Genomic DNA, 64,216 nt, shown 5'->3' with positions numbered 1-64,216 from the left:
TGCCACCAAACTCATAGTTCCCACACCCCGCATTTTCCATTTCTACCTCCTACCCAAGATCCACAAACCTGCCTCTCCAAGTGGACCCATTGTCTGAGCCTGTTCCTGCTCCACCAAACTCATTTCTGCATACCTCGACACTTTTTATCCCCCCTTGTTCAATCCCTTCCCATCTATCTTGGTGACACTTCTCATGCTTTGAAGTTTTTCAATGATTTTAAGTTCCCTGGCCCCCACTGCCTTATTTTCACCATGGACGTCCAGTCTCTATATACCTCCATCCCCCACCAGGAAGGTCTCAAAGCTCTCAGCTTTTTTGATTCCAGACCTAACCAGTTCCCCTCTACCACCACTGTCCTCCGATAAGCGGAATTAGTTCTTAAACTTAATAATTTCTCCTTTGGCTCCTCCCACTTCCTCCAAACTAAACGTGTAGCCATGGGCACCCGTATGGATCCCAGCTATGCCTGCTTTTGGTTGGCTTTGTGGAACAGTCCAGGTTTCAAGCCTATGTGGGTGTCCGTCCCCCTCTTTTCCTTTGCTAAATCGCCGACTGCATTGGCGTTGCCTCCTGCACACATGCTGAGCTCGTTGACTTCATTAATTTTGCCTCCAACTTTCACCCTGCCCTCAAATTTACCTGGTCCATTTCCTACACCTCCCTCCCCTTTCTTGATCTTTTTCTATCTCTGGGGAGGACTTATCTACTGATATCTATTATAAGCCTACGGACTGTCACAGCTACCTGGACTATTCCTCCTCTCACCCAGTCTCTTGCAAAAATGCCATTCCCTTCTTGCAATTCCTCTGTCTCCACCGCATCTGCTCTCAGGATGAGGCTTTTCATTCCAGGACGAAGGAGATGTCTTCCTTTTTTAAAGAAAGGGGCTTCCCTTCCTGCACCATCAACTCTGCTCTCAAACGCATCTCTCCCATTTCATGCACATCTGCTCTCACCCCATCCGCCCGCCACCCCACTAGCAATAGGGTTCCCCTTGTCCTCACCTACCACCCAACCAGCCTCCATGTCCAACATATAATTCTCCGTAACTTCCGCCACCTCCAATGGGATCCCACCACCAAGCATCTTTCCCGTTCACCCCCTTTCTGCTTTCCACAAGGATCGCTCCCTACGCGACTCCCTTGTCCATTCGTTCCCCCAATCCCTTCCCACTAATATCCCTCCCAGCACTTATCCTTGTAAGCGGAACAAGTGCTACACCTGCCCTTACACTTCCTCCCTCACCACCATTCAGGGCCTCAGACAGTCCTTCCAGGTGAGGCGACACTTCACCTGTGAGTCGACTGAACTAATATACTATGTCCGGTGCTCCCGGTGCAGCCTGACGCAGACTGGGAGACCATTTTGCTGAACACCTATGCTCTGTCCGCCAGAGAAAGCAGGATCTCCCAGTGGCCACACATTTTAATTCCACGTCCCATTCCCATTCTGCTATGTCAATCCATAGCCTCCTCTACTGTCAAGATGAAGCCACGCTCAGGTTGGAGGGACAGCACCTTGTATTCTGTCTGGGTAGCCTCCAACCTGATGGCATGCACATTGATTTCTCTAACTTCCATTAATGCCCCTTCCCCTTCTTACCCATCTATTTATTTATTGTATTCATTCATTCAATTAATTAATTTGTATGTTCATTCATTTATTTATTTATCCTTTTTTTCTCTTTTCTCTCTTTTTTCTCTCTCTCTCCCTGTCACAATCACTCCTTGCCTGCTATCCATTTCCCTCTGGTGCTCCCCTTCCCTTTCTTTCTCCCTAGGCCTCCCATCCCATGATCCTCTCCCTTCTCTGTATCCCTTTTGCCAAATAAATTTCCAGCTCTTAGCTTCATCCCTCCCTGTCTTGTCTTCTCCTATAACTTCGGATAACCCCCTCCCCCTCCCACTTTCAAATCTCTTACTATCTCTTCTTTCAGTTAGTCCTGACGAAGGGTCTCGGCCCGAAACATGGACTGTACATTTTCCTATAGATGCTGCCTGGCCTGCTGCTTTCCACCAGCATTTTGTGTGTGTTGCTTGAATTTCCAGCATCTGCAGATTTCCTCGTGTTGCTGCTTTACTGTATCTTCTCCCTGCCTGTAATCCCTCCTCCTTAATCTTAACTCTGCCCCCTATATTGTAACCCCGCCCCTCCATTGTATCCACTCCCTCTCTATCACCAGATTTTACTGTAACCCTGCCCCCACTATAATCCCACTTCTGCAACTCTGCCCCTCCCACTGTAATCCCACCCTATTTCCACTCCTGTAACTGCTCCTCACTACAACACCACCCACTTCCAAGTAACCCAATGTACATTCCCTTGCTGTGATCCCGCCCATAATCCCACCATTCAATGTAACTCTGAACCCCTTGTAACCCTGTCCACTAAAATCATGACCTCTTTCACTAACACTGAACCCTCAATCTGAGCACTCCACACTCTGAATGGAAACACACCCCATCAATGTAAATCTGCCCCCTTGTTCTATGCATACCTCCACAATGTAATCATACCCTCCCCAAATGAACCACATTCCCTTAATGTAATTGAGCCCCCTACTCTAACTGCAACCCCACACTACCTCAATATAACCTGCCCTTTCAATGTAACCCACACCCAATCCACTATAAACTGTGTCCTGACAGTGTGACCCACCACCTTGCTATAATTTTACCCCCTCAATGTAACTTTGCCCTTTGTAAATTGTAAACCCGCCCGTTACTCTAACCACAGCCTTCACTGTAACACCTAACACCACCCCTACTGTAACTCACCCACTAACACTAAACCTAACTCTAATCCCAACCATCATTCTAACTGTGATGAGAATCCTCCCCGGGCATCAAATCCGCCAAGATCCCATGTGGTGTGTAGCTGCAGTGAGACCCCTATATGGGCATGAACTGTGGGGAGATCCCTCCCTGGCATTGAACTGTGGGGAGATCCCTCTGTGGGCACTAAACTGTGGGGAGATCCCTCCCTGGCATTGAACTGTGGGGAGATCCCTCTGTGGGCACTAAACTGTGGGGAGATCCCTCCCTGGCATTGAACTGTGGGGAGATCCCTCTGTGGGCACTAAACTGTGGGGAGATCCCTCCCTGGCATTGAACTGTGGGGAGATCCCTCTGTGGGCACTAAACTGTGGGGAGATCCCTCCCTGGCATTGAACTGTGGAGAGATCCCTCTGTGGGCACTAAACTGTGGCAAGATTCTTCTCTGGATTCTTCTCTAGGTGCTACATTGGGGCAATATCTTTCCCTGGGTGCTTAACTATGATGAGATTCCTCCCTACTGCTGAACTCAAGGGAGATCCCTCCCTGTGCTTGAACTCGAAGGAGGTCACTCTCTGGGTATTTAACTGTGGTCCCTGAACACTAAGCACTTCTCTCCCTTTACCAATGCTGAAGTGATCACCCCCCACCCCCCAAGTCATAAACTCAGGCAAGATCCCTTCCCATGTGCTGAACTGTAGTGAGATCCCTTGCTAGGTGCTGAACTGTGGTGAGATGGTTCCCTGGGCGCGGTCTCTAACCACAGCCTGTGCAAGTCATCTTGCCGCGCACGCATTCATCACCTCCTACATCCTGTCAGCGCTCCTGGCTCTAAGCAGCAACGTACGATGAGCCCGTGAGATCCCTCACACGTCTGGTCCCTGCTGTCCTTTCCGTCCAGGAGGGACCACCCAATTCCCGCAACGGTTGGGGCTCCTGTCCTGGTGAGTCAGTCCATGTTTTGGAGAGAGGGGTGGTTAGAGGGAGAGAGGGTGTGTGGTGGCGGAGATTGATCAGAGAGAGAGAGAGAGATTGATGGCGAGTGAGATGGTAGGAGTGGAAAGTGCAAGGGTAGGGATATAGGGAGAGCAGGGAGGAGGGAGAAAAGATGAGGGAAGGACAGAGAGAGTGAGGGAGAAAGAAGGGGAGGTAGGGAAAGAGGGGAAAGGAAAAGTAGGGTAGAAAGAGGGAGAGAAAGGGGAGGGGAAGAGAAAATGGGCAGACAGCCAGAGAGAGAGAGAGAGTGAGTGAGAGAGAATGAGAGAGAGAGAGAGAGAGAGAGAGAGAGAGAGAGAGAGAGAGAGAGAGAGAGAGAGAGAGTGAGACAGGGAGAGAGAGTGAGACAGGGAGAGAGAGAAAATCAGCACATAAACAGTAGTAGGCCGTTGGTGTAACCACATCCCTTTGCTCAAGGTTCAGACGGTTAAGGGAGGCAGTGAGAGGAAGCATGAAGGGGAGAGAAGTGCTGGGAGGAGAGAGGGAGGCAGAGGAGAAAAGAGAGGTAACAGAGGGGATAAAGAGTGCAAAAAGAGGAAAGAGAGGGAGAGGATGGACAGAAGATGGGGAGATGAGATAGAGAGTTGGGGAGAGATGGGGAGAGGGAGATTGGGGATGAGCGAGAATGGGGAGAGAAGGGAAGTGGAGAGGTAGGGAGGGGGTGAGAGAGAATGTGGAGAGGTCGAAGGAGTAGAGGAAAGTGGGAGGGTAGATGCGAGAGAGTGGAGGGGAAGGGAGAGATAGAATGAGAGAAAGTGGGGAGAGAATGAGAAGAAGGGGGATGAGCAAGAAAAAGGAGAGGGAGGGGAAGAAGAGGAATGGGGAAGAAGGGAGGGAGGGGGAGAAAAGGGGAATGGGGAGGGAGACAAAGGAGGGGATGAGGTGGTGGGTAAAGGGGAGAGAGGGAGTGAGGGACAGAGGCGATAGGAGAGAAGGGGAAATGAAAGAGAGTGGGATTAAAGGGAGTAGGGAGAGAGGGATGAGAGAGTGTGGGGAGGGAAGGGGAGTGGGAAAGAGAAGTGTGGAGAGGAGAGAGAGGGGATGAGAGGTGCGGAGAGAAGGGTGAGGAGAGAGAGTGGGGAGAGAAGGGGAAAGTGAAAGAGAAGGAAGGGAGAGAAGGGGAAGGGGGCATAGTGCAGGAGAGAGTGAGGAGAGCATTTTGCTGACCTTTTACTCCATTGTCAACCTAACCCTTCCCTCCCACACAGAGTTCCATTTTTCTATCATTCGCGTGCCTTTCTATGAGTTTCTTAAAGTTTTTAATGTGTCTGCCTCTACCACCACCCATCAGGGTGATCTACACACCCACCGTGCTCTGTGTAAGAAAATGTCTCTAAAGTATCTGTCTCTACCACCACTCCTGGCAGGAGTGACCCAGCAGGTCTGTGTACAAAACCTATCTCTGACATCCCCTCTGTACTTTCCTCCAATCATTTTACACAAACACCCTCTGGCATTAGTTATCCTGGTAAAGTGTCTACTTGATTTGTATTTCTTATCATCTTATACACCCCTATCAAATCACCTCTCATTCTTGATCATTGCAAAGAGAAAAGCCCTAGCTCTCAATCTTTTTTCGTAAGCCATGTTCTCTAATCCAGAGAACCCTGATAAATCTCTGCAGCTTCCACATCCTTCCTATAATGATGCAATCAGAACTGAACACATATTCCAATTGTGGTCAAACCAGGTTTTTACTGAGCTGTAACATTACCTCACAGATCTTGAACTCAATCATCTGATTAATTAAAGGCCAGCACACCATACACCTTTTTAACCACCCTATCACATAGAGACGTACAAAATGATGAGGGGTATAGGCAGGATGAATGCTGGCAGTCTCAGCTTTGGTGAGACTAGAACCATAGGTTAAAGGTGAAAGGTGAAGTACTTAAGGGGAATTCTTCAGTCAGAGTGTGCAAAGGGCTTCCAGCAGAAGTGAAGGATGTGGGTCCAATATGATGTGGGTGCAGTTCAATGGGACTAGCTCAGCATGGACTAGAAGTGTCTGTTTTTGTACTGTAACTGCTCTATGATTCCATGTCAGTGACCAACCACAGGGGAGCCAGCACCAATCCCTGCGGCACATAACACACCAACCAGAAATCATAGATGTGGGAGTATGTAATGGAACAGTGTGGAGGAAGCTTTTGTCTGATGGATAGGGGAATCAAGGGATATGGGGACAAGGCAGGGACTGGGTATTGAGAGTGAATGATCAGCCATGATCTCAGAATGGTGGTGCAGACTCGAGGGGCTGAATGGTCTACTTCTGCACCTATTGTCTATTGTTTATTGTCTGTCTGACTCTGGGAGTGTGTGATGGGACGGTGTGGAGGGAGCTTAACTCTGTGTCTGACCCCAGGAGTGTGCGATGGGATGGTATGTATGTCCGGATAGAGTGCTCTCTATGGAGTATTGATAAAAATAGAGGTACATGACAAATTCCTTTAGCTTTCTGAGGAAGTCGAGGTGCTGCTGATGCTTTCTTGGCAGTGGTTTCTATGTGGTTTGACCAAGACAGGATATTGGTGATGTTCAGTCCTTGGACTTTGAAGCTCTCGACACTTTTGACCTCAGTGCCATGGATGTAGATAGGAGGGCGTTGGTATCTGGAATGTGGTAGTGAGGTCAGGATCAATCAACATGTAGATGGGATCATGTGCACTGCCCACCTTCCTGAAGTTGACGATGAGCTTGTTGGTTTTGCTGATTTTGAGGAAAAAGTTGTTGTCAAAATGCCATGTCACTAAGATCTCACTCTCCTTCCTGTAATCTGATTTAAGAAGGTTGTTGTCAGAACACCACTTCACTAAGAGCTCCCTCTCCTTCCTGTCGTCTGATTCATTGTTGTATGAGTGGTTACATTTGTAAACTTGTAGATTAAAGAAGTCAAAAAATTCCTGGGAACTGTAGACAATAATTTAAACATGCATGGTCAGTAAGTTAATGGAGTGGATTCTGTGGTACAGGATACACATACATTTGGAAAGAGAGGGGTTGATTAGGGATAATATTGCCTCATGAATATATTGAGAGATATTGCCTCATGAACTTGACAGAGTTTTCTTTTGAAGGTCGATGAGAGCTGAGTAGTAGACATGGTCTATATGGTATTCAGTAAGGCCTTTGATAAGATTCCACATGGTAGGATGCTCTAGAAGGTTAAATCCAAAGGAATACAGGGAGAGCAGGACAATTTGACAAACAACTGGCTCGATGGTGGGAAGCAGAGGGTGAGGGTGGGAGGTTGTTTCTCAGACTGGAAGTCCATTACTAGTGGTGATTCTCAGGAGTCAGTGCTGGGCCCATTGCTGTTGTCATCTGTATCAACTATTTAAATAAGAGTGTACAAGATGTGGTTGTTAAGTTTGTAGACAATACTACAATTGTTTGTGTGGTCATCAGTGCAGATTGCTATCAGGATTTACAGGGGGTTCTTGATCAGCTGAGAAAGTGGGATGAAAAATGGCAAATGCAGTTTAATTCTGATAAGTGCAAGGTGTTGTATTATGGAAAGACAAAAACAGGGTAGGACTCTCACAGTGAACGACAGGGCTCTGGGGAGTATTGTAGAACAGAGAGACCAGGGGTTCCCTGAAAGAGGACAGGATGCTGAAGGTGTTTGGCATGTTGGCTTTCATCATTCAGAACATTGAGTACAGGTGTTGGGATGTTAGGTACAAGACATTGGTGAGGTCACACTTGGAGTATTGTGTTTGGCTTTGGTTGTTCTGCTGTAGGGTAGATGCCATTGAAGTAGAAAGAGGGCAGAGGAGATTTAGGAAGATGATGCCGGGACTAGAACTCTGTCCGCTCTAATCAAGGATTGATGGTGTGGAAGTGTGAGGATCAGGTTGTGTCTGTACAGAGAAACTGGGGCAGGAAGATAACTGGTAAGCGTTGAGCTGTGGATGTTGTCTAAATGGACTTTATAATGAGGTGTTCAACAAGGTCCTTCATGGAAGGCTTATACAGAAGGTTAAGATGCATGGGATACACAGTGAATTGGCCATTGGGGTTCAGAATTTGCTTGCCCGTAGAGGGTGGTGGTTGATGGACTAAATTTGACTGGAGGTCTGTGACCAGTGGTGTTCCATAGGGATCCAGCAGGGACCTCTGCCACTTGTGAGAGATATAAATGGAAGAAAATGTGAACAGGAGGGTTAGTAAGTTTGCAGACTGGTGGTGTCCTGGATAGTGTAGAAGACTGGCAAAAGATACAGTGGGATTTAGATCAGTTTCAGATATGGGCAGAGAATTGTCAGATGGAGTTTAATCTGGACAAGTGTGAGGGGTTGCACTTTGAGAGATCAAATGTAAAGGGACAGGACAGAGTTAATGGCAAAACCTTTAACAGTGTTGACTTGCAGAAGGCACTTGGGGTCCAAGTCCACAGCTCCCTGAAAGTGGCTGCACAGGTCGACAGGGTGGTAAAGACATACAGCATGCTTAGTTGAAAAGTTGGGAAGTCACATTGCAGCTTTATTGAACTCTGGTCAGGCCAAACTTGGAGTATCACTTTCCTTTCCAAATGTCCTATTTATAGAAAGAGCATGGAAGCTTTGGAGAGGGTGCAGAAGAGTTCTAGGATGCTGCCTGGATCGGAGGACATGAGGTATAAGAGGCCAGGCAAACTTTGCAGCCACCACAGTAGTGTAGCTGTTAGCACAACACTATTACAGCATGAACCATCGGCATTTGGAGTTCAATTCTGTAGGGAATTTCTATATTCTCCCCATGATTGCCAGATGCTCCAGTTTCCTCCCACAGTTCAAAGATGTACAGGTTAGTTGGTCATTGTAAATTGTCCTGTGATGAGGCTAGGGTTAAATACATCGATGAGTTGCTGGGTGGTGTGACTCAGAGGGCCGAAAGGGTCTGTTTCCTGCTGTGTCTTTAAATAATATAAACCAAACGGGTTCTCTGGAGCAGTGGAGACTCAGGGGAGACCTGATAAAGATTTATGTTGTTTATCTAAAATAAGATTTGTGAGGCACAGACAGAGAAGACAGCTGATAACTCCTGTACCTAGTAAAGTGACCACTGAGTGTATGTTCATGGTCTTCTGTTGCTGTGGACCATCCACTTTCAGTTTCAATGTGTTGTGAATTCAGAGATGCTCTTCTGCACACCACTGTTGTAATGCATGGTTATTTGAGTAACTGTCACATTCCTGTCACCTTGAGCCAGTCTAGCCAATCTCTTCTGACCTCTCTCATTAACAAGACATTTTCACCCACAGAACTGCTGTTCACTGGATGTTTTTATTTATTTTATTTGCACCCTTCTCAGTAAATGCTAGAGGCAGTTGTGAATGAAAAACACATAAAAGCAGCAGCTTTAGGGGCACTCAAACTGCCCTGTCTGGTACTAACAATCTTTCCATGGTCAAATCACTTAGTTCACATTTCTTCATATTCTGATATTTGGTTTAAACAACAACTGACCTCTTGACCATGTCTGCATGCTTTTATGCCACATGATTGACTGATTAGAGATTTGCATTAATGAGCAGGTGTACAGGTGTACCTAATAGAAGGGCACTATTGGTCACTGCGTGTACTTTTCCCTAGTCTGGAAATATCTTATACTAGAGGCCATATTTTGAAGGTTAGAGTGGGAAAGTTCAGAGGAAATGTGTGGGGCACTGGGGAATGTGCCGCCAGGGGTGGTAGTGGAGGATGCAGATACAAATCAAAATCAGAATCAGGTTTAATATCACCAGCATATGTCGTGAAATTTGCCAACTTTGCGACAGCAGTACAATGAAATACATGATAAATATAGTAAAATACTTAATTACTGGAACTATATACGTATATCTCCATTATATAGTTAAATTAAGATAAATAATGCAAAAATATAAATTAAAAATAAATACTGGGGTAGTATTCATGGGTTCAATGTCCAATCAGAAATCAGATAGTGGAGGGGAAAATGCTGTTCCTGAATCTCTGAGTGTGTGCATTCCTGCTGGAATATTGTTCTGGGTGATGGGCATCCTTAATGATGGACGCTGCCTTTCTGCGACACCGCTCCTTGAAGATGTACTGGATACTATGGAGGCTAGTGCCCATGGTGGAGCGGATTAGTTTTACGACTCTCTGCAAATTACTTCAATCTTGTGCAGTAACTGACCCCCACCCATACCAGACGGTGATGCAGCCAGTCAGAATGCTCTGTAGAAAATTTCCAGTGTTATAGGTGACAAACCAATCCTTCTCAAATTCCAAATGAAATATAACTATTGTCTTGTCTTCTTTATACCTGCATTGATATGTTGGGACTGGGTTAGATTCTCAGAGATATTGACATCCAGGAACTTGATTGCTTAGTCTCTCCACTTCTGATTCCTCTGTAAGGATTGGTGTGTGTTCCCTTAATTTACCCTTTCTGAACTCCACAATCAGCTCTTTAGTTTTGCTGATATTGAGCGCAAGGTTGATGCTGCAATACCACTCAACTAGTTGGTGTATCTCGCTCCCGTATACCTTCTCATCACCATCTGGGATTCTGCCGAATTTTTGTAGAATCAGAATTTGAGCTATTCCTAACCACGCAGTCATGGGTATAGAGGGAGTAGAGCAGCTGGCTAAGCTCAGAACCATAAGGTTCACCAGTGTTAATTGTCAGCAAGCTGGAGATGTTATTACCAATCTACACAGAGCCACATAGACACAATAGAGGCATTTAAAGACTCTTAATTAGGTATATGGATGTACAGGGAATGGAGGAGATAGGCTTTGTGTAGGCAGAAGGGATTAAATTAGCAAGGTATTTTAATGCCTATTTTAAAGATCTTGGGTAGAAACTGTAGGCTATTATGAAGTTATCAGTACTATTATTAAGTATACCAGAGGAGCCATTTGGAGGGGACTCTGATCAATGTGATATCTTCTCACAAGGAACTTCAAAGAGGATTTGCAAGAATCTGACCTGCGTTTTTCTTGAGAAGTGACTCACTAAAAACACGCCTGAACTTAACAGCGATAACAAGGTACAGAGAGAAAAAAAAACTTCCTGTTCAGTATCAAGTAATACTTCCTCTGTGAAACCATCATCAAGAACAATGGTGCAGCATTACACTGAGGGGTGCAGGGAATGTCGGTGTTATGGTGGGAGGAGTGATGGTTTACGGTGAGGGGTGTGTCAGTGTTACAGTGAGTGGTGTATCAGTGTTACACTGATGGGTGTGTCAGTGTTACAGCGAGGGATATGTCAGTGTTACACTGATGGGTGTGTCAGTGTTACAGTGAGGGGTGCGTCAGTGTTACAGTGAGTGGTGTATCAGTGTTACACTGATGGGTGTGTCAGTGTTACAGTGAGGGATATGTCAGTGTTACACTGATGGGTGTGTCAGTGTTACAGTGAGGGGTGCATCAGTGTTACAGTGAGGGATATGTCAGTGTTACAGAGAGCAATGTGTCAGTGTTATACTGAGTGGTGTGTCAGTGTTAAACTGATGGGTGTGTCAGTGTTACAATGAGTGGTGTGTCAGTGTTACACTGATGGGTCTGTCAGTGTTATAGTGAGTGGTGTGTCAGTGTGACAGAGATGGGTGTGTCAGTGCTACAGTGATGGGTGTGCCAGTGTTACGCTGATGGGTGTGTCAGTGTTACAGTGAGTGGTGAGTTGGTGTTACATTGAGTGGTGTGTCAGTGTTACACTGATGGGTGTGTCTGTTACAGTGAATGATGTGTCAGTGTTAAACTAATGGGTGTGTCAGTGTTACAGTGACGGGTGTGTCAGTTTTACACTGATGGGTGTGTCAGGGTTACAGTGAGAGATGTGTCAGTGTTACAGTGAGGGGTGTGTCAGTGTTACAGTGATGGGTGTGTCAGTGTTACACTGATGGGTGTGTCAGTGTTACAGCGAGGAGTGTGTCAGTGTTACAGTGAGGGATGTGTCAGTGTTACACTGATGAGTGTGTCAGTGTTACACTGATGGGTGTGTCAGTGTTACAGTGAGAGGTGTGTCAGTGTTACACTGATGGGTGTGTGTTACAGCGAAGAGTGTGTCAGTGTTACAGTGAGGGATGTGTCAGTGTTACAGTGAGTGGTGTGTCAGTGTTAAACTGATGGGTGTGTCAATGTTACAATGAGTGGTGTGTCAGTGTTACACTGATGGGTCTGTCAGTGTTATAGTGAGTGGTGTGTCAGTGTGACAGAGATGGGTGTGTCAGTGCTACAGTGATGGGTGTGTCAGTGTTACACTGATGGGTGTGTCAGTGCTACAGTGAGTGGTGAGTTGGTGTTACATTGAGTGGTGTGTCGGTGTTACACTGATGGGTGTGTCTGTTACAGTGAATGATGTGTCAGTGTTACACTAATGGGTGCGTCAGTGTTACACTGATGGGGTGTGTCTGTGTTATACTGAGTGGTGTGTCAGTTTGACAGTGATGTGTCTGTCAGTGTTACAGTGAGGGGTGCGTCAGTGTTACAGTGAGGGGAGTGTCGGTGTTACACTGATGGGTGAGTCAGTGTTACAGTGAGAGGTGTGTCAGTGTTACACTGATGGGTGTGTGTTACAGCGAAGAGTGTGTCAGTGTTACAGTGAGGGATGTGTCAGTGTTACAGTGAGTGGTGTGTCAGTGTTAAACTGATGGGTGTGTCAATGTTACAATGAGTGGTGTGTCAGTGTTACACTGATGGGTCTGTCAGTGTTATAGTGAGTGGTGTGTCAGTGTGACAGAGATGGGTGTGTCAGTGCTACAGTGATGGGTGTGTCAGTGTGACAGTGATGTGTCTGTCAGTGTTACAGTGAGGGGTGCGTCAGTGTTACAGTGAGGGGAGTGTCGGTGTTACACTGATGGGTGAGTCAGTGTTACAGTGAGCGATGTGTCAGTGTTACAGTGATGGGTGTGTCAGTGTTACACTGAGTGGTGTGTCAGTGTTACACTGATGGGTCTGTCAGTGTTACAGTGAGTGGTGTGTCAGTGTTACAGTGATGGGTGTGTCAGTGTTATAGTGAATGATCTGTCAGTGTTACCCTGATGGGTGTGTCAGTGTTACAATGAGCGGTGTGTCAATGTTACCATGAGTGGTGTGTCAGTGTTACACTGATGAGTGTGTCGGTGTTACAGTGATGGGTGTGTCAGTGTTATAGTGAATGGTCTGTCAGTGTTACCCTGATGGGTGTGTCAGTGTTATACTGAGTGGTGTGTCAGTTTGACAGTGATGTGTCTGTCAGTGTTACAGTGAGTGCTGTGTCAGTGTTACAGTGATGGGTGTGTCAGTGTTACACTGATGAGTGTGTCGGTGTTACAGTAATGGGTGTGTCAGTGTTACAGTCAGTGGTGTGTCAGTGTTACAATGAGAGGTGTGTCAGTGTTATAGTGAATGGTCTGTCAGTGTTACCCTGATGGGTGTGTCAGAGTTATACTGAGTGGTGTGTCAATTTGACAGTGATGTGTCTGTCAGTGTTACAGTGAGTGCTGTGTCAGTGTTACACTGATGGGTCTGTCAGTGTTACAAAGAGTGGTGTGTCAGTGTTACAGTGATGGGTGTGTCAGTGTTATAGTGAATGGTCTGTCAGTGTTACCCTGATGGGTGTGTCAGTGTTACAGTGAGCGGTGTGTCAATGTTACAGTGAGTGGTGTGTCAGTGTTACACTGATGAGTGTGTCGGTGTTACAGTGATGGGTGTGTCAGTGTTACAGTGAGAGGTGTGTCAGTGTTACACTGATGGGTCTGTCAGTGTTATAGTGAGTGGTGTGTCAGTGTTACAGTGAGTGGTGTGTCAGTGTTAAAGTGAGTGGTCTGTCAGTGTTACACTAATGGGTCTGTCAGTGTTACAAAGAGTGGTGTGTCAGTGTTACAGTGATGGGTGTGTCAGTGTTATAGTGAATGGTCTGTCAGTGTTACCCTGATGGGTGTGTCAGTGTTACAGTGAGCGGTGTGTCAATGTTACAGTGAGTGGTGTGTCAGTGTTACACTGATGAGTGTGTCGGTGTTACAGTGATGGGTGTGTCAGTGTTACAGTCAGTGGTGTGTCAGTGTTACAATGAGAGGTGTGTCAGTGTTATAGTGAATGGTCTGTCAGTGTTACCCTGATGGGTGTGTCAGTGTTACACTGATGGGTGTGTCAGTGTTACAACGAGGAGTGTGTCAGTGTTACAGTGAGGGATGTGTCAGTGTTACACTGATGAGTGTGTCAGTGTTACACTGATGGGTGTGTCAGTGTTACAGTGAGAGGTGTGTCAGTGTTACACTGATGGGTCTGTCAGTGTTACAATGAGTGGTGTGTCAGTGTTACAGTGATGGGTGTGTCAGTGTTATAGTGAATGGTCTGTCAGTGTTACCCTGATGGGTGTGTCAGTGTTACAGTGAGCGGTGTGTCAATGTTACAGTGAGTGGTGTGTCAGTGTTACACTGATGGGTGTGTCAGTGTTATAGTGAGTGGTGAGTCAGTGTGACAGAGATGGGTGTGTCAGTGCTACAGTGATGGGTGTGCCAGTGTTAAACTGATGGGTGTGTCAGTGTTACAGTGAGTGGTGAGTTGGTGTTACATTGAGTGGTGTGTCGGTGTTACACTGATGGGTGTGTCTGTTAGAGTGAATGATGTGTCAGTGTTAAACTAATGGGTGTGTCAGGGTTACAGTGAGAGATGTGTCAGTGTTACAGTGAGGGGTGTGTCAGTGTTATAGTGATGGGTGTGTCAGTGTTACACTGATGGGTGTGTCAGTGTTACAACGAGGAGTGTGTCAGTGTTACAGTGAGGGATGTCAGTGTTACACTGATGAGTGTGTCAGTGTTACACTGATGGGTGTGTCAGTGTTACACTGATGGGTGTGTCAGTGTTACAGTGAGAGGTGTGTCAGTGTTACACTGATGGGTGTGTGTTACAGCGAAGAGTGTGTCAGTGTTACAGTGAGGGATGTGTCAGTGTTACAGTGAGTGGTGTGTCAGTGTTAAACTGATGGGTGTGTCAGTGTTACAATGAGTGGTGTGTTAGTGTTACACTGATGGGTCTGTCAGTGCTACAGTGATGGGTGTGTCAGTGTTACACTGATGGGTGTGTCAGTGCTACAGTGAGTGGTGAGTTGGTGTTACATTGAGTGGTGTGTCGGTGTTACACTGATGGGTGTGTCTGTTACAGTGAATGATGTGTCAGTGTTACACTAATGGGTGCGTCAGTGTTACACTGATGGGTGTCTGTGTTATACTGAGTGGTGTGTCAGTGTGACAGTGATGTGTCTGTCAGTGTTACAGTGAGGGGTGCGTCAGTGTTACAGTGAGGGGTGTGTCGGTGTTACACTGATGGGTGAGTCAGTGTTACAGTGAGCGATGTGTCAGTGTTACAGTGATGGGTGTGTCAGTGTTACAGTGAGCGATGTGTCAGTGTTATAGTGAATGATCTGTCAGTGTTACCCTGATGGGTGTGTCAGTGTTACAGTGAGCGGTGTGTCAGTGTTATAGTGAATGATCTGTCAGTGTTACCCTGATGGGTGTGTCAGTGTTACAGTGATGGGTGTGTCAGTGTTACACTGAGTGGAGTGTCAGTGTTACACTGATGGGTGTGTCAGTGTTATACTGAGTGGTGTGTCAGTTTGACAGTGATGTGTCTGTCAGTGTTACATTGAGTGCTGTGTCAGTGTTACACTAATGGGTCTGTCAGTGTTATAGTGAGTGGTGTGTCAGTGATACAGTGATGGGTGTGTCAGTGTTATAGTGAATGGTCTGTCAGTGTTACCCTGATGGGTGTGTCAGTGTTATAGTGAATGATCTGTCAGTGTTACCCTGATGGGTGTGTCAGTGTTACAGTGAGCGGTGTGTCAGTGTTACAGTGAATGATCTGTCAGTGTTACCCTGATGGGTGTGTCAGTGTTACAGTCAGTGGTGTGTCAGTGTTACAATGAGAGGTGTGTCAGTGTTATAGTGAATGGTCTGTCAGTGTTATACTGAGTGGTGTGTCAGTTTGACAGTGATGTGTCTGTCAGTGTTACAGTGAGTGCTGTGTCAGTGTTACACTAATGGGTCTGTCAGTATTACAAAGAGTGGTGTGTCAGTGTTACAGTGAGTGGTGTGTCAGTGTTACACTAATGGGTCTGTCAGTGTTACAGTGAGTGTGTGTCAGTGTTACAGTGATGGGTGTGTCAGTGTTATAGTGAATGATCTGTCAGTGTTACCCTGATGGGTGTGTCAGTGTTACAGTCAGTGGTGTGTCAGTGTTACAATGAGAGGTGTGTCAGTGTTATAGTGAATGGTCTGTCAGTGTTATACTGAGTGGTGTGTCAGTTTGACAGTGATGTGTCTGTCAGTGTTACAGTGAGTGCTGTGTCAGTGTTACACTAATGGGTCTGTCAGTATTACAAAGAGTGGTGTGTCAGTGTTACAGCGATGGGTGTGTCAGTGTTACACTGATGCGTGTGTCGGTGTTACAGTTATGGGTGTGTCAGTGTTACAGTCAGTGGTGTGTCAGTGTTACAATGAGAGGTGTGTCAGTGTTATAGTGAATGGTCTGTCAGTGTTACCCTGATGGGTGTGTCAGTGTTATACTGAGTGGTGTGTCAGTTTGACAGTAATGTGTCTGTTAGTGTTACAGTGAGTGCTGTGTCAGTGTTACACTAATGGGTCTGTCAGTGTTACAAAGAGTGGTGTGTCAGTGTTACAGAGATGGGTGTGTCAGTGTTATAGTGAATGGTCTGTCAGTGTTACCCTGATGGGTGTGTCAGTGTTACAGTGAGCGGTGTGTCGGTGTTACAGTGATGGGTCTGTCAGTGTTATAGTGAGTGGTGTGTCAGTGTTACAGTGATGGGTGTGTCAGTGTTAAAGTGAGTGGTCTGTCAGTGTTACACTAATGGGTCTGTCGGTGTTTCAAAGAGTGGTGTGTCAGTGTTACAGTGATGGGTGTGTCAGTGTTATAGTGAATGGTCTGTCAGTGTTACCCAGATGGGTGTGTCAGTGTTACAGTGAGTGCTGTGTCAATGTTACAGAGTGTGGTGTGTCAGTGTTACACTGATGAGTGTGTCGGTGTTACAGTGATGGGTGTGTCAGTGTTACAGTGAGAGGTGTGTCAGTGTTACACTGATGGGTGTGTCAGTGTTACAATGAGAGGTGTGTCAGTGTTACACTGATGGGTGTGTCAGTGTTACACTGATGGGTCTGTCAGTGTTATAGTGAGTGGCGTGTCAGTGTTACAGTGATGGGTGTGTCAGTGTTACCCTGATGGGTGTGTCAGTGTTACAGTGAGCGGTGTGTCAATGTTACCGTGAGTGGTGTGTCAGTGTTACACTGATGAGTGTGTCGGTGTTACAGTGATGGGTGTGTCAGTGTTATAGTGAATGATCTCAGTGTTACCCTGATGGGTGTGTCAGTGTTACAGTGAGCGGTGTGTCAGTGTTACAGTGATGGGTGTGTCAGTGTTACACTGAGTGGTGTGTCAGTGTTACACTGATGGGTGTGTCAGTGTTATACTGAGTGGTGTGTCAGTTTGACAGTGATGTGTCTGTCAGTGTTACAGTGATGGTTGTGTCAGTGTTACAGTGAGTGGTGTGTCAGTGTTACACTAATGGGTCTGTCAGTGTTACAGTGAGTGGTGTGTCAGTGTTACACTGATGAGTGTGTCGGTGTTACAGTGATGGGTGTGTCAGTGTTACAGTCAGTGGTGTGTCAGTGTTACAATGAGAGGTGTGTCAGTGTTATAGTGAATGGTCTGTCAGTGTTACCCTGATGGGTGTGTCAGTGTTATACTGAGTGGTGTGTCAGTTTGACAGTAATGTGTCTGTCAGTGTTACAGTGAGTGCTGTGTCAGTGTTACACTAATGGGTCTGTCAGTGTTACAAAGAGTGGTGTGTCAGTGTTACAGTGATGGTTGTGTCAGTGTTATAGTGAATGGTCTGTCAGTGTTACCCTGATGGGTGTGTCAGTGTTAAAGTGAGCGGTGTGTCGGTGTTACAGTGATGGGTGTGTCAGTGTTACAGTGAGAGGTGTGTCAGTGTTACATGATGGGTCTGTCAGTGTTATAGTGAGTGGTGTGTCAGTGTTACAGTGATGGGTGTGTCAGTGTTAAAGTGAGTGGTCTGTCAGTGTTACACTAATGGGTCTGTCAGTGTTTCAAAGAGTGGTGTGTCAGTGTTACAGTGATGGGTGTGTCAGTGTTATAGTGAATGGTCTGTCAGTGTTACCCTGATGGGTGTGTCAGTGTTACAGTGAGTGCTGTGTCAATGTTACAGTGAGTGGTGTGTCAGTGTTACACTGATGAGTGTGTCGGTGTTACAGTGATGGGTGTGTCAGTGTTACAGTGAGAGGTGTGTCAGTGTTACACTGATGGGTGTGTCAGTGTTACAATGAGAGGTGTGTCAGTGTTACACTGATGTGTGTGTCAGTGTTACACTGATGGGTCTGTCAGTGTTATAGTGAGTGGTGTGTCAGTGTTACAGTGATTGGTGTATCAGTGTTAAAGTGAGTGGTCTGTCAGTGTTACCCTGATGGGTGTGTCAGTGTTACAGTGAGCGGTGTGTCAATGTTACCGTGAGTGGTGTGTCAGTGTTACACTGATGAGTGTGTCGGTGTTACAGTGATGGGTGTGTCAGTGTTACAGTGAGTGGTGAGTTGGTGTTACATTGAGTGGTGTGTCGGTGTTACACTGATGGGTGTGTCAGTTAGAGTGAATGATGTGTCAGTGTTAAACTAATGGGTGTGTCAGTGTTACAGTGACGGGTGTGTCAGTGTTACACTGATGGGTGTGTCAGGGTTACAGTGAGAGATGTGTCAGTGTTACAGTGAGGGGTGTGTCAGTGTTACAGTGATGGGTGTGTCAGTGTTACACTGATGGGTGTGTCAGTGTTACAACGAGGAGTGTGTCAGTGTTACAGTGAGGGATGTGTCAGTGTTACACTGATGAGTGTGTCAGTGTTACACTGATGGGTGTGTCAGTGTTACAGTGAGAGGTGTGTCAGTGTTACACTGATGGGTCTGTCAGTGTTATAGTGAGTGGTGTGTCAGTGTTACAGTGATGGGTGTGTCAGTGTTAAAGTGAGTGGTCTGTCAGTGTTACACTAATGGGTCTGTCAGTGTTACAAAGAGTGGTGTGTCAGTGTTACAGTGATGGGTGTGTCAGTGTTATAGTGAATGGTCTGTCAGTGTTACCCTGATGGGTGTGTCAGTGTTACAGTGAGCGGTGTGTCAATGTTACAGTGAGTGGTGTGTCAGTGTTACACTGATGAGTGTGTCGGTTACAGTGATGGGTGTGTCAGTGTTACAGTGAGAGGTGTGTCAGTGTTACACTGATGGGTGTGTCAGTGTTACAATGAGAGGTGTGTCAGTGTTACGCTGATGGGTCTGTCAGTGTTATAGTGAGTGGTGTGTCAGTGTTACAGTGATGGGTGTGTCAGTGTTAAAGTGAGTGGTCTGTCAGTGTTACCCTGATGGGTGTGTCAGTGTTACAGTGAGCGGTGTGTCAATGTTACCGTGAGTGGTGTGTCAGTGTTACACTGATGAGTGTGTCGGTGTTACAGTGAGTGGTGTGTCAGAGTTACAGTGAGAGGTGTGTCAGTGTTACACTGATGGGTCTGTCAGTGTTATAGTGAGTGGTGTGTCAGTGTTACAGTGATGGGTGTGTCAGTGTTAAAGTGAGTGGTCTGTCAGTGTTACACTAATGGGTCTGTCAGTGTTTCAAAGAGTGGTGTGTCAGTGTTACAGTGATGGGTGTGTCAGTGCTATAGTGAATGGTCTGTCAGTGTTACCCTGATGGGTGTGTCAGTGTTACAGTGAGTGCTGTGTCAATGTTACAGTGAGTGGTGTGTCAGTGTTACACTGATGAGTGTGTCGGTGTTACAGTGATGGGTGTGTCAGTGTTACAGTGAGAGGTGTGTCAGTGTTACACTGATGGGTGTGTCAGTGTTACAATGAGAGGTGTGTCAGTGTTACACTGATGTGTGTGTCAGTGTTACACTGATGGGTCTGTCAGTGTTATAGTGAGTGGTGTGTCAGTGTTACAGTGATTGGTGTATCAGTGTTAAAGTGAGTGGTCTGTCAGTGTTACCCTGATGGGTGTGTCAGTGTTACAGTGAGCGGTGTGTCAATGTTACCGTGAGTGGTGTGTCAGTGTTACACTGATGAGTGTGTCGGTGTTACAGTGATGGGTGTGTCAGTGTTACAGTGAGAGGTGTGTCAGTATTACACTGATGGGTGTGTCAGTGTTATAGTGAATGGTCTGTCAGTGTTACCCTGATGGGTGTGTCAGTGTTACAATGAGTGGTGTGTCAGTGTTACACTGATTGGTCTGTCAGTGTTATAGTGAGTGGTGTGTCAGTGTGACAGAGATGGGTGTGTCAGTGCTACAGTGATGGGTGTGCCAGTGTTACACTGATGGGTGTGTCAGTGTTACAGTGAGTGGTGAGTTGGTGTTACATTGAGTGGTGTGTCGGTGTTACACTGATGGGTGTGTCAGTTAGAGTGAATGATGTGTCAGTGTTAAACTAATGGGTGTGTCAGTGTTACAGTGACGGGTGTGTCAGTGTTACACTGATGGGTGTGTCAGGGTTACAGTGAGAGATGTGTCAGTGTTACAGTGAGGGGTGTGTCAGTGTTACAGTGATGGGTGTGTCAGTGTTACACTGATGGGTGTGTCAGTGTTACAACGAGGAGTGTGTCAGTGTTACAGTGAGGGATGTGTCAGTGTTACACTGATGAGTGTGTCAGTGTTACACTGATGGGTGTGTCAGTGTTACAGTGAGAGGTGTGTCAGTGTTACACTGATGGGTCTGTCAGTGTTATAGTGAGTGGTGTGTCAGTGTTACAGTGATGGGTGTGTCAGTGTTAAAGTGAGTGGTCTGTCAGTGTTACACTAATGGGTCTGTCAGTGTTACAAAGAGTGGTGTGTCAGTGTTACAGTGATGGGTGTGTCAGTGTTATAGTGAATGGTCTGTCAGTGTTACCCTGATGGGTGTGTCAGTGTTACAGTGAGCGGTGTGTCAATGTTACAGTGAGTGGTGTGTCAGTGTTACACTGATGAGTGTGTCGGTTACAGTGATGGGTGTGTCAGTGTTACAGTGAGAGGTGTGTCAGTGTTACACTGATGGGTGTGTCAGTGTTACAATGAGAGGTGTGTCAGTGTTACACTGATGGGTCTGTCAGTGTTATAGTGAGTGGTGTGTCAGTGTTACAGTGATGGGTGTGTCAGTGTTAAAGTGAGTGGTCTGTCAGTGTTACCCTGATGGGTGTGTCAGTGTTACAGTGAGCGGTGTGTCAATGTTACCGTGCGTGGTGTGTCAGTGTTACACTGATGAGTGTGTCGGTGTTATAGTGAGTGGTGTGTCAGTTTGACAGAGATGGGTGTGTCAGTGCTACAGTGATGGGTGTGCCAGTGTTACACTGATGGGTGTGTCAGTGTTACAATGAGTGGTGTGTCAGTGTTACACTGATTGGTCTGTCAGTGTTATAGTGAGTGGTGTGTCAGTGTGACAGAGATGGGTGTGTCAGTGCTACAGTGATGGGTGTGCCAGTGTTACACTGATGGGTGTGTCAGTGTTACAGTGAGTGGTGAGTTGGTGTTACATTGAGTGGTGTGTCGGTGTTACACTGATGGGTGTGTCAGTTAGAGTGAATGAAGTGTCAGTGTTAAACTAATGGGTGTGTCAGTGTTACAGTGACGGGTGTGTCAGTGTTACACTGATGGGTGTGTCAGGGTTACAGTGAGAGATGTGTCAGTGTTACAGTGAGGGGTGTGTCAGTGTTACAGTGATGGGTGTGTCAGTGTTACACTGATGGGTGTGTCAGTGTTACAACGAGGAGTGTGTCAGTGTTACAGTGAGGGATGTGTCAGTGTTACACTGATGAGTGTGTCAGTGTTACACTGATGGGTGTGTCAGTGTTACAGTGAGAGGTGTGTCAGTGTTACACTGATGGGTCTGTCAGTGTTACAGTGATGGGTGTGTCAGTGTTAAAGTGAGTGGTCTGTCAGTGTTACACTAATGGGTCTGTCAGTGTTACAAAGAGTGGTGTGTCAGTGTTACAGTGATGGGTGTGTCAGTGTTATAGTGAATGGTCTGTCAGTGTTACCCTGATGGGTGTGTCAGTGTTACAGTGAGCGGTGTGTCAATGTTACAGTGAGTGGTGTGTCAGTGTTACACTGATGAGTGTGTCGGTTACAGTGATGGGTGTGTCAGTGTTACAGTGAGAGGTGTGTCAGTGTTACACTGATGGGTGTGTCAGTGTTACAATGAGAGGTGTGTCAGTGTTACACTGATGGGTCTGTCAGTGTTATAGTGAGTGGTGTGTCAGTGTTACAGTGATGGGTGTGTCAGTGTTAAAGTGAGTGGTCTGTCAGTGTTACCCTGATGGGTGTGTCAGTGTTACAGTGAGCGGTGTGTCAATGTTACCGTGAGTGGTGTGTCAGTGTTACACTGATGAGTGTGTCGGTGTTATAGTGAGTGGTGTGTCAGTGTGACAGAGATGGGTGTGTCACTGCTACAGTGATGGGTGTGCCAGTGTTACACTGATGGGTGTGTCAGTGTTACAGTGAGTGGTGAGTTGGTGTTACATTGAGTGGTGTGTCAGTGTTACACTGATGGGTGTGTCTGTTAGAGTGAATGATGTGTCAGTGTTAAACTAATGGGTGTGTCAGTGTTACAGTGATGGGTGTGTCAGTGTTACAGTGAGTGGTGTGTCAGTGTTACAGTGATGGTGTGTCGGTGTTACAGTTATTGGTGTGTCGGTGTTACACTGATGGGTGTGTAAGTGTTACACTGATGGGTGTGTTAGTGTTACAATGAGTGGTGTGTCAGTGTTACAGTGAGTCGTGTGTTAGTGTTACACTGATGAATGTGTCAGTGCTACAGTAAGTGCTGTGTCAGTGTTACACTGATGGGTGTGTCAGTGTTATAGTGAGTGGTGTGTCAGTGTGACAGTGATGTGTGTGTCAGTATTACATTGATTGGTATGTCAGTGTTACACTGATGGGTGTGTCAGTGTTACAGTGATGGGTGTGTCAGTGTTACAGTGATGGATGTGTAAGTGTTACAGGGAGTGGTGTGTCAGTGTTACACTGATGTGTGTGTTGGTGTTACACTGATGGGTGTGCCATTGTTATACTGATAGGTGTGTCAGTGTTAAACTGATGGGTGTGTCAGTGTTATAGTGAGTGGTGTGTCAGTGTGACAGTGATGTGTGTGTCAGTGTTACAATGATGGGTGTATCAGTGTGACTGTGAGTGGTGTGTCAGTGTAAACTGATGGGTGTGTCAGTGTTACTGTGAGTGGTGTGTCAGTGTTACACTGATGGGTGTGTCAGTGTTACAGTGATGGGTGTGTCAGTGTTACAGTGAGAGGTGTGTCAGTATTACACTGATGGGTGTGTCAGTGTTATAGTGAATGGTCTGTCAGTGTTACCCTGATGGGTGTGTCAGTGTTACAATGAGTGGTGTGTCAGTGTTACACTGATTGGTCTGTCAGTGTTATAGTGAGTGGTGTGTCAGTGTGACAGAGATGGGTGTGTCAGTGCTCCAGTGATGGGTGTGCCAGTGTTACACTGATGGGTGTGTCAGTGTTACAGTGAGTGGTGAGTTGGTGTTACATTGAGTGGTGTGTCGGTGTTACACTGATGGGTGTGTCAGTTAGAGTGAATGATGTGTCAGTGTTAAACTAATGGGTGTGTCAGTGTTACAGTGACGGGTGTGTCAGTGTTACACTGATGGGTGTGTCAGGGTTACAGTGAGAGATGTGTCAGTGTTACAGTGAGGGGTGTGTCAGTGTTACAGTGATGGGTGTGTCAGTGTTACACTGATGGGTGTGTCAGTGTTACAACGAGGAGTGTGTCAGTGTTACAGTGAGGGATGTGTCAGTGTTACACTGATGAGTGTGTCAGTGTTACACTGATGGGTGTGTCAGTGTTACAGTGAGAGGTGTGTCAGTGTTACACTGATGGGTCTGTCAGTGTTATAGTGAGTGGTGTGTCAGTGTTACAGTGATGGGTGTGTCAGTGTTAAAGTGAGTGGTCTGTCAGTGTTACACTAATGGGTCTGTCAGTGTTACAAAGAGTGGTGTGTCAGTGTTACAGTGATGGGTGTGTCAGTGTTATAGTGAATGGTCTGTCAGTGTTACCCTGATGGGTGTGTCAGTGTTACAGTGAGCGGTGTGTCAATGTTACAGTGAGTGGTGTGTCAGTGTTACACTGATGAGTGTGTCGGTTACAGTGATGGGTGTGTCAGTGTTACAGTGAGAGGTGTGTCAGTGTTACACTGATGGGTGTGTCAGTGTTACAATGAGAGGTGTGTCAGTGTTACACTGATGGGTCTGTCAGTGTTATAGTGAGTGGTGTGTCAGTGTTACAGTGATGGGTGTGTCAGTGTTAAAGTGAGTGGTCTGTCAGTGTTACCCTGATGGGTGTGTCAGTGTTACAGTGAGCGGTGTGTCAATGTTACCGTGAGTGGTGTGTCAGTGTTACACTGATGAGTGTGTCGGTGTTATAGTGAGTGGTGTGTCAGTTTGACAGAGATGGGTGTGTCAGTGCTACAGTGATGGGTGTGCCAGTGTTACACTGATGGGTGTGTCAGTGTTACAATGAGTGGTGTGTCAGTGTTACACTGATTGGTCTGTCAGTGTTATAGTGAGTGGTGTGTCAGTGTGACAGAGATGGGTGTGTCAGTGCTACAGTGATGGGTGTGCCAGTGTTACACTGATGGGTGTGTCAGTGTTACAGTGAGTGGTGAGTTGGTGTTACATTGAGTGGTGTGTCGGTGTTACACTGATGGGTGTGTCAGTTAGAGTGAATGAAGTGTCAGTGTTAAACTAATGGGTGTGTCAGTGTTACAGTGACGGGTGTGTCAGTGTTACACTGATGGGTGTGTCAGGGTTACAGTGAGAGATGTGTCAGTGTTACACTGATGAGTGTGTCAGTGTTACACTGATGGGTGTGTCAGTGTTACAGTGAGAGGTGTGTCAGTGTTACACTGATGGGTCTGTCAGTGTTACAGTGATGGGTGTGTCAGTGTTAAAGTGAGTGGTCTGTCAGTGTTACACTAATGGGTCTGTCAGTGTTACAAAGAGTGGTGTGTCAGTGTTACAGTGATGGGTGTGTCAGTGTTATAGTGAATGGTCTGTCAGTGTTACCCTGATGGGTGTGTCAGTGTTACAGTGAGCGGTGTGTCAATGTTACAGTGAGTGGTGTGTCAGTGTTACACTGATGAGTGTGTCGGTTACAGTGATGGGTGTGTCAGTGTTACAGTGAGAGGTGTGTCAGTGTTACACTGATGGGTGTGTCAGTGTTACAATGAGAGGTGTGTCAGTGTTACACTGATGGGTCTGTCAGTGTTATAGTGAGTGGTGTGTCAGTGTTACAGTGATGAGTGTGTCGGTGTTATAGTGAGTGGTGTGTCAGTGTGACAGAGATGGGTGTGTCAGTGCTACAGTGATGGGTGTGCCAGTGTTACACTGATGGGTGTGTCAGTGTTACAGTGAGTGGTGAGTTGGTGTTACATTGAGTGGTGTGTCAGTGTTACACTGATGGGTGTGTCTGTTAGAGTGAATGATGTGTCAGTGTTAAACTAATGGGTGTGTCAGTGTTACAGTGATGGGTGTGTCAGTGTTACAGTGAGTGGTGTGTCAGTGTTACAATGATGGTGTGTCGGTGTTACAGTTATTGGTGTGTCGGTGTTACACTGATGGGTGTGTAAGTGTTACACTGATGGGTGTGTTAGTGTTACAATGAGTGGTGTGTCAGTGTTACAGTGAGTCGTGTGTTAGTGTTACACTGATGAATGTGTCAGTGCTACAGTAAGTGCTGTGTCAGTGTTACACTGATGGGTGTGTCAGTGTTATAGTGAGTGGTGTGTCAGTGTGACAGTGATGTGTGTGTCAGTATTACATTGATTGGTATGTCAGTGTTACACTGATGGGTGTGTCAGTGTTACAGTGATGGGTGTGTCAGTGTTACAGTGATGGATGTGTAAGTGTTACAGGGAGTGGTGTGTCAGTGTTACACTGATGTGTGTGTTGGTGTTACACTGATGGGTGTGCCATTGTTATACTGATAGGTGTGTCAGTGTTAAACTGATGGGTGTGTCAGTGTTATAGTGAGTGGTGTGTCAGTGTGACAGTGATGTGTGTGTCAGTGTTACAATGATGGGTGTATCAGTGTGACTGTGAGTGGTGTGTCAGTGTAAACTGATGGGTGTGTCAGTGTTACTGTGAGTGGTGTGTCAGTGTTACACTGATGGGTGTGTCAGTGTGACAGTGATGGATGTGTCAGTGTTACAGTGAGTGGTGTGACAGTGTTACACTGATGGATGTGTCGGTCTTACAGTGATTGGTGTGTCTGTTACAGTGAGTGATGTGTCAGTGTTACATTGAGTGGCGAGTCAGTGTTACACTGATTGGTGTGTCAGTGTTGCAGTGTGTGGTGTGTCAGTGTTACACTGATGGGTGTGTCAGTGTACAGTGAGTGGTGTGTCAGTGTTACACTGATGGGTGTGTCAGTGTTACAGTGAGTGATGTGTCAGTGTTACAGTGAGGTGTGTGTCAGTGTTACACTGATGGGTGTGTCAGTGTTACAGTGAGGGGTGTGTCAGTGTTACACTGATGGGTGTGTCAGTGTTACACTGATGGGTGTGTCAGTGCTACAGTGATGGGTGTGTCAGTGTTACACTGATGGGTGTGTCAGTGTTACAGTGAGGGGTGCGTCAGTGTTACAGTGAGTGGTGTATCAGTGTTACACTGATTGGTGTGTCAGTGTTACAGTGTGTGATGTGTCAGTGTTACACTGATGGGTGTGTCAGTGTACAGTGAGTGGTGTGTCAGTGTTACACTGATGGGTGCGTCAGTGTTACAGTGAGTGGTGTGTCAGTGCTACAGTGAGGTGTGTGTCAGTGTTACACTAATGGGTGTGTCAGTGTTACTGTAAGTGGTGTGTCAGTGTTACACTGGTGGGTGTGTCAGTGTTACAGTGAGTCATCCAATGTCACGATGTGGCATATGTCAGTGATGTATACGTGAAGGATACTTATCTGTGCGAACTGTTGCTGATTCTTTCCCGCTCTACACAGTTTCCATGTCGTTTTGTTTTCCCAGATTGTTCTGCCTGTGTTACTGCTGATGTCATAGGATGAACACCGGACACTTCTTCACTCTTGGCCTGCTTTGGGGATCAGGGCTCCCCTGGGTCTTTGCCGACTATCCTTCCAGTCCGCTCAATTCCTCGGAAGTACCCTCGACTGGACATGGCTGGAGGGAGAATGGCTCTTCCTCCTCTGTTCTCTCACAGCCCACTAGTTCTGCCCCCTCCAGTGAAGTCACCTCTCCAGACGACTCCACCCGTGCTGGTACACTTTTACTGCTCAGTACTCCCACTGCTTCCAATTTAGTTGTGAACAGTGTGCCATCTACCAGTGGACCCATCTTCTCCGCCAGTGTGCCATCTACCAGTGGACCCATCTCCTCCGCCAGGTCAATATCTGCCAGTTTACCCGACACCTCAGCCAGTGCAGCTCCTGAATCCACTGCACCCATGTCCAGTACACCGGCCTCCTCCATCTCAGTTCACATTAGCACCAGGACCAGTGCACTGTTGGAATCCACTTCAATGTTCACCACATCACTCAAATCCAGCACCGCCACTCTCACCACTGCACAGGAATCCCGTGAGCTAATGACCAGTGGTCCTGTCACTTACAGCATTGTGCCACTGAAAACCAATGTAACTGCATTCAGTGGTCTCAACACTACTGCCAGTGCACATTCAAATTCCAGTGCCCCCAACATCACTGCCAGTGTCGTACCGGAATCCACTGTAAGTGAGAGTTTGGACACCGACCACAGAGCCAACGCGACTGTGTCACTCCCAGATACCACAGCCAGTGGGGTCACTGGTCGACCCCAGGTACGTGGCACCCCCTTGGTAACCATCTTGGTAGCCTTCTTGGTAGGGACATTGATCGTGGTGGTGATCGTGGCCCTGGCCTGCCGCCGTCGCTGCCGGCAACGAGGGGACTATGCGGCCGGGCGTCCTGCCAAGGCTGGGGACCCATGGGCTGGGCCCGTGGCCCTGGGGCCCGAGGAGGGAGGAGGGGGTGGCACAGAAGAAGATCCTAACGGGCCACCTGGCGAGGAGCCTCCACCTGGTGCCTCCCACCGCCTTTCCCTTGGCACGTTCTTCCACAAACGTAAATCCCGTGCACCCTCACTTGTCCTTGAGGCCTTCTCTCCCATTCCTGAGGGCGAAGGCATAGAGGATGGTCAGGAGCAGAGGTTGCTGGGGGATGTCCCCTCATCCACCACCTCCCCCGACCCTCCCTCTCCTCCTCCACCTGAAGCAAATGGTGACCTCCCTGGGACCATCCCTGAGGACATGAATGCCCTCCTACCTCCTCCTGTCCCATCTGAGGAGGGAGAGGGGGGTCCTGAACTTGTTTAGGAAGTCCCTGCCTTCCTATATCCTCCTCTCCCCCTGCTCTCCTCCCTTTTCTCCATCCTATCTCCCTTCCATCTCACCAGACCCAGGACAATACTTTCGCTCATCCTCTCTCCAAAAGGGAAAGAGAGGGCATACTGAGGCATACTTTTTCCCTCCAGCCCTTCTTCCCCTTCCCCCTCTCCCCTCTGCCACATCACTCCCCATCCCATCAGGTACTAGACAACATTTCCCCTCACCTCTCCCCTTCTAGGACAAAGAGATAGAAGATCTGCTTCACGATCTAACTCCTCTCCCCTCCTCCCTCTGTCCCAGCTCACACGTTGTGGTGAACTATGTGCCTGTCGGGACACGCCCCTGCTGACTGCTCCTGTGGCTCCTCCCACAGGCCCCTGTATAAAGGAGACCTGCGGCCTGAAGCTCGGCCTCAGTCTCCAAGACCTTGTATGATAGACACTCACTCCTGGTTCCTTCTTCCAGTCAATAAAAGCCGATATCTCGCCTACGCCTCAGTGTGAGTTATTGATGGTGCATCACACGTCACCTCATCTAACCTTTCCCCGTCCTGCTGGAGGAGTGGTGGGGAGGGGGATGTGCCCCAAACTGGTTTAATAGCTCAACCACTCCTTCATCACTACCTCTTCCTCCTCTGTGCATCCCACTGGAAATGGGATGACACTACCACACCCTGACTCATTACAGGCAAAATCCCACCCACCAGCACAGCTCTTCCAACAAATAAAATCGCTTTCTGCAAGACAGAGATGGAGGCAGGCAAAGAAAGATAGAGGGAGAGACAGAGAGAGGGAGACAGATGAGGAGAGCGATAGAGAAGGATGGGAAGAAAGATAGGGAAGGAGTGAGAAGGAAAGAGGGAGAGAAAGAGTGAGCGGGTGGGGAGAGAGAGAAAGGAAGAAACCAGGGGTTCCCACCTGCGGTCCATGGATCCTTTGTTTAATGGTAGTGATCCCAGGCATTAAAAAGGTTGGGAACCCCTGGGAGGGAGGGAGAGGGAGAGGGAGATGGAGAGGGAGAGGGAGAGGGAGAGGGAGAGGAGAGAGAGAGAGAGAGAGAGAGAGAGAGAGAGAGAGAGAGAGAGAGATTATGGGCTAAAGAGAAAGGAAGGGGAAGGGAGAGAGGTGGAGGGAAAGAGGGCAGTGAAGGAGATAGAGTGAGGGGGGTGTGGAGAGGGTGAAGGAAAGAGAGAAAAACATTGAATTCCTCCCCAATGCACTGTGCAACTTACCTGCCTTCTCCTTCATCCATCTGTTTCCCAAGTGGGAGACTGAGGTGAGAGGCAAAACTAGAGAGCAGCGGGAGAGGGGGAGGGGGAATGGCTGTGGACAATGCTTCTCCCCATTGTTTTCTGGCGGAATCTCCCCTTCACATGGAGATTTAATCAATGTTTCCTGAAAACTGTACAATCTGAATAAAGCTACATCAAACACACTTCTGTCTTGTGGTTCAGGATCCTCTCGAAAAGAGTGATCACAGTATGATTGAGTTTCTCATACAAATAGAGGATGCAATAAGTCTATCTAAAACCAGTGAATTATGCTTAAACAATGGACACTGCTATGGACTGAGGGAGGATTTAACCTGTGTAGACAGAGGAAGGACGGTTAATGAACAGTGGAAGATTTCCAAAGAGATTTTTCACGGTGCTCAACAAAAGTATATCCCAGTTAAAAACAAGGACAGTAAGAGTGGGGAGAGCCAGCCTTGGATAACTAAGAAAATATGGAAGGCATCAAATTAAAAGCTTGTGCATACAAAATCACCAAGTGTAGTGGGAAACTGGAAGACTAGGAAAACTTTAAAATGCAACAAATAATCATGAAGCAAGTAATAAAGAAAGGGAATCTAGATTATGAAAATAAATTAGCATAATATATAAAAAGGATAGTAAAAGTTTTTTTTAATTATATAAAGCGGAAAAGGGTGGCTAAAGTGAATGTAGGTCCCTTGGAGGACAAGAAGGGGGAATTGATATTGGGTAATGAGGAAATGGCAGAAGCTGTGACTGACTATTTTGTGTTAGTCTTCATGGTGGAGGACACATCTAAGATGCCAAAGAGAGAAGTTATGGATGCATTGGGAGGTGAGGACCTTGATAAAATAGCTATTATTAAAGAGGTAGTGCTGAGCAAACTCGTGAGCCTGAAGATAGACAAGTCCCCTGGTCCTGGTGGAATGCATCCCAAGGCACTGAAAGAAATGGCATAAATTATAGTAGAGGGTTTGGTGATAATTTCCCAAAATTCTCTGGACTCTGGGTAGGTCCTGACTGACTGGAAGACACTGAATGTCACCATTCACAAAAAAAGATGTAGGCAAAAGGCAGGAAACTATAGGCCTGTGGACATTATAGACAGATGGACATTATTTACTTGGATTTCCAGAAGGCGTTTGCTAAGGTGCCACATTAAAGACTTATCCATAATGTACAATGTACTGTGTATGTAATCAAAATGGCTTCTTTGGTTTAGTAGGAATGCTTTTATGTCTGATAAGTGTTTTTTTCTTGCATCTGTTTAGCTTTGGACTTGCTGATATGGGGATTGTATTCATTTGTTAACCAATGGGGAATGTTATTTTGTCTTGTGGGGCTGGGAGCTTGGGGGGGGGGCGGTTTGCGGTCTTTTCAGGGGAGTTGGGAAGAAGACGCCGAGGAAGGTGGATGTGCGTTGCACTGCTCGGTCGACCACCGAAGTGATCCCGGGTGCAAAGACGTGGAGGTCGGAGGAAAGTGACGAGGGGTTAAATGGTTCGATGGTTGAGCTCCAACAATGAGCACTAAACTGACTGAACTTTGATAAGTTGGCGCCTTTTGCTTTTTCTTTTCTTTCATATGTATTGAATTGCCTAATACTCTTTTAGTTTTAGTAAACTCTTTAAAGTGTATTTCATAACGGTATCTGGTGTGAATTTGATACTGTGTGCATGCACGAGGCATAAACTTGATTCCCACAGCACCTGTGTGTACAGGAGGTGGGGTTGGTGAGTGGCTGGATCTCCTTTTCCCCTAGACATATACCGGCCTGTTGGGTGAGTGTTACATATGATAAAGATGTATAGAATTAGGGGGGGGGTGTGATGCATTAGCATGGATAGAGGATTGGTTAACTAATAGAAAGCAGGGAGTAGGATACGTGGGTGTTACTCTGGTTGACAAGCAGTGGCGAGCAGTGTGCTACAGGGCCCACAACTGTTCACAATATACATTAACATTCTGGAAGAGGGGACTGAGCATAGTGTATATAAGTTTGTTGATGCTACTAAATTGAGTGGAAAAGCAAATTGTGCAGAAGATACGGAGAGTCTACAGAGAGATATAGATAGGTTATATAAGTGGGCAAGGGTCTGGCAGACGGAGATGTTGGTAAATGGGAGGTCATCTACTTTGGAAGGAAAAATGAAAGAGCAGATTATTATTTAAATGGTAAAAGCTGCAGCATGCTGCTGTGTAGAGGGACTTGGGAGTGCTTGTACATGAATCACTAAAGGTTGGTTTGCAGGTGCAGCAGGCTTTCAAGAAGGCAAACGGAATGTTGGCCTTCATTGCCAGAGGGATTGAATTTAAGAGCAGGGAGGTTATGCTGCAATTGTTCTGGTGAGGCCACACCTGGAGTACTATGTGCAGTCTGGTCTCCTTACTTGAAAAAGGATATACTGCCTTTGGAGGCAGTGCAGAGGAGGTTTACCAGGTTAATTCCTGGGGTGGGCCTGACTCAGGCGATCACAGAGACAGAAACTGTGAACTATGTTCCTAGTATGGGTCTGGTCCAGGGATCTGGAGACTGGAATTGTGTACAGCGCTTGTGGTGTGTGCCTGACCCAGGGATTCAGAGATGGAAACTGTATATGATGCTCCCAGTGTGGGTCTGACCCAGGGATATGGAGATTGGAACTGTGTACACCTCTGTTGTGTGGGTGTGATCCAGAGATACTGAGACAGGAACAGAGCATGGTGCTCTAGGTGTGGGTTTGACCCGGGGGGATATGGTGTCAGGAACTGTGTATGGTGCTCCTAGCTTTGTGAAAAAGTTGTGGTGATAGAAAAATGATGCAAGGTGAGAGGAGATGGAAACAGGTTAGGGGAGATGCAGGCAGGGAGGTGGGAAGAGATGGATGGAGGGAGGAGATGAGAGAGAGGGAGGGAGTTGGGGAAGTGAGGAGAAATGTAGAGAGGAAGATAAGGGCACATGGAATGAAGTTAGGTGAGGGAGGGAGTGAAATGGGGGAGATGGAGAGAGTTGAATGAGATAAGGGAGGTGAGGGGGAGGGAGTGAAATGAGGGCAGATGGAGGTAGGTAGGTGATGGGAGATGGAGAGTGATGAGGCACGGAGGGGGAGAATAGACATGGAGGGAGGTGATGGAGAGAAGTGAGTGTAGATGGAGTGTGGTGAGGGGAGGTAGAGAGGGACATTAGGAATTAAAGTGAGGGAAGTTAGAGAGTGATGAGAGGAGAAGGAGGGAGTGAGTGGAGATGGAGGGTAGGAGCTGAGGGGAGATGGAGATAGGTGGTGGGAGATAGTGAGGGGAGGTGGATAGATGTTGAAGAGAGATGGATGGAGGAAACTGGGGGAATTGGAGGGAGGTAAAGATAGATGCCTGGAGGGAGGACCTGTTGGCAGGAAGGTGAAGGGTGATGGAAGGAGGTGAATGGTGATGGAGGGTGGTGAGGAGAATGGAGGGAGGGAAGATGGGAGATAGAGATAGAGTGGAGATGGATGGAGGAAGGAGGGGAGATGGAGGGCAGGAGGTTAGAGGAAATGGTAGGAAGGAGGTGAGGGGTGATAGAAGGAGGCGAGCAGAATGGAGAATGGAGCAGAAGATAGATGAGGGGGAGATGGAGGAAGATGATGGGAGATGGAAGGGGCCAGGTGAGGGAAGATGGATGGTGGACACGATGGGAGATGAAGGGGTTGGTAAGGGGAGATTGAGCTAGATGGGGGAGATTGAGGGAGCTGAGGGACATGATGGAGGGAGGGGAGGTGAGAGGAGACAGAGGTTGATGTGGGGAGATGGAGGGTGGTAAGGAGAGATAGAGATGGGGGAGGTGTGGGTACATGTGGGCAGGGAGGTGAAGGGTGATGGAAGGAGATGAAGGGAAATAGAGGGGGGATGTGAGGAAGATGGAGGTAGCTGAGGGGAGATGGATGGAGAGAGGTTAGCAGAGATGGATAGAGGGAGCTAGAGGAGATGGAGGGTCAGGGGAGGAAAGATGGATGGGGGAGTGCAGAGAAATGAGGGAAAATGGAGGAAAGGTGATGGGAAATGGAATGTGGTAGGTGAGGGAGTAAGGAGGGGTTATAGTGGGAGTGTGGTGAGAGGAGATGAAGGGAGCGAAGTTTGGGGAGAAGGACGGAGTGAAGTGAGGTGAGATGATGGGGGATGAAGGAAGGAGAGGAGGGACAGGGAAGTGAGGCATGATATGAAAGGGGTTGGTGAGGGGAGAATGACTAAGTAGAAGGGGAGATGGAGGGAGGTGAGGTGAAAGGAGGTAGAGGGTGAGAAAAGGGGATATGGGGGATGTGAGGGGAGATAGAGGCAGGGAATTGTGGAAAGATGGTGGGAGGTGAGGGGAGATGGAGGGTGGTGAAATGAGTGGAGATGGTTGGAGGAGAGGGTGGGTCAAGGGAAAAGGTTGAGGAGAGATGGAGGGAACTGAGTGCTGATGGATGGAGGGATATGAGGGGAGATGGATGGAAGTGAGGTGAAATGGAGGAAGTGAAGGGAGCTGGAGGTAGGGAGGTTAGGGAAGGGAAGGAGTGAAGAAAGATGGAGGAAGCTGAGGGGAGATGGAGGAAGATGTGGAGACAGAGGAAGGGAATGAGGGGAAATAGAGGGAGGAGAGGGGATATGGAGGGTAGGTGAGGGGAGATGGAAGGGTGTGAGAGGGTGGGAAGTGAGGGAGATGGAGACAGGTGAGTGATGTATGGAAGGAGATGAAGGGAGATGGAGAAAGGTGAAGGGAAGTGGAGGGACTGAGATGAGGGGATTTGGAGGGAATGAGAGGACATGAAAAGAGGGGAGGGGAGGTTGATAGATGTATGTGAGGGGAGGGAGTGGAGATTGAGGAAGGTGAAAGGAGATGGAATGAGAAGAGTTAGACTGTAATAAGGGCAGATGGAGGTAGAGAGAGAGGAGAAGGAATAAAGAAAAGGAGGAGAGGAGTGATGGAGGGAGGGAAGTGAAAGCAGATGGAGGTAGGGAGAGAGGAGAAGGAATAAAGAAAAGGAGGAGAGGAGTGATGGAGGGAGGGAAGTGAAAGCAGATAGAGGAGGGACACGAAGGATAGAGGGCCTAAGGTGAGAAGAGATGGTGAGGGGAGATGACTGGATGGTGGTGTAGGGAGGTGAGGGGAGATGAAGGTGAGAGAAGATGGAGGTGAAGGGAGGGAGTTGAATGGAGATGAGGGAGGTGAGGGGAGTTGGAGTGAAGTAAGGACAGATGGAGGAAGGTAGGTGAGGGGAGATGGAGGGTGATAAGGCATGAAAGAGGCAGAGAGTGAACATGGAGGGAGGTGAGTGTAGATGGTATGAAGCGAGGGTAAATAGAGGAAGGGAGGTAAGGGGAAATGGGAGATTATGGGACATGGAGGAAGCGAGGTGAGGGAAGATGGATGGTGGACATGAGGGAAGATCAAGGGGTAGATGAGGGAAGAAAGTGTGAGTGAGATGTGGAGATGGCGAGAGGGAGGTGGGTTAAAGAATTGAGTGGAGATGGAGGATGGCGAGGGGAAAAGGAGGGAGTCAAGGGGAAATTGGAGGAGGGAAATTGGGGAGTTGGATGGTTGGTAGAGGAAATGGATAGGTAGATGTAATTGAGGGGAGATTATTGTGAGTGGAAATGGAGGTTAGGAATTGAGGGAGGTGAACATAGATGAGTAGAGACATGGAGGGAGCAGGGGAAATGGACAGATGAGGGGAGATGGAGGGAGGGATGTGATAGAGGGAATTGAATGGCGATTTTGGGGGGAGATGGAGGTTAGTGAGGGCAGATAGATGGAAGCAGGTGAGAGATAGGGGAAGGGACGAGGGATGGAGGGAGTAAGCTGATGGGAAATTGAGGGTGATAAGGTGTGATTTAGGGACTGTGGAGTTGGAGGGAGGTGAGTGGAGATAGATGGAGTGAAGGAAGGGTAGATGGGGAAGTGAGTGGAGATGGAGGGAGGTGAGAGGAGGTGATTGAGGTGAGGGAAGAGGGGGAGAGAGGTGAGGGTAGGTAGATGGAGGGATTTGAGGAGTGATGGAGTGGGTTGGTGAAGGTTGATGGAGGGAGCTGAGGGTAGATGGATGGAGGGAGGTGAGGTGAAATACTGGGAAAGGTGAGAGGATATGGTGGCTGAACTTTAGGGGAGATGGAGGGAGGTTGATGAAGTGAAATGGTTGGTGGTGAGGGGAGATGTGGTGAGATGAGTGGAAAGAAATGAGTGGAAAAAATAAATGATGGAAAAAGGTGATGGAAGGCGGAGGTAGGGTGGTGAGGGAAAATTGAAGAAAGAGATGTAGAGGGGAAGGTGAGGAGAAATAGAGTGTGGTGAGTATACATGGACAGAAGGAGTTGAGTAAATGGAGGGAGATGAGGTGAAGGTGAGGAGAGATGGAGTGAAGTGAGTGGCGATGGAGGGAGTGATAGGGGAGATAGATGGAGGGAGATGAATGGATAATGATGGAGGGAATTGAATGGAAATGGACAGAGGAAGGTTCAGGGAGATAGATGATATGGAGAGAGGTGAAGGGCAATATAAGGAAGGATGTGAGGGTGAGAGGAAATGGAGGGAGTCAGGGGATATGGAGTGTGAGAGATGAGGGGAGATGAAAGAAATTAGGGGAGATGGGGGGAGGTGAGGGCAATATAAGGAAGGACATGAGGGATGGAGGGAGTGAGATGGGAGACAGAGGGATGGACTTGAGGGATGGAAGGAGTAAGATGAGGTGAGATGGAGGTGATGAGTGATGAAGGACAGAGTGAGGGAAGATGGAGGGAGGGAGATGTCTAGATGTAGTGAGCTGAGTGTGATGTAGGGAGGGATAGAGTAGTGTGAAGAGAGATGGTGGGAGAGAGTGAGGTGAGGGGAGATGGAGAGAGGAAGGTCAGAGGAGATGGAGCGAGGTGAGGGAAGATTAAGGGAGTTAAGAGAGATGGATGGATCTGAGATAGATGGAAGGAGTTGAGATGAGATGGAGAGGGAGGTGAAGGGAGATGGATTAAGGGAGGTAAGAGGAAAGTGAGGGAGTGATGTGGGAGATGGAGCATAGGAGGTGAGGGGGCGATTGGGAAATAAGATGAGGGCGATGGAGGAACGTGAGGGCAGATGAAGGGAAGGAGGAGAGGATAGGAGAGAGGAAGTTTATGGGAGGGAACTGAGGGAAATGGAGGGGAGATGGATGGTAGAAAGTGAGAGGAGAAGGAGGATGTAAAATGGGGGAAATGAAGGAAGGCTAGGGGAGATAGAATTAGGGGAAATGGAGCTGAGATAGATGGAAGGAGGTGAGGGGAGATGGTGGGAGTGAGTTCAGGGGAGATGGACAGAAGGTGAAGGAAAATGAAGGGAGTTGGGGAGATGGATGGAGCTGGGATAGATGGAGGTATATGGTATGAATAGAGGGAATTGAGTGGATGGAGGGAGGTGAGGAGAGATGGAGGGAAGGAACGGTGGAGATGGACAGAGGAGGGTTCAGGGAGATGGTGGTGAGGGGATATGGAGGGAGGTGAGGGGCAATATAAGGAAGGGTTTGAGGGATGGGGGAGTGAGGGGTAAGGGGAGATGAAGGGAGTTGAGATGGAGGGAGTCGGGGAGATAGAGTGTGGGAGGTGAGGGGAGATGAAGAGAAGTGAGGGGAAATGGACAGGCAGGTAAGGGAAAATTGAAGGAGTGATGTGGGAGAAACAGAACAGGGATGGGGGATTAGGGGATAAGTTGAAGGAAGATGAAGGAAAATGAGGGGAGATAGAAGAAGGGAGGTGAGGATAGAAGGAGGGAGCTGAGGGAGATTGAATGGGTGAGGGGAGATGGGTGGTAGACCTGAGGGGAAATGGAGGGAGGAAAGAGAGGGTTGATGGCAGGTGGGAGGTGAGGGTGTAGGAGGGTGGTGAGGGAACATGGAGGGAAGTGAGTGGCACTATAAGGAAGGACAAGAGGGATGGAGGGAGTGAGGTGAGATGGATGGAGGAAGGCAAAGGGAGATGAGGGATAGAGGGAGGGACGAGGGATTGAAGGAGTAAGGTGAGGTGAGATGGAAGTGATGAGTGATGAAGGAGATATGGGGAAGATGGAGGGTGGAGGGTGAAAGGTGAGTGTAGATGGAGTGAGCTGAGAGTGATATAGGGACGGATGAGAGTAGTGTGAGAGATGGTGGGAAAGAGGTGAGCGGAGATGGAGGGAGCTGAGGGAGATGGACGGAGGGTGAGGGAAGGTGAAGGGAGAAAGGAGGTGGATGGAGCTGAGATAGATGGAGGGCAATGAAGGGAAATTGAGGGAATGATGTAGGAGAGATGGAGCAGGGGAGGTGAGGGGAGATTGGGGAACTAAAATGAGAAGAGATGAAGTAAGGTGAGGGGATATGGAGAGAGGGAGATGAGGGAGAGAGAGGATGTAAAATGAGACGAAATGAAGGTCAAATATGATGGCAGAATATAGTATTAATGGTAAGATTCTTGGCAGTGTGGAGGATCAGAGGGTTCTTGGGCTCCGAGTTCATAGCACACTCAAATCTGCAGATTAAGAAGGCATACAGTTCATTGACCTTAATCAACCATGGGATTGAGTTTAAGAGCTGAGAGGTAATGTTGCAGCTATATAGGACCCTGGTCAGACCCCACTTGGAGTACTGTGCTCTGTTCTGATCACCTCACTACAGGAAGGATATGGGAACTATAGAAAGGGTGCAGGGGAAATTTACAAGGATGTTGTCTGGATTGGGAAGTATGCCTTATGAGAACAGGTTGAGTGAACTCGGTCTTTTCTCCTTTGAGTGACGGAGGATGAGGGGCGACTTGATAGTGGTGTATAAGATGATGAGAGGCATTGAATGTGTGGGTAGGCAGAGGCTTTTTCCCAGGGCTGAAATGGCTAGCATGAGAGGACACAGTTTTAAGGTGCTTGGAAGCAGGTACAGATTAAGTTTTTTACTCAGAGAGAATGAGCTGCTGGTGACAGTGGTGGAGGCAGATATGAAAGTCTTTTATGAGACTCCTGGATAGGTACATGGAGCTTAGAAAAATAGAGGGCTATGGGTAACCCTAGATAATTTCAAAAGTAAGTACATGTTCAGCACAGCATTGTGGGCTGAAGGGCCGGTATTGTGCTGTAGGTTTTGTATGTTTCTATGAAGGAAGCTGAGGGAAGATCCATGGCAGTGAGAGGGAACGGAGGGAGGGAGGTCAGGGTAGGAGCAGGAAGGGAGCTAAGGGGAGGTGGAGTGAGGTGAGAATAGATGATGGGAGGGAGTTGAGCAAAGGTGGAGGAAGGTGAGAGGTGTGACGAAGAGAAGTGAGTGGAGGGAGGAGATGGTAGGTGGTGGGATGGAGGTGAGCAGAGCTGGAGGGGGGGGAAATGAGATTTGATGGACAGAGGGGCATGAAGGATAGAAGGTGTGGGGTGAGATAGAGGGAGGAACGTGATGGGAGAGTGAAATGAAGGGAGATGTAGGAAGGTGAGTGGAGTTGGAGTGAGGGGAAATGGAGTGAGATGAGGGGAGATGGACTATGGACGGTAAAGAGAGATGTAGGATGGTGAAGGGAGATGGAGGGAGGTGAGGGAAAATGGAGGAAGGGAGGTGTGGTGTGGGTGGGAGATGAGTGGAGATGGATGGAGGGATGGAAGAGAGGCGAGTGGGGATAGAAGGTAGATGGAGGGAGTTGATGGTAGATGGCGGGAGATGAGGGCAGATGGATGGAAGGAGGGAGAAAAAATGGAGGTAGGTGAGGAGAGATAGAAGGAGGGAGGTGTGGGGAGGGTGGGAGAAGAGTGGGTAGACAGGTGAGTAGACAAGTAAGGTGGTGAGGGGAGATGGAGGGCACTGAGGGTAGAGAGGGGGAGGGAGGTAAAGGGAGATGGAGGGATGGAATTGAGGAAAGATGGAGTGAGGTGAATGGAGAGAGGCAGCTGATGGGAGATAGCGCTAGGGAGGTGAGGGGAGATAGAGGAAGGGGAGTGAATGGAAATGTAAGTGGTGAGAGGAGGGGCAGAGGTGTGGGGAAATGGAGGAAGGTGATTGAGGGATGTATGGGCTAATGGATGGAGGAGAGGGGAGTTGGAAGGAGTTAAGTGGGTGAGGGGAGATAGAGGGAGGGGAGGGCAGATGGAGGGAGATGAGGTGTGGGAGAGAGGTGGGGAGTTGGAGAAAGGTGAACAGAAATGTAGGGAGTTGAGAGGAGATGGATGGAGTGAGTTGAGATCAAATGGATTGAATGAGTTGAGGGAGATGGTGGGGGTGAGTTGAGGGGAGATCGTGGGAGTAAGGTGAGGGGAAATTGGGGGAGGTGAGATGCAGGGAGTTGAAGAGCGTTCTAGAGGGAAGTGAGGGTAAAAGGAAGGAGGGTTGTAAGTGATGGAGGGTGTGGGGAGATGTTGGGAGCTGTGGTGAGGTGGAGGGATGGATGTAGGTGAAGGGAAATGGAGGGAATGATGAGGGGAGATGGAAGGAGGGAGATGAGTAGAGATTGGGGATGGTAAAGGATATGAGGGGGAGGTGTAGGATTATGGAGGGAGGAAGGAAGATGGCTGGAGGTGGAGGGAGGGAAGACTGATGTGAGTAGACACATTTCCTGTCAATCAGCCCTGAGCCAAACAGGAAATGTTTACCACACACTGTGCCACTTTCACACAGACTGACTCTCTCATTCACACCCTTGTGTACACACACACGCAGACTGATAGACTCACACACAGCCACACTCCCACACACAGATACCACCACAGAAACAGACACACACAAAGACATGATAATACACACACACACACTCACACTGAAACAGCACACAAACACACTGAACTGTGAATTCTTCCCATTAGATGGGGACACACATCAATGTCGCTCCTTTCTCACCTCTTTCTTTTGCTCCATCTCTCCCTCCCCATCTCTTTCCTCCTCCTCTCATTCCCACTGCTGTCTCTCTCTACCCCCTTTCCTTCTCTGTCTCTCCACTTCTCTTCCCCTCACTCTCCTCTCTCACTTTCCATTCCCTCTCTCTTTCTCTCCCTCTTTCTCCCCCCTCTCTCTCTTCTATCTCCCCTCTCACTTCATATCTGCACCTTCCTCCCCAACCAGCCCCACCTGTGGTAGGTAAGTTGGTGGAGGAGATTCTGAGGGATAAGATGTTAAAGTCAAACTCAAAGTAAAATAAATCAGATTTATTTTCTTGAAGGCATTTACAGGAAAATAAAGGAATACAATAGAATTAGTGAAAGTTATAACCATATAACCATATAACAATTACAGCACAGAAACAGGCTATCTTGGCCCTTCTCGTCCGTGCCAAATACTTACTCTCACCTAGTCCGACTGACCCGCACTCAGCCCATAACCCTCCATTCCTTTCCTGTCCATATACCTATCCAATTTTACTTTAAATGACAATACCGAACCTGCCTCTACCACTTCTACTGGATGCTCGTTCCACGCAGCTACCACTCTCTGAGTAAAGAAATTCCCCCTCGTGTTACCCCTAAACTTTTGCCCCCTAACTCTCAACTCATGTCCTCGTTTGAATCTCCCCTACTCTCAATGGAAAAAGTCTATCCACGTCAACTCTATCTATCCCCTTCATAATTTTAAATACCTCTATCAAGTCCCCCTCAACCTTCTACGCTCCAAAGAATAAAGGCCTAACTTGTTCAACCTTTCCCTGTAACTTAGGTGCTGAAACCCAGATAACATTCGAGTAAATCTTCTCTGTACTCTCTCTATTTTGTTGACATCTTTTCTATAATTCGGTGACCAGAACTGTACACAATACTCCAAATTTGGCCTTACCAATGCCTTGTACAATTTTAACATTACACCCCAACTCCTATACTCAATGCTCTGATATATAAAGGCCAGCATACCAAAAGATTTCTTCACCACCCTATCCACATGAGATTCCACTTTCAGGGAACTGAAGCACGGTCAATGTCTGACAAACAACAAATGTGTAAGAGAAGACAAGTTGTACAAAGGAAAATTAACACTGACAGGGAGTTGTAGACTCCTTGAAGCAGAATCCATAGATTGTGGAATCAGTTCAGTGTTGAGTAGAGTGAAGTTATCCATGGTGGTTCAGGAGGCTGATGGTTGAGGGGTAATAACTGTTCCTGAACCTGGTGGTATGGGTCCTGAGTCTCCTGTACCTCTTTCCTGATGGCCGCAGTGAGAAGACAGAAATGGCCTGAATGATGGGGTCCCTGATGATGGACGTGCTCCACAAAAATGTGCTCAATGGTGGGAACGGCTTTACCCAAGATGAACTGAGCTATATCCAACAGTTTCAGTAGACTTTTTCTGTTCAACAAATTGTGTTTCCATGCCAGGACATGAAGCAACCAGGCAGGATCTTCCCCACAACACATCTATAGAAGTTTGCCAAAGTTTTAGATTACATGCTGAATTTTCACAAACCTCTAGGAAAGTAAAGGTGCTTCATTGTAGATGCACTTACTCGCTGGACCCAAGATAGATTCTCTAATGTGGTAACACCATGGAATTTAAAGTTACTGAACCTCTCCACCTCTAATGCTCTGATGAGGACTGGCTCGTGGACCTCTGGTTTCTTCCATCTGTTTCAATAATCAGCTCTGTGGTTTTCATGATGTTAACTGAGAGAAGGCAATGTTCACCATCAAAGATCCCAACTGGAGGCCCAATCAGCAGTGGGAACAGAGCACTTCGAGGAGGTTACTCACAGGTCAATGAAGCTTGTATAAAAACATAGAACATAGTACAGCACATGACAGGCCCTTTGGCCCACAATGTTGGGCCGACCCTCAAACCCTGCCTCCCATATAACCCCCCACCTTAAATTCCTCCATATACCTGTCTAGTAGTCTCTTAAACTTCACTAGTGTATCTGCCTCCACCACTCACTCAGGCAGTGCATTCCACGCACCAACCACTCTCTGTGCAAAACCTTCCTCTAATATCCCCCATAAAGCCCTGTCCTCTTGTACTGAGCAGTGGTGCCCTGGGGAAGAGGCGCTGGCTGTCCACTCTGTCTATTCCTCTTAATATCTTGTACACCTCTATCATGTCTCCTCTCATCCTCCTTCTCTCCAAACAGTAAAGCCCTAGCTCCCTTAATCTCTGATCATAATCCATACCCTCTAAACCAGGCAGCATCCTGGTAAATTTGCTCTGTACCCTTTCCAATGTTTCCACATCCTTCCTATACTGAGGCGACCAGAACTGGACACAGTACTCCAAGTGTGGCCTAACTGGAGTTTTATAGAGCTGCATCATTACATCGCGTCTCTTAAACTCTATCCCTCGACTTATGAAAGCTAACACCCTATAAGCTTTCTTAACTACCCTATCTACCTGTGAGGCAACTTTTAGGGATCTGTGGACATGTACCCCCTGATCCCTCTGCTCCTCCACACTACCAAGTATCCTGTCATTTATTTTATACTCTGCCTTGGAGTTTGTCCTTCCAAAGTGTACCACCTCACACTTCTCTGGGTTGAACTCCATCTGCCACTTCTCAGCCCACTTCTGCATCCTATCAATGTCTCTCTGCAATCTTCGACAATCCTCTACACTATCTACAACACCACCAACCTTTGTGTCGTCTGCAAACTTGCCAGCCCACCCTTCTACTCCAACATCCAGTTCGTTAATAAAAATCATAAGAGGTAGAGGTCCCAGAACAGATCCTTGTGGGACACCACTAGTCACAACCCTCCAATCTGAATGTACTCCCTCCACCATGACACTCTTCCTTCTGCAGGCAAGCCAATTCTGAATCCAACTGGTCAAACTTCCCTGGATCCCATGCCTTCTGACTTTCTGAATAAGCCTACCGTGTGGAACCTTGTCAAATGCCTTACTAAAATCCATGTAGATCACAATCACTGCACTACCCTCATCTATATGCCTGGTCACCTCCTCAAAGAACTCTATCAGGCTTGTTAGGCACGATCTTCCCTTCACAATGCCATGTTGACTGTCCCTGATCAGACCATAATTCTCTAAATGCCCATTGATCCTATCTCTAAGAATCTTTTCCAACAAAACGGAGAGCTTCACTGGTGTTTGGACATTCCAGAGGCCCAATCAGCGGCTGGAGAAGAGCACTGCAAAATAAATAGAAGTATAGAAGGGACAAACGAGGGGGCCATTGTTGGGAGTAGGCCAGCAGTGACAGTAGGAATGTTAGGCTTCCACAAGAAGTGGCTTCGATCAGAAGAAGCCTCAATGAAAAGAGGCTGAGGCTAAAGAAACTGTATAGTAGGGTAGGTTTTTCCTTTTGTTATTTCTGATTTGGTCTTGGCTACCCAATGGACAGTGCAGGCAGGATGGCAGATATGGCAGTGGAATGCTCCTCCTGTAGGATGTGGGAATTCATGGAACCTGATAGTCTCCCTGATGACTACACTTACGGGAAGTACAGGCAACTCCAGCTCCTGAAAGACCACATCAAGGAGCTGGAGCTGCAGATGAATAAACTAAGGATCATCCCAGAGGCAGAGCATTTGATAGATACAACTTTTGAACAGGTTGTTACACCCAGAGTGTGGAGGTCAAGGAGTAGATGGGAGAACAGCAAGCGAGATAAAGGGGGAAAGAAGTCAGTGTGGGGTTCCCCTGTGATCAGTCGCCTCTGCAACAGGTGGATACTGCTGGGGGAGATGATCTATCTGGGCAAGGCAGCCACAGCCAGATCAATAGCACTGTGGTTGGCACTGAGCCTGAGAAGGGTAGGGTGAAGTCAGGCAAAGCAATAGTCATCAGGGACTCGATAGTTAGGGGGACATTTAGGAGATTCTGCAGCAACAAAAAAAGAGACGCCAGGATAGTGCTGTCAACGTTTTGGAATGAGCGGGTCTCGGCCTGAAACGTCGGCAGTGCTTCTCCCTATAGATGCTGCCTGGCCAGCATTTTGTGTGTGTTGCTTGAATTTCCAGCATCTGCAGATTTCCTCATGTTTGCCAGATAGTGTTTTGCTTCCCAGGTGCTAGGGTCAAGGATGTTTCTAAGCAGTTACAGAATATTATTGAAGGGGAGAGTGAGCAGCTGGAGGTCGTAATACATGTCGATACCAATGACATAGGCAGGAGAGGGGTAGAGGTCCTGCGCAGTAAGTTTAGGTAGTTGTCGATAGTTTGGAGGGTCGTCAGAGGTTACAGCAGTACATTGAAAGGATACAGAACAAGGCTGAGAAGTAGAAGATGGAGTTCAGCCCAGATAAGTGTGAATGGTTCATTTTGGTAGGCCAAATTTGAAGACAGAATATAATATTATTAATGGTAAGTCTCTTGGCAGAGTGGAGAATCAGTGAGATCTTGGGATTCGTGTCCATAGGACACCCAAAGCTGCTGCGCAGGTTGACAGTGTTGATAAGACGGTGTAAGGCGTGATGGTCTTCATCACTTGTGGGATTTTCAAGAGCCCTGAGCTAATGTTAAAGCTATATGAGAGCTTAGTTAGACTCCACTTGGAGTGTTCCGTTCTGGTCACCTCACTACAGGAAGGATGTGGATACTATAGAGAGAGTGCAGAGGAGATTTACAAGGATGTTGGCTGGATTGGAGAGCATGCCTTATGAGAACAGGTTGAGTGAACTTGGCCTTTTTTCTTTGGAGTGACAGAGGATGAGAGGTGAGCTGATAGAGGTGTATAAGATGATGAGAGGCATTGATCGTGTGAATAGCCAGAGGCTTTTTCTCAGGGCTGAAATGGCTACCACGAGGGGGCATAGTTTTAAGGTGCTTGGAAGTAGGTACAGAAGAGATGTCAGGGGTAAGTTTTTTATGCAGAGTGTGTGGAACGTCACTGCCAGTGACGGTGGTAGAGGTCGATACAATAGGATACTTTAAGAGATTTATAGATAGTTACATGGAACTAGAAAAATAGAGGGTTATGTGGTAGGGAAATTCATGGCAGTTTCTAGAGTAGATTACATGGTTGGTACAACATTGTGGGCCGAAGGGCCTGTGATACGCTGTAAATTTAAATATTCTATGTTCTAACCATTCAGGCCCTGCCATCTACTCACCATTCCCAATGCACAGGGGGTACCAAAATCTGAGGTCCCTCCCAACAGGTTCAGGACCAGTGACTCCTCTTCAACCATTCAGTTTTTCAACAGTCACACCCCTAATCACCATCTCAGTACAGAAACACCATGACCTCTGAACCAACCATCACACCCCTAATCACCATCTCAGTACAGAAACACCATGACCTCTGAACCAACCATCACACCCCTAATCACCATCTCAGTACAGAAACACCGTGACCTCTGAACCAACCATCACACCCCTAATCACCATCTCGGTACAGAAACACCATGACCTCTGAACCAACCATCACAACCCTAATCATCATCTCAGTACAGAAACACTGTGACCACTCTGAACCAAACATCACAACCCTAACCACCATCTCAGTACAGAAACACCGTGACCTCTGAACCAACCATCACAACCCTAATCACCATCTCAGTACAGAAACACCATGACCTCTGAACCAACCATCACAACCCTAATCACCATCTCAGTACAGAATCACCGTGACCTCTGAACCAACCGTCACAACCCTAATCATCATCTCAGTACAGAAACACCGTGACCACTCTGAACCAAACATCACAACCCTAACCACCATCTCAGTACAGAAACACCATGACCTCTGAACCAACCATCACAACCCTAATCACCATCTCAGTACAGAAACACCATGACCTCTGAACCAACCATCACAACCCTAACCACCATCTCAGTACAGAAACACCATGACCTCTGAACCAACCATCACAACCCTAATCACCATCTCAGTACAGAAACACCATGACCTCTGAACCAACCATCACAACCCTAATCACCATCTCAGTACAGAAACACCGTGACCTCTGAACCAACCGTCACAACCCTAATCACCATCTCAGTACAGAAACACCATGACCTCTGAACCAACCATCACAACCCTAATCATCATCTCAGTACAGAAACACCGTGACCTCTGAACCAACCATCACAACCCTAATCACCATCTCAGTACAGAAACACCATGACCTCTGAACCAACCATCACAACCCTAATCATCATCTCAGTACAGAAACACCATGACCTCTGAACCAACCGTCACAACCCTAATCACCATCTCAGTACAGAAACACCGTGACCTCTGAACCAACCATCACAACCCTAATCATCATCTCAGTACAGAAACACCATGACCTCTGAACCAACCGTCACAACCCTAATCATCATCTCAGTATAGAAACACCATGACCTCTGAACCAACCGTCACAACCCTAATCATCATCTCAGTATAGAAACACCATGACCTCTGAACCAACCATCACAACCCTAATCACCATCTCAGTACAGAAACACCGTGACCTCTGAACCAACCATCACAACCCTAATCATCATCTCAGTACAGAAACACTGTGACCACTCTGAACCAAACATCACAACCCTAAACACTACCTCATACAGAAACACTGTGACCACTCTGAACTAAACACGCAACATAGAACATAGAACAATACAGCACAGTACAGGCCCTTTGGCCCACAATGTTGGGCTGACCCTTAAACCCTGCCTCCCATATAATCCCCCACCTTGAATTCCTCCATATACCCATCTAGTAGTCTCTTAAATTTCACTAGTGTATCTGCCTCCACCACTGGCTCAGGCAGTGCATTCCATGCACTAACCACTCTCTGAGTAAAAAACCTTCCTCTAATATCCCCCTTGAACTTTCCACCCCTTACCCTAAAGCCATGTCCTCTTGTATTGAGCAGTGGTGCCCTGGGGAAGAGGCGCTGGCTGTCCATTCTCTCTATTCCTCTTAATATCTTGTATAGCTCTATCATGTCTCCTCTCATCCTCCTTCTCTCCAGAGAGTAAAGCCCTAGCTCCCTTAATCTCTGATCATAATGCATACTCTCTCTCTCATACTCTCTCTTTAGCATCCTGTTAAATCTCCTCTGTACCCTTTCCAATGCTTCCACATCCTTCATATAGTGAGGTGACCAGAACTGGACACAGTGCTCCAAGTGTGGTCTAAACAGAGGTTTATAGAACAGCATCATTACCCCGCAACTCTTAAACTCTATATCTCGACTTATGAAAGCTAACACTCCATAAGCTTTCTTAACTACCCTATCTACCTGTGAGGCAACTTTCAGGGATCTGTGGACACGTACCCCCTGATCCCTCTGCTCCTCCACACTTACGAGTATCCTGCTATTTACTTTGTACTCTGCCTTGGAGTTTGTCCTTCCAAAGTGTACCACCTCACACTTCTCTGGGTTGAACTCCATCTGCCACTTCTCAGCCCACTTCTGCATCCTATCAATGTCTCTCTGCAATCTTCGACAATCCTCTACACTATCCACAATACCACCAACTTTTGTGTCGTCTGCAAACTTGCCAACCCACCCTTCTACCCCCACATCCAGTTCGTTAATAAAAATCACAAGAAGTAGAGGTCCCAGAACCAATCTTTGTGGGACACCACTAGTCACAACCCTCCAATCCAAATGTACTCCCTCCACCACAACTTTCTGCTTTCTGTAGGCAAGCCAATTCTGAATCCACCTGGCCAAACTTCCCTGGATCCCATGCCTTCTGACTTCCTGACTTCTGTGTGGTACCTTGTCAAATGCCTTACTAAAATCCATGTAGATCACAACCCCTGCACTACCCTCATCTATATGCCTGGTCACCTCCTCAAAGAACTCTCTCAGGCTTGTTAGACACGATCGATCCTTCACAAAGCCATGCTGACTGTCCCTGGTCAGACCATGATTCTCTAAATGCCCATAGATTCTATCTCTAAGAATCTTTTCTAACAGCTTTCTCACCACAGACGTAAGGCTCACTGGTCTATAATTACCCAGACTATCCCTACTACATTTTTTGAACAATCGGACAACATTTGCTTCCTGAAATCCTCCGGTACCAATCCTGTGGACAACGAGGACATAGACATTCTAGCCAGAGGTTCAGCAATCTCTTCCCTTGCCTCATGGAGCAGCCTGGGGTATATTCTGTCAGGCCCTAGGGACTTATCCATTTTAATGTATTTTAACATCTGCAACCCCTCTTCTCCCTTAATATCAACATGCTTCAGAACATCAACCTCACTCATATTGTCCTCACCGTCATCAAGTTCCCTCTCATTGGTGAATACCGAAGAGAAGTATTCCACAGACTCCAGGCACATCTTCCCACTTTATCTCTAATTCGTCCTATCTTCACTCCTGTCAATCTTTTGTTCTTCACATAATTGAAGAATGCCTTGGGGTTTTCCTTTACCCTAGGAAAAGGCCTAGGCCTTCTCATGCCCACTTCTTGCTTTCCTCAGCCCCTTCTTAAGCTCCTTTCTTGCTACCCTATATTCCTCAATAGACTCATCTGATCCTTGCTTCCTATACCCCACGTATGCTGCCTTCTTCCACCTGACTAGATTCTCCACCTCACTTGTCACCCATGGTTCCTTCACCCTATCATTCTTTATCTTCCTCACCAGGACAAATTTATCCCCAACATCCTGCAAGAGATCCCTAAACATCGACCACATGTCCATAGTACATTTCCCTTGAAAAACTTCATCCCAATTCACACCCACAAGTGCTAGCCTTACAGCCTCATAATTTGCCCTTCCCCCAATTAAAAAATTTCCTGTCCTCTCTGATTCTATCCTTTTCTATGATAATATTAAATGTTACAATCCATATCACCATCTCAGCACTGAAACACTGTAACCAATCTGAACCAACAGTCATACCCATAATCACTATCTCTGTACAGAAACAGTGTGACCACTCTGACCCAACTGTCACAGCCCTAATCACCATCTCACACAGATACACCATGACCAATCAGAACCAACAGTCAAAACCCTAATCACCATCTCAGTACAGAAACACCGTGACCACTCAGAACCAACCTTCACAACTTTAATCACCATCTCAGTACAGAAACACTGTGACCACTCTGATAACTGCACTAAAATTCAGTCTCTTGTTTTATAATAATTGTGTTCTTCTCTAAAATTTGTGTGTGATTTATTATGAAGTAGTGTTTTTCTGGTGAGTTGTGCTTATTTACGGTATTTAGAGATAGATGAATGTGCAGACCCTTCTGATAGAATAAGCTGCACCATAAAGCAACTCATCTATTTAACCCAAGCTAAATCACAGGACAATTTATAATGACTAATTAACCGAGTAACAAGTTCAAGTTTAACTGTCATTCAGTCATACACATGAATAAAGGCAGATGAATCCAAGTTCCTCCTTGTTGTTGTACCTAGGCATCACATACTGAACACAGCCCATGTAACACATATACTGTACAATGAAACATGCCGTCACAAATAAAATGATATATTCCAAATTTTTGGATTGTTGGAGGTAACAAGAATCCTGAAAGAAACCTTCTGTATGTGTTGACAGGAAGAACTTACAAGCACCTTACAGATGACAGCAGAATTGAACTCTGAACTCTGACATCCTAACAGCTAGGTTACCTGGAAAGCAAGAGAAAATCTGCAGATGCTGGAAATCCAAGCAACACACATAAAATGCTGGAGGAACACATGCACTCATGGTGAAAGTTAGGTGCTCTCTAATGCTTTGTGCCTCTGACGCTGTTGCTCTAAGGTTTCCATTGTATTTGTGCTCATATTGATGTGTGTATGACAGGAAACTTGACCTTGATTTTAATCTTTTTAAGTTGGTTGGAAGCTCATAAAAGTAGTTTACATGGTAACCACATGCACTATTCGAACTAGCCTGTAGATGTCAGCATTGCCAGGGACATCCAATTGCTCTTTGTGAATCAAATTAAAATGACCCACAGGGTCACTTTCCAAGGTGCCCCATTGAGCTGGTCTGACATTCCAAAGTGCTTTATTGACTGCTGGGGTGACTTTCCAAAGTGGCCCTTTAAATATTGGCGTGACTTTCCAAAGTGCCCCATTGACTCTTTGCATGGCTTTCCAAATTGCCCTATTGGCAACTGGTGTGACTTCCCCAACTCTCCATATTGCCTGCTGCCATGACTTTCCAAAGTGCCACATTGACTTCTGAAGCAAGCATGAGGAAATCTGCAGATGCTGAGAGTTCAAGCAAAACACACAAAATGCTGGTGGAACGCAGCAGGCCAGGCAGCATCTATAGGAAGAAGAACTGTTGATGTTTCGGGCCAAAAGACTTCGTCAGGATTAACTGAAAGAAAAGATAGTAAGAGATTTGAAAGTAGGAGGGGGATTTCTACTCCATTGACTTCTGAGTTGACTTTCCAAAGTGCCCCATTGCCTGCTGATGTGATTTTCCAAAATTCTCCATTGACTGCTGGTGTGACTTTGAAAACTGACCCATTGATGCAGGAATCTGGGATGTAGTCCATCTAGCCCAGCTGACATCCACCTTAAGACCTCTGAGTTTACCTAACACTTTTCCCTTTGTAGTAGCAATGGCACTTTCTCCTTCTCCCTGATTCTCATGGACCTCTAGCACACTATTAGTGTCTTCCAAATGAAGACTGATGAACTTAATGGGCACTTTGCGTCAGTCTTCACTGTGAAAGACGCTAGCAATATGCAAGAGTTCCGTGAATGTCAGGGAGTTGGAGTGAGTGCCATTGCTATTACAAAAGTGCTAGGCAAACTCAAAAGTCTTAGGTGAATAAGTCAACTGGACCAGGTGGACTACAACCCAGAGTCTTGAGAGAGGTTGCTGAAGAAATAACAGATGCGTTGGTTATGATCTTTCAAGAATCACTTGATTCTGGCATGGTCATAGAGTCTTAATTAGTTTTTTTATGCATTTTCTACATCGCTACAGATAGAAAGAAAACCCCAAATCAAAATGAAGAACATTAATACAGTGCAAAAATAAACATACAATAATAATATAATGCAAAAAGGATAGTTGAGAAAGCACCCAAATTGAAGACATGTAAAATTAGTATCCTCCCCGAGCCCCGCAACAAAACAAAACTCCAGACCAACCACAACACAATATAGAGAATATAAATCAGGACATTCAAACCCCCCCCAAACTGTAAATACACTTAAAAACAGAAGATAATAATGCCTACTACCAAAAAAAAAAGAGCTGAAAGCAAGGGACGGAAAAAAAAACCTTAGTTAAGAGGAAGGTATCATAGAGTCTTTAAGAAGCCAAAAGATAGGAAACTATAGGCCGGTTCGCCTAACCTCAGTGGTTGGGAAAATGTTGGGGTCTATTATTAAGGATGAAGTTTCAGAGTACTTAGACACTAATGCAATTGCAGCAGGACTTAGATATATTGGAAGAATTGGCAAAAAAAGTGGCAGATGGAATTGAGTGTTGGGAAATATACAATAATGTATTTTGATAAATGGAACTATAGAATGGATTATTATCTAAATGGGGAGAAGGTTCAAACATCAGAGGTTCAAACTTAAGAGATCTCATGCAAGACTCCCAGAAAGTTCATTTACAGGTTGAGTCTGTGATAAAGAAGGCAAATACAATGTTGGCATTTATTTCAAGGGGAATAGAATACAAAAGCAAATCGATAATGCTGAGCCTTTATAAGACACTAGTCAGACCACACTTGGATTGTTCATGATAATGATTCATGGAATGAAGGAGTTAACATATCAGGAGTGTTTGGCAGCTTTGGGCTTGTATTCACTGTACTTTAGAAGAATGCAGGGGATCTCCTTGAAACTGTCAAATGTTGAAAGGACTAAATAGGGTGCACATGGAGAGGATGTTTCCTATTGTGGGGTGTCCAGAACTAGGGGGAACAGCCTCAGAATTGATGGGTAACCTTTTAGAACAGAGATAAGGAGGAACATTTTCAGCCAGAGTGTAGTGAATCTGTGGAATGCTTTGCCACAGACTGCGGTGGAGGGCAAGTCCATGAGCATATTAAAGGTGAAGTTGATAGTTTCCTGATTGGTCAGGGCATTAAAGGATGTGGCGAGAAGTCAGGAGTATGGGATTGAGTGGGATCCAGGATCAACCATGATTGAATGGTGGAGCAGACTCAATGGGCCAAATGGCCTAATTCTGCTCCTATGTCTTATGGTCTTATGGACTGATGGGGTGACTTTCCAAAGTCCCCATTATTGCTGCTGTGACTTTCCAATGTGCCCCTGGCTTGTCTTTCAAATGTGCTGCATTGACAGGTGGGGTGACTTTCTAAAGTGCTGTGTTGACTTTGGGAGTGTCATTTGACAGTGCACAATTGACAACTGAGGTGATTTTCAAAAGTGCCCCATTGACTATTGAGATGACTTTCCAAATTTGCCTATTGACTGTTGGGGTGACTTTCCAAAGCACCCCATTGACTGCTGCCATGACTTTCTAAAATGCCCAAATGACTGTTGGGATGATTTTCTGGTGTCTTATTGACACCTTGGCTCTTTTGAGAGTCTCAAGAGACTGAAAGAGACCACATGGCTTTCTTTGTCATTATCTGTGAAGATCTCAGTACTGTGTCAGTGAAATCTATTGACAAACTATTAAAAATGCTCCTGCTAGACTTTTCCACGAAAACAAGGATGAGGGAGCATATCACTGCCATTCCAGCTACTCTGTATTGGCTACTTGTATTTTTTAAGAATTGATTTAAAGTCTCTTTCTTGTTTTTAAGTGTTTGAATGGTCTAGGGCTGGAGTAATCCTGCTGAAACTGTATTATTATTATTTTTAATTTTTTCTCAGTTCGAGGTGGTAGGATCAGAGGTCTAGGTATGGCCAAGCACACCAATTTCTCAATTGCTAGGATCTTTCAGACTATCCTAGTAGTTTTTTTGTTGTTTTCTACCTAATTGTTCAATGCTATTGTGTAGTGACTTTGGAATGATACCAGTTGTAGATATTACTCTTGGGACAGTGTATATCCTGTTCATATTCCATATTCCATAGTCTTTCAATCTCCTTTAATTCAGCATATTTCTGGTGTTTTTCATTTACTGATATCTATAAGTTATGCTTGCTTGGAATGGCTATATCTATTAAGTAAGTTGTTCTTGCTTGTTTATCCTGTAATATTATATCCAATTATGGATTGTCCTATCTGTTGTAAAAGATTGATTGTAATATAATCAGTAGGATTCTGACTCTAAAACTGGTTCATTTTGTATTGATAGTAAGGTATGGTTTCTTTTACGTTTGTATTTTAAAGCAAGATTTTGATGAATGATGTTTGTTACTTGATTGTGACTAGGTAAGTAATCAGTTTGAGTTAAACTGCTGCAAGATCCTGTAATATATTGGATTATTTCTGGTTTCTCTTGGTATTTTCTGGGTTTATTACCTTGAATTTGTTTGTCTTTTATTATGTCTTTTTGATTTTTTTATGTGTTAACCACCTGGTCCTGTATTGCTACAAGGAAGACTACTGTTTCTGGGAAAAGCTCTGCCACTCTGAGTCAGGGGTTTGATGCTTCCTTGTCTGCTCATTTCACGAGGATGTCTTCACGAGGGTCATGCTTTTCCATTCATTACATTTTTCTTCTACAGTGATAATTTTTTCATTTTTCTGGTTGTGCTTTAATTTATTATTTATTTTTTTCTTTTTGTACTTGTACAGTTTGCAGACTTTTGTACATTGATTATTTATCTGTCTTTGCTGTGTGTGTTTTTCATTGGTTCTACTGTGTTTCTTTGTATTTGGTGTGAATGCCTGCAAGAAAGAAATCTTAGAGTGTCATGTTGTGACATACATATACTTTAATAATAAATTTTCATTGAACTTTGACTTTCTGAACTTTCATTCCCCATTCCCTCCAGTTGTTCTATATATCTTCCTTAAAACTTCTCCTGATGAGGTTCATTCAAAGGTTGAGCACGGCGCAACAAGTGTCCTGAGGGACAAAAAGTATCACAGGAAAGGTGGCTGATGGTGCTGAAGATGAGGTAGTTTACCAACAGAGGTAATGTGCAGTGAGGAGAGGCTGTTGATGGGGCAAAATTGCAGACAACAGGATGAATTCCAATGTAGAAGCTGGACAAAACCTGAAAAGGTGAATACAAGACTAAAGGTGTTCTATTTCAATGCACACAATATATGGAATAAGGTAGATGAACTTGTACCACAATTGCAGATTGGCCTGTATGATGCTGTAGGTTTCACTGAATCATGGCTGAAAGAAGAGTAGAGTTGAGAGCTTAGTGTTGAAGGATACACATTGTATCAAAAGGACAGGCAGGAAGGCAGGGAGGGAGATGTTGCCCTGTTGGTGAAAAATGAAATCAAATTATTAGAAAGCGGTGACATAGGTTTGAAAGATGTTGAATTATTGTGGGTTGAGCTAAGGAGATGCAAGGGTAAAAAGACCCTGACAGGAGTTGTATACAAAACCCCAAACAGTATTAATCTATTAATATAACCCCCAAACAGTATTAATCTACAATCTACAAATTGCAATGGGAGATAGAAATTGCATGTCAAAAGAGCAATGTTACAATAGTCATGGGGGGATTTTAATATACAAGTAAATTGGTGTTGAATTCCAGGTGGGGGGGGGGGGGGTGAGGTGGTTTTCAGAATGTCTACAAGATGTTTTTTTTAGAACAGCTCGTAGTTGAGCCCACTAGGGGATCAGCTATTCTGGAATCAGTATTGTGCAATGAACCAGAATTGATTAGAGAGTGTAAGGTAAAAGAAACCTTCAAGGCAAGCGATCACAATATGATCGAATTCACTCTGACATTTGAGAAGAAGCAGCTAAGGTCTGATGTAGCAGTATTACAGTGGAGTAAGGGGAATTACAGAGGATGAGAGAGGAGCTGGCCAGATTGATTGGAAAAGAACACTGGCAGGAATGATGGCAGATCAGCAATGGCTGGAATTTCTGGAAGTAATTCAGAAGGAACAGAATGTATACATTCCAAAGAGGGAGAGGTATTCTAAAGGCAAGATGACACAACCATAGCTAACAAGAGAAGTCAAAGCCAACGTAAAAGCCAAAGAGAAGGCATATAATAGAGCAAAAAACTAGTGGAAAGTTAGAAGATTGTGAAACTTCTAAAAACCAACAGAAGGCAACTACAAGTAATTAAGAAGGTGAAGATGGAATATAAAAGTAAGCTAGCCAATAATATTAAAGAAGATACCAAAAATTTATTCAGATACATAAAGTGTACAAGAGAAGCAAGAGTGGATATCCGACTGCCTGAAAATGATGCCTAAGAGGTATGATAGTATTGGAGGGACAAAGAGATAGTGGACAACTGAATAAGAATTTTGCATCAGTCAGGGGTCATGAAGAGTATGAAGTTACCATCAAATAGGCTGGCAGATACATTACTTAGAGTGTTATATGTCAGTGCATGGAGTATAAGAAATAAGGTGTATGATCTTTTTGCACTATTACAGATTGTTAGGTATGATGTTTTGGCAATCACTGAATCGTGGCTGAAGGCTGTTTGTAGTTGGGAGCAGAATGTCCAAGGTTACACGTTGCTTTGGAGGGATAGGAAGGTAGACAGAGGGGGTGGCGTGGCTCTGCTGGTAAAGAATGGCATCAAATCATTAGAAAGATGTGACACAGGATCAGAAGATTTGAATCCTTACACCATACGACCATAAGACATAGGAGCAGAATTAGGCCATTCAGCCCATTGAGTCTGCTCTGCTATTCTAGCATGGCCGATCCCAGATCGTACTCAACCCCATACACCTGCCTTCTAGCCATATCCTTTGATGCCCTGACCGATCAGGAAATGATTAACTTTCGCCTTAAATATACCTATGGACTTGGCCTCCACCGCAGTTGGTGATAGAGCATTCCACATATTTACTACTCTCTGGCTAAAAAAACCCTTACCTCTGTTCCAAAGGGTCGCCCCTGAATTTTAAGGGAGTGCCTATTGGTCCTGGATACCTCCAAAACCAGAAACATGCTCTCCACAGCCACCCTACCTAGCCCTTTCAACATTTGGTAGGTTTCAATGAGATTCCCATGCATTCTTCTAAATTCCAGTGAGTACAGGCCCAAAGCTGTCAAATTCTCCTCATATGTCAACCCCTACATTCCTGGAATCATCCTTATGAATCTCCTCTGGACTCTCTCCAATGACAACACATCCTTTTTGAGATATGGGGCCCAAAACTGTTGACAGTACTCCAAAGAGGCTTGACTAGTGTCTGATAAAAGCTTAGCATTATCTCCTTGCTTTCATATTCTATTCCCCCTGAAATAAATGGCAACATTGCATTTGCCTTCCTTACCACAGACTCAACCTGTAAATTAACCTTCTAGGGGTCTTGCATGAGGACTCCTAAGTCCCTCTGCACCTCTGATGTTTGAACCTTTTCCCCATTTAGAAAATAGTCCACACTGTTGTTTCTTTCACAAAGATGCACTATCATATATTTCCCAACACTGTATTCAATCTGCCACTTTTTTGCCAGTTCTTCCAATTTGTCTAAGTTCTGCTGCAATCACATTGCTTCGTCAGGACTACCTACCTCTGCACCTATCTTCATATCATCCACAAACTCTGCCACAAATCCATCAAATCCATTATCTAAATCCCTGATAAACAATTTGAAAAGTAGCGGTCCCAATACTGACCCTGAGGAACAGCACTAGTCACTGGCAGCCAACCAGAAAAGGCCTCTTTTATTCCCACTCACTTCCTCCTGCCTGTCAACCACTCCTCTATCCATGCCAGTATCTTTCCTGTAACACCATTTAATTTTATCTTGTTAAGCAGCCTCATGAGGGACACCTTATCAAATGCCTTCTGAAAATCTAAGTAAGTGACATCCACTGCCTCTACTTTGTCCACCCTGCTTGTTACTTCCCTGAAGAACTCCAACAGATTTGTCAAGCAAGATTTCTCTCGACAGAGACCATGCTTCCTTCTCAATCTTTTTTCTTGAGTTTTGAGTAGATAAGCGTAACAATGGTAATGATACAAAGAGATCGGGATTACATTAATAATGGTTAACATATACAGAAACAGACTCTGAGTAACATATGTAATCTAAGCCTCCCAATCTCTTAGTAACTAAACATGAAAAAGATTTTAAAATATTTTTACAAGTTCCCCCAAACTGAAAAAAAAAGAAATAAAAACAAAACAAAACAAAAGCTGGGCTGCCACGTTTCATCGGTTAAAATCATTATTTGTCATTAACTCTGCTCCTCTATACACGAACAAGAAGTTATTGAGAAGGATTCAGGAAAGGTCGGCTTACATCATATGAAAATGTTGAATAAACGTCCTCCAAGTTTCTTCAAATTTAACGAAGGGTTGATAGTGTCACTCCCAATTTTTTCCAAGTTTAAACATGTTATAGTTTGGGAAAACCATTGAAATGTAATAGGGGGATTAGAATCTTTCCATTTAAATAAACTGGATCTTCTGGATATTAATATTAATACAATCAAACGGCAAGCTGAAGGGGATAATTGACTAGAGGTAATTATCCAAAAATTGCAGTAATAGGATGAGGTTGTAAATCAATATGCAAAATTGCTGAAATAATATCAAAAATATCTTTCCAAAATCTTTCCAAAAGAGGACAAGGGCAGAACATACGTGTCAAGTATGCTACCTCAGACTTACATCTGTCACAGACAGGATTTATATGGCAATAAAAACGAGCTAAACTATCCTTGGACATATGGGCCCTCTAAACCACCTTAAATTGTATCAAAGTGTGTCTAGCACATATTGAAGAACAGTAATAGAATCTTAATTTCAGCATTGCCAAACCACCATCATTTTTTGATTTCTGTAAATATTTCTTACTTAACCTAGGGTTTTTATTCTGCCATATATATGAAGAAATTTTAGAATCAATAATATCAAAAAAGTATTTAGAAATGAAAGTTGGTACTACCTGAAATAGATACAGAAATTTAGGTAAAATAATCATCTTAATAGCATTAATTCTACCAATCAATGGTAAGGACAATGGGGACCATTTAGTAAGCAGTTGTTTAACATGATCAATTAAGAGCTTCTTAGTAATTTTAACACCCAAATAAGTAAAGTAATCAGTAACCAGTCTGAATGGTGATTATCTATAGATTGGAACTTGCATATTTAATGAGAAATGCTCACTGTTATTAAGATTCAATTTATAACAAGAAGAACTGGTTATAACTGAGCAAGTGCTGATATTATTGCAGAGGTGGATTTCTCTGGGTCAGAGATATATAGTAACAGGTCATTTGCATATAGTGATACCTTATGCATCCCATTCCCACGAATAATGTCAAATATATTGGGTGAATCACGAAGAGCAATTGCCAAGGGCTCCAAGGCAATATCAAATAGTAAGGAACTTAAAGGACAGCCCTGTCTAGTACCTCAAAAAAGCCTGAAAAGGGGGATCTCTGATTATTGGTAAGTACAGAAGCCAAAGGAGTATGATATATCAATTTAATCCAAGATATAAACTTTGGGCTAAAATTAAATTTCTCAAGCGTGTTAAATAAATATTCCCATTCAATTCTATCAAACACCTTCTCAGCATCAAGCAAAATAACACATTCTGGAGTTTTAGATAAAGGAGTTTATACAATATTCATTAACCTCCTAACATTAAAATACAAATAACAATTTTTAATAAATCTTGTCTGGTTGTCAGAGACAATTTGTGGCAATACATTTTCCAATCCAATTGCCAATACTTTGGAAAAGATTCTGGAGTTCACATTCAACAAGGATATAGGTCTATATGATGCACATTCAGTGGGGTCTTTAGCTTTTTTAAGAATTAAAGAAATAGATGTTTCATAAAAGGATTGTGGTAATTTTCCTACAAATAAGTCATCCTTAAAGATTCTACATAACCAAGGAGAAAGTAGATTTGAGGAAGATTTTAAAAATTCTACTGTATACCCATCCAAACTAGGTGCTTTACCGGAATTCATCAAATAAATTGCTTTCTTTATTTCTTCTTCCATGATAGGTACATCTAATGCTAAACATTCATTATGTGGTAATTTTGGAATATTCAATTTCCTTAAAAATTCATGCATTATGGTAGAATCATCAGGAAATTCTGATTGGTATAAAGAGGTATAGAATTCTTGAAAAGATTTATTAATTTCATCATGGTCAACCATCAAAATACCATCTTGTTTACAAACTTGAAGAATCTGACATTTAGCAGAAGCAATTTTCAATTGGTTGGCCAATAATTTACCGGATTTACCACTATGTAAATAAAATTGGCACTTAGTTTTAAGTAATTGATTTTCAATCAGGGATGTTAATAACAAACTGTGTTGCAACTGAAATTCAACTCTCTTTTTATAAAGCTCCAGATTAGGAGCAGCAGAATATTTTCCCTATCAATTTCTTTAATCTTATCAACCAATGTACGTATTTCATTATTATTATCAATTCAATTTTTTAATCCAGTATATTATGAAATAATTTGGCCACGGATGTATATTTTAAAAGCATCCCATAATATCCCACTTCCGTAAAGTTAGTTGAAAAGAAAAAGGCATTTTGTTCCTTAATAAAGTTAACAAAGTTTAAGTCCTGAAGTAGAGTAGAATTGAACAGCCATTGTCTAGTGGTAAAAGTTACATCAGTTAATTTGATTGATAGTTTCAAGGGTGTGTGATCAGAAATGGTGATTGCATCGTACTCACAGGCAGTAACAGATGGAACTAATCGAGAGTTGATAAAAAAAGTAATCAATTCTAGAGTAATTATGATACACATGAGAAAAGAATATCGTTAGGATATAAAAACCTCAAAATTTCTAAAATTCTGGAGTCAACTAAAAAGGAATTAATTGGAATAACAGATTTGTTTGGAGGTCCTGATTGGACCCAGACCTGTCCATTGAAGGATTCAGGAAACAGTTAAAAGCTCTGCCCATTATCAACATATATTCATTTAAATTAGGCAGAGATGCAAATAAGTGTTTAAAGAATTCAGAATACTTGGCATCTGGTGCAGAGATATTAACCATAACAACTTTTTGGTTATAAAATAAACCAGTCATTAATAGAAATCTACCATTTGTGTCTGAGATTGTTTCATAGTGAACAAATGAAATCAAGGAGTCTATAAAAATAGATACACCTTTCACCTTAGCCTGTGAATTAGAGTGAAATTGTTATCTTTTCCAAAACCTAAAAAAAAAACACTGAATATCCTACCTCGTATGAGTTTCCTGGGCAAAGATAATCTGAGCATTCAATTTATGGAAAACATTAAAAATCTTCTTCCATTTAATCAGATGGTTCAAACAATTTGTATTCCATGAGACAAAGTTAATAATATTATCCATTTTATTTAAATAAACCATATGGTATGTAAAGGGTTAACCTTACTGCATAGGAAACTCATGAATCAGGAAGAGGGAAAATGGTTTAAAGGGGAACCAGAAGTTACAACAATTCAGACATATTTGTAGTTTCAGTTCAGCCCAGATGAAAAAAACTAAACTAAAGAGAACCCCACTCCCCACCCACAAAAGTTTGAAAACTGGCCAATAGACAGACAGAAAGCTAACTAGAAACTCGCTTACCCCCACTCTCTTGAAGGCGAATCTACAAAATTAAAAAAAAATGCAAAGTACCACCCATCGTCAAAGCATTGAAAAAGGAATACCATAAGAAAACATCAGATAAATGTTAAAAAAAATCTGCCATTTGCAAAACATTTTGAAAAGCAAGTTCTTGAAAAGTGAAACAGAATACAACCTTATTAATATTTCAGGGGAAAAAGCAATCAATCACCAGATCAGATTCTTGATAATTCTCAAAAATGAACAATTGAAAATAATAAAATAATTTAATAAAGAAAAAAGAACTTTAACATAGAAGCATGACACACATCTATATTCCAAATCAATATATGAGTATTATCAAACCAAGGGCAAAAATCTTCAAACTTTAACAGTCTATGCAGAAGTGGGGGGGGGGGGGGAAGAAGAGGTGAGTGCTAGTGACAGGGGAGTCAGTAGTTAGAGGTACAGACAAGAGGTTCTGTGGTCATGACAGAGACTCCCGGGTGGTTTGTTGCCTCCCGGGTACAAGGGTCAGGGATGTCTCTGATCACGTGCACAGCATTCTGAAATGGGAGGGTGAGCAGCCAGAGGTCATGGTACATATCGGTACCAATGATGTAGGAAGAAAGAGGGAGGAGGTCCTGAAGAATGAGTATAGAGAGCTTGGTAGGAAGTTAAAAAGCAGGACCTCGAGGATGCTAATCTCAGGATTGCTACCTGTGCTACGTGCCAGTGATGGTAAGAATAGGATACTCTGGAGGATGAACACATGGCTGAGGAACTGGTTTAGGGGGCAGGGTTTTAGATTTCAGGATCACTGGGACCTCTTCTGGGGCAGGTGGGACCTGTACAAAAGGAATGGGCTGCACCTGAACTACAGGGGGACCAATATCCTTGCAGGGAGGTTTGTTAGTGCTGTTGGGGGGGGGGGGGTGGTTTAAACTAGATTTGCAGGGGGATGGGAACCAGAGTGCCAGAGTAGATAGTGGAGCAGGGGTGAAAATAAATGATGTTAAAGGTTCGTGGTGGTAATAATATTCTGAGGTGTGTCTATTTCAATGCGAGCAGTATTGTGGGAAAGGCTGATGAGCTGAGGGTGTGGATTGACACATGGAATTATGACATTATAGCCATTAGTGAAACTTGGCTACAGGAGGAGCAGGACTGGCAGCTTAATGTTCCAGGGTTTCGATGTTTCAGACGTGATAGAGGCAGAGGGATGAAGGGTGGGGGGGGGGGGGAGTGGCATTGCTAGTCAGGGGAAATGTTATAGCACTGCTCAGGCAGGACAGATTAGAGGGCTTGTCTACTGAGGCCATATGGGTGGAGCTGAGAAACAGGAAAGGTATGACCACATTAATGGGGTTGTATTATAGACCACCCAATAATCAGTGAGAATTGGAGGAGCAAATCTGCAAAAGAGAGATAGCAGACAACTGCAGGGAACATAAAGATGTGATAGTAGGGGATTTTAATTTTCCACGTATTGATTGGAACTCCCTTACTGTTAAAGGTCCAGACAGGTTAGAGTTAGTAAAATGTGTTCAGAAAAGTTTTCTAAATCAAGTTTGCTGATGATACTAAGCTGGGTGGCAGTGTGACATGTGATGAGGATGTTAGGAGAATTCAGGGTGACTTGGATAGGCTGGGTGAGTGGGCAGATACTTGGCAGATGATGTTTAATGTGAAGAAATGTGAGGTTATCCACTTTGGGAGTAAGAACAGGAAGGCAAATTACTATCTGAACGGTGTAGAGTTAGGTAAAGGAGAAATACAAAGAGATCTAGGAGTCCTTGTTCATCAGTCACTGAAGGTGAATGAGCAAGTGCAGCAGGCAGTGAAGAAGGCTAATGGAATGTTGGACTTTATTACAAAGGGAATTGAGTACAAGAGCAAGGAAATCCTTTTGCATTTGTACAGGGCCCTGGTGAGACCACACCTGGAGTATTGTGTACAGTTTTGGTCTCCAGGGTTAAGGAAGGACATCCTGGCTGTAGAGGAAGTGCAGCGTAGATTCACGAGGTTAATTCCTGGGATGTCCGGACTGTCTTACGCAGAGAGGTTAGAGAGACTGGGCTATTACACGCTGGAATTAAGGAGATTGAGAAGGGATCTGATTGCAACATATAAGATTATTAAGGGATTGTACAAGGTAGAGGCAGGAAATATGTTCCAGATGCTGGGAGAGTCCAGTACCAGAGGGCATGGTTTGAGAATAAGGCATAGGTCATTTAGGACAGAGTTAAGGAAAAACTTCTTCTCCCAGAGAGTTGTGGGGGTCTGGAATGCACTGCCTCGGAAGGCAGTGGAGGCCAATTCTCTGGATGCTTCCAAGAAGGAGCTAGATAGGTACCTTATGGATAGGGGAATCAAGGGATATGGGGACAAGGCAGGAACCGTGTATTGATAGTAGATGATCAGCCATGATCTCTGAATGGTGGTGCAGGCTCAAAGGGCTGAATGGTCTACTTCTGCACCTATTGTCTATTGTCTAATATATAGAGGTACTGACTAGACAGGATGTAATATTAGATCTCCTATTAAGAAATGAGTTAAGACAGGTGACTGAGTGTGTGTAGGGGAACACTTTGGTTCCAGTGATCATAACACCATTAGTTTCAACTTGATCATGGATAAGGATAGATCTGGTCCTCGGGTTAAGGTTCTCAACTGGAAAAAAGCCAAATTTGAAGAAATGAGAAAGCATCTAAAAAGTGTGGATTGGGACAGGTTGTTCTCTGGCAAGGATGTGATTGGTAAAAGGGAGGCCTTAAAAAGAGAAATATTGGGAGTGCAGAGTTTGTATGTTCCTGTCAGGATTAAAGGCAAAGTGAATAAGAATAAAGAACCTTGGTTCTCTAAGGATACTGGAACTTTGATAAAAAAAAAGAAGAGAGAGATGTATGACATGTATAGGAAACAGGGGGCAAATAAGGTAATTGAGGAGTATAAAAAGTGCAAAAAAAACTTGAGATAGAAATCAGGAGGGCTAAAAGAAGACATGAGGTAGCTTTGGCAGTCAAGGTGAAGGATAATCCAAAGAGCTTCTACAGGTATATTAAGAGCAAAACGATATTAAGGGATAAAATTAGTCCTCTTGAAGATCAGAGTGGTCGGTTATGTATGGAACCAGGAGAAATGGGGGAGATCTTAAAGTGATTTTTTTTTTGCATCTGTACTTACTAAGGAAACTGGCATGGAGTCAATGGAAATAAGGCAAACAAGCAGTGAGGTGATGGAACCTAGACAGATTGGAGAGGAGGAGGTGCTTGCTTTCTTGAGGCAGATCAGAGTAGATAAATCCCCATTATCTGGCAGGGTATTCCCTCAGACCTTGAAGGAGACTAGTGTTGATATTGCAGGGGCTTGGCAGATATATTTAAAATGTCGATATCTACAGATGAGGTGCCGGAGGATTGGAGGATAGCTCGTGTTGT

General features: G+C 45.3%; 1 protein-coding gene across 2 annotated transcripts; it reads left to right on the top strand.

Annotated features, from left to right (window-relative positions):
* Positions 1 to 3,594: 3,594 nt before the first annotated feature.
* Positions 3,595 to 29,152, top strand: LOC132382836 (uncharacterized). Of its 2 annotated transcripts, XM_059953288.1 has the most exons (3): positions 3,595 to 3,719; positions 10,680 to 10,771; positions 26,779 to 29,152. In XM_059953288.1, exon 3 carries the CDS (start codon positions 26,813 to 26,815, stop codon positions 28,118 to 28,120), a length of 1,308 nt encoding a protein of 435 aa, XP_059809271.1. In that variant the 5' UTR covers positions 3,595 to 3,719; positions 10,680 to 10,771; positions 26,779 to 26,812; the 3' UTR covers positions 28,121 to 29,152. The 2 variants fall into 2 exon arrangements, with proteins under 2 accessions (XP_059809271.1, XP_059809272.1); XM_059953289.1 differs by lacking the exon at positions 10,680 to 10,771.
* Positions 29,153 to 64,216: the final 35,064 nt, after the last annotated feature.

This window comes from Hypanus sabinus, chromosome 29, assembly GCF_030144855.1.
Source record: "Hypanus sabinus isolate sHypSab1 chromosome 29, sHypSab1.hap1, whole genome shotgun sequence".
In the NCBI taxonomy this organism is placed as follows: domain Eukaryota; kingdom Metazoa; phylum Chordata; class Chondrichthyes; order Myliobatiformes; family Dasyatidae; genus Hypanus; species Hypanus sabinus.
Note: the sequence above shows the minus strand (reverse complement) of the source record. Positions and strands in the feature narration are given on the sequence as shown.

Excerpts from the sequence above, each read along its gene's own strand:
- LOC132382836 (XM_059953289.1), top strand. The coding sequence starts at position 26,813 with ATGAACACCGGACACTTCTTCACTCTTGGCCTGCTTTGGGGATCAGGG.